The sequence below is a fragment of the Gossypium hirsutum genome, chromosome A02 (assembly GCF_007990345.1).
Source record: "Gossypium hirsutum isolate 1008001.06 chromosome A02, Gossypium_hirsutum_v2.1, whole genome shotgun sequence".
Lineage (NCBI taxonomy): Eukaryota > Viridiplantae > Streptophyta > Magnoliopsida > Malvales > Malvaceae > Gossypium > Gossypium hirsutum.
Window position 1 is genome coordinate 16,655,030 of NC_053425.1, and position 72,089 is coordinate 16,727,118.

Here is a 72,089-nt window from a genome sequence, read left to right on the forward strand (position 1 = left end):
ACTTAAAGAAGATAAATAAAGATAAAAGTGGAAATAAAAATAAAAAATAAAAAAGTCTTTAAACATCGTCATCGCCGAATGGTTCGTGAGGTGGTGGTGGCGATGAGATGTGAAGGTGCTGACAAATCTGATAAATAGTAGTATTAATATGATCAAAACGCTGAAAACACTGTTGCTCAAATCGAGTAAGGCGCTCAGAGATGTCAGAGTATGAAGCCGCCGCATGAACTGGATGATGGATGGGTGGTGGCTGAGACGGTAGGTCCTCATGACGTGGAAGGACATCATCAGTAATGTCCTCTGGGTCCTCCTCCTCGATGGACTGGACGAGGCGGTATTGAGGAGGGTAGGTGTCGATCATCCTCATATGTTGCATGCTCAAGATGCCCTGTGGGGACATCGGGCCGATAAGAATGAGGGAGGATGATTGTGCCGCTGTGTTGAGGAACCCAAAATACCGAGCCAATCGAGTCACATAGGGCCCGATAGAGATGACTCCTCTCTTATGCCACTCCGTCTGATGGCGGATGGTGAGGGCAATGAAATTGGCAAGTTCGAAGCCGTGCCCATTCGCCATGCTCCACAAGAAATAGGCGTCGTAAGTGTTGACGACACCGATGCTCTCTCATCGTCCTGTCAGAGTGTGGGCCAAGATGGTGTGTAGGTATCGCAGGGATGGGGCGAGGGCCGATGCCTTAGAACGACTAGGATCATAGGTGGCTGAGGCAGGGAAGAGGTCCTTCCAGCACTTTGAGGGGGAGTAGTTGATGTGGCGATAGAGGGTGTCAAGTTCATTGTCATCCATGTACTCCTCCGTGTATAGCCCAAGTGCAATTTTAAACTCCGATATGCTCAACTGGCGCACTAGACCACCAAGGCAGAATTGGACCGTTCCAGGATTGTCGAAGTTTGTCATGACAACTTGAAGATGGAAGGTCGAGCAGAGTTCCATTGTGAGCTCGAGGTACGTCGGCTCGATGATCTCAAAGAAGAGCCCCTACGGTTCAATCGTCAGGAGGGTTCGGACTGCGTCAGTCATCTGAATTTGTTCAAGTGCGCCCAGTCAATGCAGCGTTCCACACCTAAGGGTTGGGACGGTAATATTTGAAATGGCTCCTCTTGAGGTCCCAAGGGGCACTGGAGGAAAGGGTGATGGATCTCAGCGATAGGACCCGAGGAAGACATTGCTCTTTTCCATTTCTTCGAAGCGGGGACGGCGGTCTTCTTGCCACGTGAGGTTGACATTGTATACCTGCAATGATAAGTCGTAATAAAAATAAAATTACTCCCCAACAAAAGCATGAAAAAATATGTATAGTAAAACTGATAGAGATATTTCCCAGAAGTCAAGTACGAAAAAACAACTATGCTAAAAAAAAAACCCAATCAGATAAATTACGTCATTACTATGAAAAGGACTACGAGAGTAATGTTAACGGAAATATCTAGTGAATGAATGCATGTGGGTAAGCATAAAATCTATGAGAACAAGAAAAATGGATGAATGCAGCAAAATGTATCGACTAACATGGCCAATTTCTATCATGATAACTATGATTATTTGCTCAAAATAAAACAAAATATCATGAAATAAGTAAAAGAATGAAGAAAATAGAGAGAACAAAATAAACAAACGCAAGAGGAAGGAGCTTTGTCGTCCAAAGTGGTGTTGTAGTCGGCGCACGGGCGTGGAAGGTAGGGCGTGTGAAGTTACAGCGGCTAGGGTTAGGGATTTTGCGGAAGGAGATGATGAATAGTGAGGGGTTTACGTAGATTTTGGGGCGCAAGGCCGTGGGGCACGCCTGTGTGCCCTAATTTTTGCATGTGTGTTTCGTAATTTTTTAAATTTGGGCGTATCTAAGATTCGCACACGCCCGTGCTCTTTGGGCGTGTTGGTGCACACGGCTGTGTCGCATAACTGTGTCCTACTTCATTTGTTTCTCCCACGCCCGTGTTCCAAAGCGCACTCCCTTGTTGTTTTATCAGTCTTGAGCACGGGTGGTGGGCACGGGCGTGTCGCACGCCTGTGCTAAATTCTCAGTTTCAACCACGGTTTCTTGACACGGGCGTGTCGTACGCCAGTGTTGGGTTGGTAGACTCGCCCACGGCCACATCGCACGGCTGTGGCCACTTATCGCATCTCGTGTTAAGGAAAAATTTTACCCTATTTTCACATGACCGTATCGCACGGCCGTGTCTCCTCCCGTAATGTTAGCACGGCCAATGGCACGCTCGTGTGCCTGGCCGTGTGGATTAGAATCCTATGTTTCAATGACTCAGTTAGTGATTAGATGTTAGAAATGAAACTTTTAAAGAGGTTAACATCGTTAGTGCTTGGGTTGCCTCCAGAGAAGCGCTTATTTATAGTCTAAGCACGACTTACCTTTTTGGTGCATGGTCATGGTGGTACGAGGAGTTTACACTCCTCATCCCTACTATCAATTTTATTAACATAAGGTTTAAGACGAGTACTGTTTACCTTAAAAGTGCCGAATTTGGGATGAATTACCTCGATTGTACCATATGGGAAAATACTGAGTACCGTAAGAGGGATTGCTCCGTTAGGTTCAGAAGTGGCAATACGAGGGTCTGCTGCGTTTAGTAGTACTTTGTCTCCAACCTTAAGTTGATTTAGTGTGACATTGAGCTCGTCATGGTGTGGTTTTGGTTTATCGTGTGTCCTCAGTTTATGTGTCTGCCATTCATCTAGTTCCTTGATTTGTAGCCTTCGTTCTTCATAGATAGGTCCTTTGTTATTGCTTGAACATGGCTCATGTAGGTTCTTCAAACTTATTTCCTGCAAAGTAGGTTGCACCACATGGTCAGTTTTAGTAGAATAATTTATACAACCATATTCAATTTTTGATGTGTTACTCGTATTACGAGCTTGAAGGGTGATTGTTTTGTCTCCCACACGAAGTGTGAGTTCACCTGTGCCAATGTCAATTATTGTTTTAGCTGTTGCTAAAAAGGGTCACCCTAAAATTAAAGGAACGTTAGTATCCTCTTCTATGTTTAGAACAACGAAATCAACTGGGAATATAAATTTATCAATTTTAACGAGTACATCTTCAATAATCCCCCTAGGAAATCTGATTGTTTTATCTGCTAATTGAATACTCATTCTAGTTTGTTGGGGTTTCCTAAGACCTAGTTGCTTAAACATTTTGTAAGGCATGACATTGATACTAGCCCCTAAATCAGCCAAAGCATTATTAACATCTAGGCTACCGATTAAACAGGGAATCGTAAAACTCCCTAGATCTTTTAATTTGTTGGCCAACTTATTTTGTAGTAGGGCTGAGCAAATCGCATTTAGCCCCACATGTGACGACTCATCCAACTTCCGCTTATTTGTTAAAAGCTCCTTTAAGAATTTGACTGCGTTTGGCATCTGCGAAAGAGCTTCAATAAATGGTAAGTTAATATGTAACTTCTTTAATAATTAAAGGAATTTACCGAATTGTTCGTCTGTGCGGTCTTTCCTTATCGCGTTAAGGTATGGCACACGAGGTTTGTACTCTTTACTTACTAATTTTTGGTCCTTGTGGTCCACCTTACCTTTACCTTTACTTACCATAGTTTCTTGCCTCGATTCTGGTTCAGGTGCAACTAACCCTTCCGCATCTTGAATGGTAATTGCATTGACGTGCTCCTTTAGGTTAGATTCAATGTTACTCGGCAGGCTACCTTGTGGTCGTTTAGATATCAATTTAGCGAGTTGACCTATCTGAGTTTCGAGCCCTTGAATCGACGCTTGTTGATTTTTAAGTGCTGTCTCAGTATTCTGGAAACGAGTTTCTGACACCAAGATGAATTTTGTTAGCATCTCCTCAAGGTTCGACTTTTTCTCTTGCTGGTAAGGTGGTTGTTGGAAGCCTAAAGGTGGAGGTGGTCTCTGATTCCCTTGGCCTCCCCATGAGAAATTTGGGTGGTTCCTCCATCCTGCATTGTAAGTATTACTAAAAAGATTATTTTGAGATCGAGGATTATTACCCATGTAATTTAGCTGGTTGTTCTCCATGTTGTGGCCATAGGGTGGGTATTCGAAATTGCTGGATCCTCCTCTATTTGCTTCGCATTGCATTACTGGGTGTACTTGTGAAGAACCAAGAAAATCATCAATTTTTCTATTAAAAAGTTTTACCTGATTAGAGAGCATGGTGACTGAATTGACATTAAAAACGCCAGCTGCTTTCATTGGTTTTGTCCTCATAACTTGCCACTGATAATTATTCAATGACATCTCTTATATAAATTCATAAGCATCCTCAGGTGTCTTATTATTGATAGTTCCACCAGCAGCTACGTCAATCATCTGTCTAGTCGAAGGATTCAGGCCATTGTGAAACGTTTGAACCTGTAGCCAGAGTGGTAACCCCTGGTGAGGGCATCTTCGCAAAAGGTCCTTGTATCTCTCCCATGTATCGTAGAGTGTTTCTAAATCCATCTGCACAAAAGAAGAGATATCATTATGTAATTTGGCTGTTTTAGCCGGCGAAAAATATTTTAATAAAAACTTTTCGGTCCATTGTTCCCAAGTAGTGATTGACCCTCGTGGTAACGAGTTCAACCACTATTTAGCCTTATTCCTCAACGAAAAGGGAAACAGCCGAAGGCGAATGACATCATTAGAAATGCCATTGATTTTAAATGCGTCACAAAATTTTAAGAAATTCGTTAAATGAGCGTTTGGGTCCCCGTCCTGCAAACCATCAAACTAAACAAACTGTTGGATCATTTGAATGGTTTTAGGTTTCAGTTCAAAATTATTCGCAGCAATAGTAGGCCTAACTATGCTCGATTCAGTTCCTGTTAAAGAAGGTTTAGCATAATCATACATAGTATGCAGAGCAGGATTCTGATTTACTGGATCAGCAACAATCGCAGGAGGTAGCAGATTTTCCTGGTTTTCAGCCATCTCCTCGATTGTGGTTGAAGTATCGTCCTCTTGCTCTTCCTCGGTGTATCGTAAACTTCACCTTATTTCTTTTTAGTTTCTACGAACTGTGCGATCGATCTCACTATCAAATGTAATGGTCCCGTCGGGTTTTTTCTAGTCATACACTATCAAAAGCTGCCAGGAGCGAATAAAAGAAAATAAAGTAGAAAATAAAATAAAAATTTAAATTGCAAATAAAGTAAAATGACTAAAGTAATAAAAATCGAGTGTTCCTAATATCTTAGTTCTCCGACAACGGTGCCAAAAACTTGATATGTGATATTCGTGACAGTTTTTAAAGATTTATAATTAATTGTTCTTGAAACTAACTATTATCACGATGAAGGCAAGTGTACCTATCGAACAGTAGTATAGCTTTAACAAGACCGGATTGTCGAACCCAAAGGAACCAAGAGTACTAGTAATTACTTCATTTTTATTATCTAGCCTAAAAATTAAGGGGTTTGTTTATCTAAACTAATTAACTAAACTAAGGATGCATAGAGAGAAATTGGGGAAAAACTTTAGGGAAAATTCGATTTATTAAGACAATACCTCAGGAAAAATCCATCTAGACTTCACTTATTATTTGACTTTGAATCAGACGATTTATTCATTTGACTTGATCTGTAGAAATCCCTAAGTTATACTATTATCTCTCTCGAGACTAATAACGTCTAACCCTAGGTTGATTAATTGAAATCTTTTTCTAATTAACGCCCTAGTGTTGCATTAACTTGATCTATGGATCCCCTTATTAGGTTTCACCCTAATCAGGCAAAATCTTATCACCCTATCTCTAGGCGTGCAATCAACTCCGCTTAATTACAACAAATTTACTCTTAGACAGGGTCTTTTCCTCCTCTGAATAAGAGCATTAACTTGAATCAATATCCTGGAATATTAAAACAAGAATTAAGAACACATAATTAAGAACAAGTCAAATATTTATCGTACAATTTAGATAATAATAATATCCCTTTTAGGTTTCATTCCCCTTAGGTATTTAGGGGGTTTAGTTCATAATTATAAAAGAAAACATCTCAGAAGAATAATGAACACAAAACATAAAGCAAACCCAAAACCCTTGAATGGAAATTGAAGGTAGATCTTCAGTGTTGACGATGAATCCGGCTTCTGAGATGGATCAATTAGCTTGCCTTGAGTAATTCCTTGCCTCCTACTCCGTGTGTCTCTTCTAAGTGCCTCCTCATGTGTTTAAATAGGCTTTAAAATGTCTAAGAGCCCTTAAAAGTGGCCTTTTCTGAATAGGACTATACTTGGGCTCGGCAGAGACACGCTCGTGTGTGATTACTCCAACCCCTGGTCAAGGCTATTGAATAGGCATGGGCATGTAGTCTACCCGTGTAAGTCGTGCTTTGATCCTGCCAAATTGACACGGCCGTATACCACGACCATGTGAGGAAGTCCAGGCCGTGTTGATTTCTCACATGGGTCTATTTTATCCGTTTTTGGCCTGTTTCTAGCTCTTTTTACTCTCCTGTGCTCACTTAAGTATAAAACATGAAATTAAAGAATTAGGATCATCAAATTCACCAAATCTAAGAAGAAATCATCCATAAATGTGCTAAGCGTGGGATAAAAATATGTATAAATTACAGTTTATCACCCCACCTCCTCCGATTCCTTAGCATGCCCTGTAGCTCCTCAAGGAGTAGATATGGTTAGGAGAGAGAAAGTTCTGGTAGACAAGATTCAAAAGTAAAGGGTCGAGGAATTCTAGGCTAATATTGGTGACGACATAGAGAGGGTAGAGTTCTGGTTGGAAAAGAACATTAGGGTATTTGATGAGCTATCGTGTACGCTTGAGGAATGCGTGAAGTGTGTAGTGTCACTCCTACGAGACTTGGCCTACCAATGGTGGAATACTCTCTTGTCTGTTGTCTCGAGAGAGAGGATAACTTGGGAATTCTTTCAAGAAGAGTTTCGGATGAAGTACATTAGCCAGAGATTTATAGACCAGAAGAGGAAGAGATTTTTAGAGCTGAAGCAAGGTCGTATGACAGTGACGGAATATGAACGTGAGTTTGTAAGACTCAGCAAGTATGCCCGAGAGTGTGTATCTACCGAGGCCATAATGTGTAAGAGGTTCGAGGATGGCTTGAATGAAGATATCTGAGTATTTTTCGGCATCCTAGAGCTAAGAGAATTTGTAGTACTGGTTGAGAGAGCTTGCAGAGCAGAAGAGTTGGTTAAAGAGAAGAGAAAGGCGGCTATTGAGTTGCGTGATTCAAAGAAGAGACAGATTGAGAAGTCACATCAATTCTCTTCTAAGAGATCGAGGGAATTCACTTCCCGATCTAATGCTTTAGGGGGATTCTCGAGAAAAAACAAGAACAAGCAGTACATGGCGTCTAAAGCCAAAACCACTTCCATCGTAAGTGTTGGTAGTGTTCGGCCAAATAGGTCGGAGTGTTCGCAGTGTGGTTGGCATCATTTCGGCAAGTGCCAAGGGAATAAAAGAGGCTATTTCAAATGTGGGTCATTAGACCACTTCATCCGAGACTGCCTTGAATTAGATGAGAAAGAGAAAAAGCAAGAAGTAAGGGCGAGCAGTGCTCCTTTGAGGGGTAGACAACAAAAGAATTCGGGCAGTAGGGCTAGCAGTAGAGGTGCTCTTAGAGATTCAGCTGTGAGGTCCGAGGGCCGTGCGCCTGCAAGGACTTATGCTATTCGCACTCGCGAAGAGGCATCTTCACCAGATGTGATTACGTGTACTTTTTCCCTTCATGATATTCCTGTTATTGCTTTGATTGATCTGGGGTCTACTAATTCCTATGTATGCATGAAATTAGTACCCAGTATGAATATGTCTGTTGAGTCTACTGAATTTGTGATAAAAGTGTCAAACCCGTTAGACAGGCATGTGATAGTTGATAAAGTGTATAGAGATTGTCCTTTGATGATTAGAGGTCATTGTTTTTCGGCTAATCTCATGCTACTACCATTTGATGAATTTGATCTAATTCTTGGCATGGATTGATTAACTACTCATGATGTGATGGTGAATTGTGGTACCAACTTCATTGAAATGAAATGTTAGAAAGGGGATATTATTCAGGTTAAATCAGGTGAACTGGATAACTCACCAATACTATGTCCTCTTTGACTGGCGAGAAATGTTTGAGAAAAGGGTATGAGTCCTACCTAGCATTTGTGTTGAACACCAAAGAGTCTGAAGTGAAAATTGAGACAATGCCTGTGGTATGTGAGTACCCGGATGTATTTTCGAAAGAGTTGCTCGGGTTGCCTCCAACCAAAGAAGTTGAGTTTGGTATCAGTTGGTCCTTAGTATAGCACCTATCTCGACTGCTCCATATAGAATGGCTCCAACGGAGTTGAAGATTCAATTACAAGAGTTAACGGATAAAGGTTTTGCAAGACCGAGCTTTTCACCATGGGTGCTTCGGTACTTTTTGTAAAAAAGAAAGATGGGTCGATAAGATTGTGCATAGACTACCAATAGCTCAACAAGGTGACCGTGAAGAACAAGTATCCCTTGCCAAGAATCGATGATCTGTTTGATCAGTTGAAGGGAGCCATCATGTTTTATAAGATAGATTTAAGGTCAGGCTACTACCAGTTAAGGGTTAAAGAGCAAGACGTATCGAAAACTACTTTTCGGACGAGGTATGACCATTATGAGTTCCTCGTCATGCCCTTTGGTTTAATGAATTTCCCTACGGTATTTATGGATTTAAAGAACTGCATTTTCTGACGATATTTGGATAAGTTCATTATCGTTTTTATCAACGACATATTGATTTATTTGCGTGATGAGAGCGAGCACGCGGAGCATTTGAGAATAGTTCTACAAACCTTGAGAGATAAATAGTTATATGCCAAGTTCAATAAGAGCAAATTTTGGCTACGGGAGGTCAGATTCTTGGGACACATTGTGTCGAGTGACGGGATCAAAATTGACCGGAGTAAAATCTCGGCTATCATTGAGTAGAATTCGATGAGGAATGTGACAGAGGTTCGAACCTTTCTAGGTTTGGCTGGATACTACAGGAGATTTGTGAATGGATTCTTTATGATAGCCACTATGATGACAAGGTTGTTATGAAAGGATGTCAAGTTTGAATGGACAGAGAAGTCCCAATAGAGTTTTGAAAAATTAAAGGCTTTGTTGACCGAAGCTCCAGTTTTAGTGCAACCAGAATCAGACAAAGATCTATTAGTGTATAGCGATGCCTCCTTGAATGGATTAAGGTGCGTGCTCATGCAAGAATGCAAAGTGATAGTATATGCCTCGAGATAACTAAAGCCGTACGAGAAAAATTACTCGACCCACGATTTGGAGCTAGCGGCTATAGTGTTCGCATTAAAGATTTAGAGACACCATTTGTATGGCGAGAAATGTCGGGTGTTCACCGACCATAAAAGCTTAAGGTATTTGATGAATAAAAAAGAGTTGAACTTACGGCAACGGCGATGGTTAGAGCTGATAAAAGATTATGAGTTAATAATAGACTACCATCCGGGAAATGCGAATATAGTCGCCGACCCTCTGAGTAGAAAGTTATTATTTGCCTTGAGGGCTATGAACACTCAGTTGTCTATGACTGATGATGGTTTGTTTCTGGCTGAGATAAAAGCTAGATCGACGTTTATTCAAGAGATTTGTTAAGCTCAGAAAGATGATAAGGACTTGCTAGCTAAGATGGCTTAGTGTGAGATGGGAAATGAATCAGAATTTTGTATTGGCACTTATGGTTGTATGATGTATTTAGACAGAGTTTGTGTACCCAAGGATAATGAGCTTAGTCAGAGGATTTTATGAGAGGCACATAGTGGTTGCTTGTCTATCCATCCGGGTAGTGTAAAAATGTATAACGACTTGAAGAAAATTTACTGGTGGTCGAGGATGAAAAGAGACATTTCTAAGTTTGTTTCTATTTGTCTAGTTTGTCAACAAATGAAGACCAAACACCAAATACCTTCGGGTTTGCTTCAACCCATAATGGTTCCTGAGTGGAAATGAGACTGGGTAACCATGGATTTCGTATCGGGGTTACCTTTAATGCAAAAAAAAAGGATGTCGTCTAGGTTGTTGTCGATAGGCTTACAAAGTCGGTGCATTTTATACAAGTGCGTATTGACTATTCCCTTGAGAAATTAGCTGATCTATATGTTTTTGAGATCGTGACACTTCATGGAGTGCCTTTGTCGATTATTTTAGATAGGGACCCAAGGTTTACGTCGAGGTTTTGGAAGAACCTATAAGAAGCTTTGAGGACAAAGTTGAAATTTAGCGCAGCTTTTCACCCGCAAACCAACGGCCAGTCGGAAAGAGTAATTCAGATATTGGAAGACAAGTTGTGGTATTGTGTTCTCAAGTTTTAAGGTAGTTGGGAAAGGTATTACCACTGGTTGAATTCACCTATAACAACAGTTATCAATAAAGTCTGAAAATGGTGCCTTATGAGGCTTTGTATGGGCGTAAGTGTTGAATGCCTTTATATTGGACCAAACTGAGAGAGAATCAGATTCACAGGGTCGATTTAATTGGAGAGACCGAAGAGAAAGTTAAGGTGATTCGCGATTGTTTGAAGTCCGCTTCGAATAGACAAAAATCCTACATAGATTTGAAACGAAAGGAAATTGAGTTTCAACTCGGTGATAGGGTGTTTTTGAAAGTATCTCCGTAGAGGAAAGTCCTCAGATTTGGTAGAAAAGGCAAGCTGGGTCCTCGTTTCATAGGACCTTATGAAATTATTGGGAGAGTAGGGCCCGTTGCCTATCGATTGGCTTTGCCCTCAGAGTTAGAAAAGATTCAAGACGTATTTCATGTGTCCATGTTACGTCAATATAGTTTGGATCCTTCGAATGTGATTGTGCTGACTGAGGTTGAGATTTAGCCGGATATGACTTATGGCAAAGAGCCGGTTAAGATTTTGGCTGAGGAGATTAAGCGATTGAGGAATAAGAGCATAGCACTTGTTAAAGTATTATGGCATAAACATGGGGTCAAAAAAGCCACATGGGAATTCGAGGAGACCATGAGAGACCAATACCCGAACCTATTCACCGGTAAGATTTTCGGGGACAAAAATCCGTAACGGGGGAGAATTGTAATAGCCTGATTTTGGGCCTAGTCGGAATAGTAGTTTTGAGACCAAAAATTCAGAGTCAGAGAAATTATTTTTAAGTTATTTTATGTGTTGTGGCATGATTATACGAGTGCATGAAAATTTTGGTGGATTAATTTTATCGATTGCATGCTTAATTGTGAAAAATGACTAAATCGCATAAAGTGCAAAAGTCCTATTTTGATAGCTAAGGGTGTTAAATAGCTAGAGAACCAAAATTGGGGGTCTTTAAACAGCAAGTAGACCCTTAAAATAGAGGTGGCCGGCCTGAGGGACAAAAGGGATGAGAAAGTCGAAGTTAGGTGGCCTAAATTGAATAAAATATAACATAAGAAAAAGGCTATCATCTTTTTTTTCGTTTGTTTTGCTCTTTCTTATCCATTGATTTTCCTCCAAGAAAATGACCATGGAAGCTTGAAAAATTTCAGCAACTTAAAGCCTTTGCAAGTAGGTGATTTTGAGGGCTTTTCTTGAATATTTTTGTACTTTTGAGATCCTTGTAGCATGAGCTTTCTAACAAACAGACTATTTTGCAAAATGGTTGAAAGTCTAGGGTTTTGTCATGATAGTAGACATGTTGATTTTTGAAATTTTATGGAAGAATATGAGTTATGGTTGTGAAATAAACAACATTTGTGAATTAGTTTTCATAGAAACCCTAACTAGGGACCATTTTGCATAAGTTGTGAAATAGATGTTGCATGTGTGTAATAATGAGAATTGTGGGCTGTTTTTAGTATAAAAAGTATTCGGCTAGGCTTGGTTAGTGAGAAAATGTGATTAAAAAATTGATTTTCGGACCTAGGGGTAAAATGGTCAATTTGTGAAAGTATAGGGGCAAAATGGTTATTTTGCCTAATTAATAATTTTCGAGTGTCTAGATTAATGTGTTGATGAAATGAATGATTTTCTATCAATTTAGATTAAGAATTACAAAATCCTGGCCTAGACTGGGGATAAACAAAGCTAGTGGACTAAGCCGAACTAGTCGCCTACATTTTGTATACCGAGGTAAGTTGTATGTAAATAATACAACAACATTGTATTATATGTGCTTGAATTGATATAACATGAGTTTCTTGATTGGGGAAATGATGATGTATGATGATAATTGAGATAGTAGAACTCCGTTTGAACCTCAGGAAATAAATCAGATATTTACGCCTTGACATTCGGGTTACTTGTGTGCTAGTGTAAGACATGTCTAGGACATGCATTGAACACATTATGAGAGCTAGTGTAAGACTTGTATGGGACATCCATCGACTACAAGATGTGTTAGTGTAAGACCATGTCCAGGACATGGCATCGGCACGTATAGAGTTGTCAGTGTAAGACCATGTCTGGGGCATGGGATTTGCATGAATATGTGAGAGCTAGTGTAAGACCATGTCTGGGACATGGAATTGGTATTATACCCTATGTTTGAGGCTTAATGAATATCCGATAGCATTCTAAATGGTTCAACGGTGAGTATTACAGTTTCAGTGAAATGAGAAAAGTAAAACCATGTTGTGAGTGGTACAGGTACCTATTTGAAATGTATGAGATGTGAACTCAATACATGCTATGTGAATTGTATTGGATAGTGATGAGTAAGTTGTGCTTATGCCTACTTTTGTAGTATGAGAATGATGATGAATGGTAAAGTTGTTGTTATATTTATTTGCATGCAACTTACTAAGATTTATGCTTACTCCCTCTCCTTCCCATTTTCTTATTGTGCCGTTTAATTACCTCGAGGATCATCAGACATCGGAGGCATCGATCACACTATCAACCGAAGCACTTGGTATTGTTGGTTTTATTATTTTGAGTATGGCATGTATAGGGCTTAGACTTTTGAGTTTTGTGTCAATGTTAATTTAACCAAGGTATTAGCTTGGAATGAATCCCTTAGTTTTGTATAGATCGTTGGATAATGGCTAATATTCATTATTGATATATGCAAATGATGATATTTTCATGAATGAGTTAATGCCTTTTGTGGCTGATTAGATTTTGTGCTGTTGTGTGGATTTGTCATGTTAGATGTTATGTAGGTTGATGCAAATAAAGGTAACAAAAAGGTTTGGTAAATAGCCTTATTTTTTCAACACGGCTAGACACACGGGTGTGTGTCCATGCCGTGGTGACACATGGACAGCCCTATTGGCCTGTTGTCCGGCCGTGAGTCCCCTGCACGTTAAATTTGCAAGTCAATATGCATGGTAGTAAATACACGGGTAGAGGCACGACCGTGTGTCTCAATAGTGTGAAGGGCACAGCCTAGCACACGGGCGTGTGCTTTGGTCGTGTGACCCTTAAGGATTGCTGACGTTAGAAATAGAATGTCAAGGTTTTCGAACACGGGCTGAGACATGGGCGTGTCGAGGCCTTGTAAAAACCTCTGTAGGTTCGAATTGAAAAATAAATCTACACGGGTAAAGGACACAGGCGTGTCCCTAAGTGCTTAGGCCGTGTGTGCCACAAGGGCCATCAGCACGACGATGTTCAAAATCCACGCGGGTGTGTTTCCCATCCACACGAGCGTGTGCCTTATTCAAAGGTTAATTTCCTAGTGTTGGTTAAAGGACCCGAGTTGGTGCCGAGTCGTTTTCAAGAGATGTTTTGGGCCTTGTAGCCCATGATAAGATGTTTTAGACAAAGTTTGAAAAAGTTCTATTTTTTAACGGCTCGTATGATCCGACTTGTATGTGTGTATGTGATTTGTGAACGGTAATGCCTCGTACCCGGTATTGTCGAACTCAGGTTAGGGGTGTTATAGTTTAGATCTCAAATTTTCGTAATATTATTATCCGATGCTAATCATAAGTTCGATTAAACAATCTTTTACAATTTGTTTGTCAAATATTTCAATAATCTTGTCAAATCTTGAAACCAACCACTAATTCGTGAGTAAATGTCATTTGAAGGATTGAATTTAGGTGAATCTGACCAGAATCGAGTGTAAGAAACGTCTATTGGACCCTCGATGTAAGGTGTGTGTTCTATCCGAAGTAAATCAGTGGTGATCGTGTATAGGAAGAGGGTCACACGGTCTCCCACATAGGTGGACCACATGACCCCTACACGACTATGTCTTGTAAGTTAATTTTTATGGTTTCCAAATGACCACATGATCTATAAGTCCTTACACAGCCTAGCCACTCGGTCGTGTAAACCCACTGTACGGTTTATAACTCCTAAAATGGCTTGGCCACACGGCCGTATGACCCCTATTTTACAGTTTTACCCAAAATTTTGTGAATTATTCAATTTGGTTCTTTTATAGTCCCCGAACTATTTTTAGAAATTTTTTTCACTCGATTGAGTCCATGATATTATGAACATGCTAGGATTTGTGAGATGATGATTTAATTGCTATTGTATAATGATGATATGTGAATGTTACATGTTTATTGTCACTTGTCTTTTTTATGAGCTGATATTGTTATTCTTATCACTGTATTACTGATTGCATGTTCAACATGCCTTATGATAACGTCAATCCTAATACTCGATAAGCATGAATTTTTCTATCGTATTGATATGTTATAAGCATATCTACTGCTACTGTACTGATCTGTTATTAGCATGTTTATTGCTACTGTATTGATATGTATAAGCATGCCATATTGCATTACATGGGGTGGGATGATACTGATTAGTTGTTTATACACATCGTATTTGTAGCTTGTTTGCACCGATTAGTGGTTTATCCATATCGTATTAGCATCTTTTATCTGCACCGATTACTAGTTTATCCACACCGTATTAGCAACTTTTATCTGCATTGATTAGTGGTTTATCCATATCGTATTAGCAGTTTTTATTTGCACCGATTAGTGGTTTATCCCCACCGTATTATGGAGGTTACATACCAGCCTAGACGTTACGATCGGATTATGGAGGATACCTAGTTACGTAAAGACATTGTTGATTAATTTTTGTGAAAAACTCATTTTTAATTCAAAGGTAACAAAATTGATTGATTTATCAAAAACATAAGTATTTAGGAAATTATGTGTGCACTTTGACGGAAATTGTTTTTTATTTATTTTATCAAAACATACACAGTTGTTTAACCACTTTCATCATAAAACATCGTGTTAAATTCCAAAACCTTGCTGTGGGAACACATTTTAGAGTTCTTAACATACAAAATCATAATATTTTGTCAATTACATCTTCTTGTTAAAAATTACAAATTTAAATTAATACGTTTGCAAAATAAATACCAAAACCAAAATTAATGTCCCCAAAACAAATTAAATGTCCAAAAGTCTGTAATTAAATCCAAAAACATAATTCTAACCAAAATTTCTGAACCGAGCTCCGGAATCACCGCCTAATCCTAAGCCTGAGGATCATTAGAAACGAAACAAAGCAAACGACTGAGCTAGAAGCCCAGTGCGTGACTTAGCCTACATACAGAGATTTACTTATAACATACACATATGCAAATATCAGAACAAAATTTTCATATTTTTAGAACATATATCATATAAGAGCAAATCCTACCCCCATTCGTTACACACCATCTCTATCTAACCAATCACACCAAATAGGACTACATGAGTCCATCTATCCAAATTACACTGGTAAGTGGCAGTGTGACACTCATAAATGTGCAGCTAAGCTGCCAGAAAGAAATTTGCGGTTTTACCACTAGAATTGTAGTATCACTACCAAGATAGACTTCCTCCATCATATCAACCACCTAATGTACATGCATCATCATATTAACATACGTACATATCACATAATTTGTATGGCATGCATGTCTAAGGATATATTTTTACAGAGCATATCATATCACATAGCTTATACAAAACGAAACCTACTTAAAATGCATTCTAAGCATTCTCATGTGTAACATACCAAATTTTCTATTTTTACAAGCATACAAATTGCACAGGGAGTAAATTTTAGAGTTCCTTAATCAGCCCTTAATCAGGCTTTCAAATTGCCCAAAAAAACCAACACGTTCATGTGGCCCACATAGCCCGACAAGTCAGCCCGTGTGGTCCACAACGGCTACCTGATCAAACTTTGTAATCACACATGCCCGTGTGCTCCACACAGTCTGTCACACGGCCTGCCACATGATCGTGTGACGCTGGGCAATTTTGTAAATAGCTCCTGTTTTCAGGTTTTTTTGAGTTTCAGTCAAGATTTTGGGTTAGTTTCACACACATGATAACAAATTTGATTACTCACACGATCGGGAACTCATGAATCCTACAAACAGGCAAAACACAACAATTAACTAACACGAATTAACCCAATTTCGTTAGATTACACCCCTTTTCTAAAAGAAAACAATCCCAAAAAATTTGACATTAAACCTATTCACCACGAACTTGACAGCCACCCAAAGCCATTCTTAAATTGCCGAGGGATTATTAAACTCCACACAATTGTCTCCTAAGAGCATAAGAATAAACAATACCAACATTAATTTCAAAGAATTTCAACAAGAACTATGCTTGACTTAACCCAACTTCAAATAACTTGCACACTTATCGAACCCATAATGAATTCATAACAAAGAATGAAGGAAAAATAGAACAAATGGCATAATCGCAATGGGGAAAAAATAAAACTTTTAGTTGTAACAGAGTAGGAATTTGGAAAATACAGGAAGAAAAGAAGAAGAGAATTAGCAAAAAAAATGTGAAAAGAAAACAAAAGAAAGAAAAGGAAAACATGAAAAGAAGTGGGGGTTAGACGGTTGAGATTGGGAGTACAATCAGGAAGCTAATAATTCCAAAAAAAATAAAAATAATCTAATCAAATCCTAACCCACCATATTAAATAGAGTTCAAGTTTAACTCACCCACCAACCAATGGCAAGGAAACAAAAAGAATTCCACAATTGCACACAACAAGGCTCAAACACAAGACGTAGGGGTAAGCTAAAGCCTTACTATTGAACCAGTAGACTCATCATTTTCAGTAACCCAACGAAAATAAAAGATAAGCCCAATGACTCAAGCCTAACATAGTACCAAAATAAATGGAAAAATTCCAGAATAAAGGAATTGGGCTTAAAACCCAAAGCAAGCATCCAAGGCACTTGACCACCATACTAGATCAAATTATTTGACACATTTTAACAATCTAAATTTAAGAAAAAATGGGGCATTACATTGTGAATTCTAAAATATTATAATATTGATGTGTTGATCTAAAAAATTAATACTCTGAATCTCTATATGTGTTTGATTGTTTTGAGAATTGCTAATTTGTATGATTCATCTACTATTTGCACTGATTTACTTGTGATAGTAGTCACAATGAGCTTCATAAGCTCACCCCCTTTTGTTTCCATCTTATAGATAACCCAACAGGTTAGGACACAGGTTCGATATAAATTATTTTTATATAAAAGTATTTTAAAATATTATTCGAAATTTTAGTTAATCAAGATTGTATCATTTTTATTTGAGTTATGGCATGAGACTTCGATTTTGGGTTTATTTAGCATACATGGTATTAAATTTGAACTTAGGGTGATGAAACATGGATTTAAAATTGATTTTCCATAAAATTATTCTGATTTTACTTAATTAAAACTACATTGAATACCACTTTTCTGCTGCTAATTTTTCAATTACATTTTGAGGAATAAATAAATTGGAAATTAACTAAGTTTTCAAAAGTAGTCACCATTACAAGGAAAATGTTTTACTTAATCGATTTTTTATTAACTTGTGAGTTTTTCTGAAAATGGGCTAAATTTTTTCTAAGATAAAGAAATGTTTTAAAATGATTATTTAAAAAAAATTTAATAGCTTACTGGGTCACTTTGGCGGCCAATGTAATTTCCCAAATATGGGTCTTACGTCTATGTCAGGTTTTTTGTGCTACAATTATGCCCGTAATCTAAGATTACCTAAGAAATAGGTCGTAATGAGATTTCAACATATATTACGAGATGCTTGTAATTTGAGATTACGAGATGGACGAAAATTTTGAAATCCAAATACCGCAATCTCATTCCAAAATGTGACATTATGGGTAATGTTACATTCGACAAATCAAAGACTTCAAACAGTCTTTTTTATTTCAACTTCCTTTATCATGATTTCAACTAAATATTTTTATTTATTATTTAGAATATTTAGAATATTTTTATTTTATTAAGGTAATTTATGTTTGATCCTAAAGTAGTTAATCGTTTCAAACAATTTGAAACACCCCAAAACCCGACCTAGAAGTTTTGACTAGATTCTGAAAGTCACATTGGCCACCGAAATTAAAACAAAACACTATTCAAAATTCTTAATTTTCAGAAACCAATTTTGGACGTGCTTAACAAAATTCGGCAGTAGGCTTTATTTAAGTTTTGCAAACATTAATTTAATTGTCACTTAAATTAAATTAAAGCCAAATTAACAACTTATATATAAACTTTGTAAGCAAATCAGATTTAGAGATTTTGTTAACTGAAGTTTCAAAACCAGTATTGCAACAGAAAAATTTGATGTTTTACCTCGATTGAAAATCCATAAACTGCCACTTAAAACTTAACCGATTATTACAGAAAAATATAGTCTTGATAATTATTGTCCATGCACGAAAATGCTAAAACTAACTCAAAACCAAAGACCTATACTACAATTCACTTAAACTTTTTTTACAAATTTAGTTGAACCTTAATGATTGTATGTTAGGAAAAACTTTCTTAAAAAAAAATCGAGACGTGAAACTCTGAGACCTCCAATTTTGTTGAGTCGAAAACCTAACCTAGAGGATTACCTGAAAAGGTTAAACTAAGGGTGTGAGCTGCAAAGCTCTTTGTGAGTCAAAAACAAATGTAAATAATCAGATTCGATCAGTTAATCAAACATACAGAAATCTCAAATAAGTCATGATAACTAAACACATCGAACAAACACACTTCAATACACGAATGTTACAACATCCATAAATGTAAAACATACTCGAGTATATGACAAATGCAAGAAATCCCACCCAACCATCCAATCACACCAAAAAGGGTACACTAGACCCATCTATCCACTACACACCAATTTGGTTATGGTGGATCCATCTAACCGATACACCTTAAAGTGGTCATATGCCACTACAGTGTTATGTAGTCAAGCTACTAACATTATTGCAAATTTACCACGAAATTAAATAAATGCAGTTTAACTGACCAGTCGAATTTCCTTCTCTTCATAACTAAATCTCAACCATAAAACATATGCAAAACACTTAATACATACAAATATACCCAATTAGACATGTTCATATTTAGTTTCCAGTATTCCACTATAACACCCCTCATTAGTATTCAATGCCGGAATATGGTTACAGAGCATTACTAAACTTATAGTACAATTAAACATACAATTCACATACATTTTCAAATTTCAAGTAATTAACATTCAACATCATTCACATTGTCCCTAATACGAGCCTACGAGGCCTAAAACATGCATTAGGAGTGGTTCGGGACTAAACCGATAACTAAGAAATTTTTTTTGGAACACTTAGAAAATTTTGCAAAATACAAGGGACAGATGCCCATGTGGCCTGGCCGTGCACACGGCCAAAGAAACACCCATGTCACAGGCCATGTGGACATTTAAAATGGGATCACATGGCCATGTCCCAACATGTGTCGTACCCCGTGTAACTCCTTGACTTGAGTCACACGGCCAACCACACGCCCGTGTGACCAGCCCGTGTGCCCTTCGAAATGGCCTCACACGCCCGTGTACCAGGTTGTGCCAAACCTGTAGGGTATATTGACTTATGCCACATGGCCAAGTCACACGCCTATGTGTTGAGCTGTGTGGAGCATATTGACTTGATTTCTAATTCAACACCAGCAGACACACGGCTGTGTAACCTGACTGTGCGTCACACACGGTTGAAACACACGCCTTTGTGGACAAAAATAGGCTATTTACCAAGCCATCAAATTTGCATACACCTATACCAAACCAATTGGCACATAACAAGGCATAAATAGGCATTCAACCAACCTTAACCAAGCATAAATACCATTTCAATACCAACATATACAAGGCACACAATTACCACAATGTGCCATTCAATTTCACACCAAAACTCATAATCTCAAATCATCAATAAAACCACATTCATATAAACATCATCTTACCTAAAATCACAAACATTTAATATTCCAACTACCAATTCACAACAAGCATATAAATGGCAATTTTAATTAATATTTCAAAAGGCACTTTTCACATATATACAACCATCACCAAACATACCAAAATAAACCAAACCTCATGGCTACACATAACAATCCACATAACATTTACAAGCCAAATCACATGGCTAAATTCATTACTATCATATATACCAAAATGACCAAAGCTCTTATACATGCCATACAACCAAAAACATAGATTCAAAAGTACCAAAATGATAGCTTGATAGTGTGATGACGTCTCCGATGATTCCAAAATCCGAGCTAGCTTTGATTTCACTATAAAACACGAAAAAGAAATAAACAATGTAAGCTATAAAGCTTAGTAAGCTCTAAAGCTTAGTAAGCTTGTATGAAATAATAAGCAAAGCTCACCATTCAATTACCATTCAAAATATGAAAATAACATACTATAAAACAATTTACCACAACGTTGACATACATTCAATCACATAATTAACCATAAACTCACAACTTCCATAGATTCGATGTTTATGTAGTTTCCATACATACCTGTACTGATACGTGTCTATTTCTCACCATTTCATATCTTTGATATACCCGTTGAAGCATTCGAAATACTAATGGATACCCGAGAAACTCGCACCCTAGGTGCGACATATATTTTAGAAGCTATCTCAATCTCATATCAGATATAATGATCACTTTCAAGCTATCAACGGGTCTGCTCACATAAGCTAATAGTCATGACGAAACTACACAGTTCCGCTCACACAAGCTGACAAGTATCCGCAGCACATGCCAGATAACTCAGCCACCAGTAGTATGTACAGACCAGCACGCAAATCGTATAATCCCTAATGACATGTCAGTCGTATCCTAATCTATTCCTAAGGTTCAACCGGGATTTCTTAATGCTGAATCTTCGTCGATTATATCTGCAAGGCCGTATACATAAATAATTCGATAATAAAGAATTTAAAGCACAATTATAGTAATGCTTATTAACATACGAACTTACTTCGATCGCTAAAATGACGGAATGGATCAACTAGTCCAAAACCTTATTTTTACCCCAATCTAAATCCGAATTTCACTTTTCTTGATCTAAATGTAATCAAAGTTAACTTATTTAATTATAATTCTACTCAATTTAATCCAAAATACACATTAAGGAAACTTTACACTTTTGCCCCTAATACTTCAACATTTTTACAATTTAGTCCTTATCTCATAAAAATACAAATTCATGCAGTTCAACCTATACCCATGCTAGCCAAATTTCAATTAAGTCCCTAGAAGCCCATATTTTTCATTTATTTCACAATTTAACCACAAAATTACAACATTTCTCAATTAAATCCCTAAATGACAATTTTGTAAAAAATCACTTAACAAATGTTGTTTATCTAACAACAACTATACATTTTCTATCATTAAACATCAAAAGACACCTATATTCATCAATGAAAAAACCCTAAACCTCTAACAAATTTTCAAATTAGTCCCTGGGCTATAGCTAGATTAAGCTGTAAGGATCTCAAAAACATAGAAATCATTAAAAACGGGACATAATACATACCTATTTAGAGAGACTAGGGTTGCCAAATGCTTCAAGCTATTTTAATGGCTTCTCAACCTTCAATTTCAGTGCTGTTATTCCTTTTAGAAGATGATACCTTATTTTACTTATTTTAATTTTAAGTTATTTGGTTATTTACTAAATTAACCTTAACATATAACCACTAATAACATCATTTTTATGTCCAAGAATGTCCACTCATATTATCAATGGTCTAATTACAACATAAGGACTTCTTCTTTCAAGTTCTGTAGCTATTATACCCTTTTAGCTAATAGAACACAAGTTTTACATTTTACGAGATTTAGTCTTTTTTATTAAATTAAACACTTAAACGATAAAATTTCTTAACAAAATTTTCACACAATCATATTACCATGTTGTAGACATTAAAATAATAATAAAATATTTATTTCAACCTCAGATTTGTGATCCTGAAACTACTGTTCTGATTCGACTAAAAACAGTTTGTTACATCCACAGCATACTCGTAATTAACTTAAATTAGCAGAGTCAACAACATACATAGATCCTGATTAACACATATAGTCATAATGGCAACCTGTACGAATAATAAAAATTAAAACACATGTATTTATATATAAGTGTCCAACAGAAATACATTCTTCACAATCATTCAAACAATTAGTATTCGTGTCCTAATCACTCATACAAAGGCTTAAACATTTAAGGGATCATTCAGGGACTAAAACAAATTAATTTACAAAAAAGTGGAAAAACAAAAAAAATGTATATAGCTGTGTGACTAAGAGACACGACCTTGTGGCTGAAGAAGCAAAAAAAGGATAATGGAAAACGGAAGAACTCAACAAAAAAAAGAGTCAAAATTGACAAAATGGAAGAGTGAGGAAAATGAAGTAACGTGAAAGAAAGTGAGAGAGACATGAGAGGATTTTGGGGATTATTTCCTAATATTAGAATTCCCACTAAAACTTAAACTAACCTTTTATCAGGTACACCAAAATTGAATTAAATTGAACCACATGGTTGCACAAAAAAAAAATCCTTAATTACACTCGCAAGGATTTGAACACTGGACCAAGTGATAAGCTGAAGCCTTACCACTGAACCAACAGGCTCATTTTGTTCCTAAGGCCCAAAGAAAAACTTAAAAATCTAACTGTGACAACTAAATCAACTTGCAAACCTTGATTCTTCTAACTCGATTTTCGGGGTATGACAAATCAACCCTCTTTAAAAAGATTTTGCCCTTGAAATTTCCTGCTAACATCACAATCGCTTAATCGCAATATTCATTACCACACTTCTGCTGTGCACTCTAATCCCAGCGCACTGCCAAACAATATTTAACCTTTCAAACTCCTACGAACAATCTTCAAAATCTAATTCACTACCACGAGAATACTACAACCAACAATCAAAAAGCCAGACTATATCCTAACAGTACAATACACAAATCAAAGTAACCAACAATAATACCTGTCTCGACGTCAGTTCCAGCTTCATAATTTCAAGTTTACGATGAGTTTTGCTTCTGACTAGGTGATCGACGAGGGAAATATTTAACTCGATGATTCGTGGGCCCATACCTAAAATTGTAACCTCCCCAACCTAGCCTAAACGGTGGACTCGAGTTGAAGTGATCACATTAACCACTGAAGCGGCTCGGTCTTTTTTTGAAATCAATTTGTAAAATCTAAAACTATTTTATTCAAGTAAATTTTCTAGCAAGATTATCAAGAATATAGTAGCGGCAAACAATTAACATGCTCTAAAGGAAATAAACCTATCTTTATCAGATTTATATATAAATATGTAAAAACTATACTTAATCTCATCATAAAATCCCAATAATAAATATCAATAATAGTTTGACTAATTTCAGGACTTCCTAACATTCTGTATCATGCATCCTAAATGATTAGTGTTGTTTTAAAACCTTATATCCCATGTCCTTGGAAAAAATACAGTAATAATAATGAGGCAAAGTTAATAATAATCTTAGATTAAGTCCACGACAAGTTGAGACCCTTAGAATGTCGAGCATACGTCCTAGCCTGTTGAGTTATCTAAAAAGATGGAAAAATAGGAGTGTGAGCTAGAGAGGCTCAGTGGGAGACCTTTTACAATAAATCAATTCCATATTTGCACATGTGATCGCCTCCGGACGTACTAACATCTAGAGTCTAAATATTGTAGTAAAAGATATAATGATGAGGCGATATTCACAAGTATATGAGTATAGTTATAATATAGTTACAACGGAGTATATGAGTACTTCGAGGATCAAATCCAAGGGAGGCTAGTGCTAGATTAATTTTAACATGAATACTTAAAGATCTAATTAGTATTGTAAATAAATTACAGTACGAATACATAATAAAATAAGTTTTTAAGAAATAATAAAATATAATAAGGAAAGAAATAATAAATCAAGAGATCAGAAAATAGAATAAATAAAATTTGATTATGGGTGATTAGCTTGCTTCGGTAATCCCCATCAACTATTGCTTCGGGTTCCTCGTCAATCAACTGGTCGCTATTTGAGTAGGATTTTCTGATCTTTCACTCAAATAGTGAGTCGACAGGGACTATTTATCTTTCGACCTCAAAGTCCAGAGCGGCTTGGGCTGAAGGTGTTCATGGATAGGCTTTGGGTTAATTCCCACCTTGATGACTTTCTAGGGTTGTCAGGGCTAGGATTTTAGGTTCTTCCTTTCCCAAACAACTGATCTATTGAGCAGCACTACAAAATAGTTAACAGATAAACCCTACACTCATTAATCCCCCATAAAAGGATTAGTTCCTCATGGTTTTCATGAACATTATAGAATTGGTATAAAAAATAAGCATGATAAACGAATCGAAAGTATAGAGCTTAAGAAAATGCTTGATTTGTATTAAGAATGAAGTGAATCCACAAGTTTGATTGTATTCCACAAATCAAATCTCTTGAGATAAACCAAGAACAACTTGAAAAATAAATATAAAACCTAATAAGAAAGAAAAGATAAACTAAAATTAGAACTAGAATTCTAAACTAAGTAATTGGTGTCCATAACATGTGAAAAATGAACCTATTTATAGATTCCAAAAGGTCTTCATCCTTAACCCTAGGTTAGCTGACGTTCCTGATATTTAAGTCTGATTGTACAGACCAAAACACCCCCTGGTTTGTGTTAATTTTCGTCTAGAGTCGATGTCGTGGAAAACCAAGACCTGTGTCGTAGCATAGTGATAACTCTTGAAAAAGAGTTATATTTCATGCCCTTAGACTTAGTTAATTGTTTGTGCTTAAGTGATTTTAGTTGTATTTTAGGATATTGCATTAGTATTTTTTAGATTATTACATTAAAGAGCTTTGATTGTGCTTAAGTGTTATTACATGTTCTTTTTAATTGCATGTGGGGAGGACTTGCTTGGCGGTTGATTGATAGGTGGAGAGTGTAGGAAAATGAGTAAAGGATTGAATTTTACCTTGATGAATTTTGGATAGTTTGCCAACACAAATGCTGTGGTAATACCTAAAAGATCCCTAGTCAATACTTAATGCGTACCGTTCTCAGTCCCAACTGTACTTATATTAGAAAAATCCACCCGAGAAAGAGAGAAAGGTTTATAGGCTAATGGACCTACCCTAGAAGGTTAAACCTATAAAAGCCAAATGGGGAACCCTAGTAAAAGGTAGTAGTTTTTTGGATAGAAAAAGGAGGAGTAGCTTTTGACAGAAAAAGAGAAAAGGATTAAGAAGGAAGGCACTTGAAGAAGGAGAAAATGACTGTATCATCTTTGGTAGCTTCATGACTTTATTTTACCTGCATTGAGAGCTAGATAGGCGGAAGCTATCATCTCAGATTTTCTCCTTTAATTCTTACGACATTTCCTTTAGAACTTAATTGTTAAAGATGATGTTGGTTACGGCATTAAACTTGAATTCGATTTACAAAGGTATGAGCTAATTTTCTTATGCTTGAATTATTTTGCTAAACCATTTAATTTCGATTAATGTTCACAATTTAAGTTGGAATTATTTTGGCTATTTTATTCAATGGTATTTCATGCTTTATACAGACTGTGTATTGACGAATATACAGTAGGTTATTAAAGATAACTTAATACCGATAGGGTTAGGTTAATTGGATAAACATTGGATAATATGAGTGAATGAAAAATTATTTATTTGCAGCAACCTCGTAACATAGAGCCTTGCCTTATATGAAGAAGGTAGAAAATATTAGTGGTAGCCAAAATTAAGTCTATAGACATATAGTAACCTAGGAGAGTTAACCCAAGGTTTTGCTCTCAAAAGAAGCAAACTGTTGTATAAACCTACTGAGCAGTAGAATGTTCAAGACTTTTCTGTAGCATTAATATTTAGAGAAGATAGATGCATCAGTAATCCTAACCGTCCTAATCAATATTGCAATTCCTTAATCTTCTTTTATATATTAGTTTGTTATGACATTCTTGTTTCATTTATTTGTTTTGGTTTGCACATTTTATATATTATCATTCTCTCATTTTGTCACTATATTCTCACTGTTATTTTTCTTTAGCGTTAATCAAGCTTAACTCTAATAACTCGACCAAATTCTACCTATCTAATCCCAATGGAGACGATCTCACTCATCACTTTATTACTTGTTTGACGTGTATACTTTCATAATTTGCATATCATATTCAAAAGCAACAAGTTTTTTTCGCCGTTGCTAGGGATTGACAATTGGTGATATTTGGTTTTGTTATTTTCTTTTGTTCCATTATTTTTAGCTAATTTAGTTGTATATAATTTCTAAAAGTTTGCCATTAGTACATGATTAGAAGCATTCCTGTTAACGAAGAGTATCCTTTTGATCCATAAATCGAAAGAAATTTGCGAAGGAGGAGAAGAGGATTAGTTAATATGCTAGGGAAGGGAATGATCTTGGTCTGAATGATCCATTGAATCTAAATGGTTGGGATGTTAATCTTCCTATTCATCGTGTGATAGACGATCTAGATAGGCCAATTTGAAAACATGTTGTTCTAATTTTAGATGACTTGAATCTAGGGATACTCAGGCCACACATACAAGCTTAGCATGTTGAATTAAAACTTGTAATGTTACAAATATTAAAAACAGTTGGATAGTTTAGGGAGTTTCCCATTGAAGATCCAAGGCTACAATTAAGACTTTTTCTAAAAGTCTATGTTTCGTTTTGACAATAGGTACCCTTTGTGGCCTAAATTGTTCCCATACTCCTTAAGAGATCGTGCAAGAGCGTGGTTGAATGCTTTACCATCAGGAATAGTGGCATCATGGAATAACCTTTGCCAAAGGTTTTTTCTACGGTATAATCCACCAAACATGAATATTAGCCTTAGAAATGACATCACATCTTTCGAAAATCAAAAGATGAAACACTTTATGAAGCTTAGGAAAGATTTAAGGAATTGCTTAGAAAATATCCCATGCATGATTTCTAGGACTGGACTCAGATGGATATGTTTTATAATGGGCTGAGTGTACATACAACGATGGTAGGCGATGCCTCTACTAGTGGTACTTTGTTGGATAAATCCTGTAATGAAGCATATAAGATTTTGGAATGAATTGCCAATAATGATTATCAATATCCTAACATGCGAGTTGAGACTAGCAGGAGAATTGCTGGCACCATTGAGCTTGTTGCAAATCACCTCATTGATAGCCCGTGTATCATCTTTAGTGAATATGATCAAGGCAATGAAGAGACCAACTGTAGTCTAGGAGATGAAATCAGTTGAGCTATCTTGTATTTATTGTGGTAAAGACCATGTGTTTGATGAATGCCCATCAAACCCAGCATCTATGTACTACATGGGTAATTCCAATTGAAATAGCAATCCCTATTCTAACACCAACAATATAGCATGGAGGCAACATCCAAACTTTGGTTAGAATAATTAAGATGCTGGAAATATAAATAATGTTGTTAGATAGAATGTTGAAAGGGTATCGCCTGGTTATAATCAACCCATGCCACGACAAAATGTCCAACAAGGTCAGCATCAGCTTTATCATCCTCATCTGTTGAATCTTTGTTGAAAGAATATATGGCCAATAACGAACCGTGATAGAAAGTCAAGCTACATCCCTTCGAGCTCTTGAGAATCAAGTGGGACAGGTTGCAAATGTTTTAAATTTGAGACCATAAGGAGCTCTGCCAAGTGATACTCAGAATTAGAGATCACAAGGGAAAAACATTGCAAGGAAATCACTTTTAGAAGTGGGACTCTGTTGAATGAAATTGTTAAGGATGCTACCGTAGAAGAGGACAAGTCTGATTTCAACCATGGAAAAAATTTAGAACAATTTAAACAACACATTGTAACTAAAAAGGCTAAACATAATACTGTGGCAATAGAATCATATCATGTTGCCAATAAAAATTCCACAACAAAATAATATCAGCAACCTGAAAGACGACCACCTCTAACTTTTCCTTAGTGATTTTACAATAATAAACAAGATGCCTAGTCCAAAAGATTTCTAGTTGTCCTTAAACAACTCCACATCAACATACCTTTGGTGGAAGCTTTGGAGCAGATTCTCAATTATGTGAAATTCATTAAAGATATATTGTCACAGAAGCAAAGATTGGGAGAATTTGAAACTGTTGCTTTCATTGAGCGATGCATGGTGATGTTGAATCATAAATTACCTCAAAACTTGAAGAACCTAGGGAGTTTTACTATCCCATGTTCAATTGGAAATTATTATGTTGGTAAGGCATTGTGTGATTTAGGAGCGAGCATAAATTTAATGCTTATGTCTATCTTCAGGAAGCAGGAAATCGGAAAAGCAAGACCTACTATGGTCACATTGCACCTAGTTGATTGATCCTACGCATATCCGGAAGGTAAAATTGAAGACATGCTGGTAAAAGTTGATCAGTTTATTTTTCCAGTCGATTTCTTTATTTAGAATATGAAGTTGACAATGATACGCTGGTTATTCTTGGAAGACCTTTTCTTGCTACAGGTAGAACGTTAATTGATGTGCAAAAAGGTGAACTGACCATGAGGATGATTGGTCAGTAAATTTCCTTCAATGTATTCGATGCCCTGAAATGTGCTGATGAGAATGAAGAGTGCCACACCATTGGTTTGATAGAAACAACGGTACAGAATGAGTTTTCAAAATTTTTCCACAACATATCTGATAGTGATATAGATTCACTTGACCTAAATGAAACATAGATTTTTGAAGAATTTATTGAACCCATGGAGGCAAAACAGATTGTGGACAGGCCAGGGAGAAAGTTTGAGTATTTAGATTTATCAGCTTGCACTTTCAATCATCCTAAACCATCTATAGAGGAGCCTCCTATACTAAAGTTGAAAATTTTGCCATTGTATTTAAAATATGCTTACTTGGGAGACAACAACACCTTGCCAGTAGTTATTTCTACAAAGTTGACACCCGATCAAGAGGCCAGGTTATTAGAAGTTCTCTGGCAATCTAATAAGGCATTAAGATGGAAAATTGTTGACACTAAGGGGATTAGTCATGCGCTATGCATGCATAATATTTTGTTGGAGGATTGCCATAGCAATTCTATTCCCATCATGAAGGAAGTTGTTAAGAAAGAGATTATCAAGTGCTCAATGCTGGTATTATCTACCCTATCTCTTACAGTTCTTGGGTGAGTCCTGTATATTGTGTGCTTAAGAAAAGAGGTGTCATAGTGGTCAGCAATGATAACAATGAGGTCATGCCCACTTGTATTGTCACAGGATGGAGAGTGTGCATGGATTATCGCAAGCTGAACCAGGCAACTAGGAAGGACCACTTTCCCATACTGTTTATTAATCAAATGTTGGAAAAATTAGCTGGGAAGGCATTCTACTACTTCTTGGACAGATATTCAAGGTATAATTAGATTGCTACAGTTCCTAGTGACCAAGAGAAGACAACTTTCACTTGTCCATATGGTACTTTTGCGTTTAGACGAATGTCATTCGAGTTATGTAATGCCACGACAACATTTCAGAGTTGTATGATGGTAATATTATCTAACATGGTGAAAAGCTTTCTTGAAGTCTTTATGTATGATCTCTGTCTTTGGTAGCAACTTTAAGGGCTATTTGAAAAATATGGAATTGGTTCTTTTCCATTCTTAAGAAACAAATTTTTTCTTGAATTGGGAAAAATGCGATTCCATGATCTATGAAGGCATTGTTCTAGGGAATAAAGCATCGCCACAACGGATTGAAGTTGACAAAGAAAAAATTGAGGTAATAGAAAATTTTCACCTCCTACTAGTGTCAAGGGTATTCAAAGTTTCTTATGCCATGCGGTTTTTTATAGAAGATTCATTAAGGATTTCTCGAAGATATCTAAACCTTGTGCACTTTGAAGGAGCAAAATCAACCTTTCAATTTTGACGAACCTTTTTTGATAGCTTTAGAGGAATTGAAGAAACGGCTGGTAGCAACAGCAATTGTAATAGCTCCGGAGTGGACATTGCCTTTCTAACTCATGTATAAGCCAGTGATTATGCTGTGGGAGCAGTGTTGGGGCAAAAACAAAAATAAAGACAAGGTATTTCATGCAATCTATTATACGAGTAGAACTCTGATGGATTCGCAACTTAACTACACCACCACTAAAAAAGAGTTATTAGCTATGGTATTTGCATTCGATAAATTTTGATCTTATTTAGTTGGTACCAAGGTCACAGTCTACACAGACCACTTTGCTATTAAGTATTTGGTGACAAAGAAAGATACCAAGCCAAGATTGATGTGGTGGATACTCTTACTACAAAAGTTTGGTTTAGAAATTTGAGATAGAAAAGGGACTAAAAATCAAGTGGTTGATTAGCTGTGAATTAGAAGTTGGAAATGAATATGGCAGTGTCAAACTTATTAAGGAAGAGTTCCCAGATAAGCAACTGTTAGTTACCATGGCATTACCTTGGTATGCAAATATAGTGAACTTCTTAGTAAGTGGTGTGATGCCGTCTGATCTCAATATCCAAAGAAGATGAATATTCCTTCATGATGCTAGGTATTACTATTGGGATGAACCTTTCCTATTCAAGCATTATGCTAATAAGATAATTAGGAAGTGTCCCTCACGACGAAATACATAGCATCCTGTAACATTGTCATTCAACTTTTTCCGGAAGACACTTTAGATGAATGAGAACCGCTTTAAGGTACTCCAATTTGGTTTATATTGGCCAAACTTGTTCAAGGATGCCTATGAATTTTATAATTTATGCGATCATTGTCAGAGGGTAGTTAATTTTTCTGGGAGATACAAAATATCACTAAAAAATATCTTGGAGATTGAGTTGTTTGATGTCTAGGGAATAGACTTTATAAGTCTATTTCCACCCTCATTGGGCAACCTATACACACTCATGGTAGTGGACTAGTTCTCTAAGTGGGTTGAAGTTGTTGATTTCCTTACTAATGATACAAAGTCAGTGATGAAGTTCTTGCATAAGAACATCTTCACAAGGTTTGGAACACCACGAGCCATTATTAGTGATGAAGGATCTCATTTCGATTGCAAGTTAGTGGCTAATGCCTTGCACAGGTATAGGGTGAAACATAAGATTTCCACGACATATCACCCCCAAACAAATGGACAAACTGAGATTTCTAACAAAGAAATTAAGCAAATTCTGGAAAAAGTGGTGAACCCAACTCAAAAGGATTGGTCCTCCAGACTGGATGAAGCTGTGTGGGCTTATCGTACTGCATTTAAACACCATTGGGTATGTCACTTGTTAAGCTTGTCTATAGAAAGCCATGTCACTTACGTGTTGAACTGAAGCACAAGCCATTTTGGGCCATTAAAAAGCTGAATATGGATTAGTTCGCTGCTAAACATAAAATGTTGTTAGAGCTGAACAAAATAGAGGAATTCTATGAACAAGCATATGAAAATGCTAAATTGTACAAGGAGAAGACCAAGCGTTGGCATGATAAGAGGATTATGCCACGACAATTTGAAATAGGACAACAGGTGTTGTTATTCAACTCTAGGCTCAAATTGTTCCCTAGCAAATTAAAATATCACTGGTCAGGTCCCTTTGAAGTCGCTCAAGTCTATTCTTAGGGAGCTGTTGATGTCAAAGATAACAAGATTGGGATAATTTTTAAGGTTTAGGTCAATGTTTAAAACACTACTAGGGTGCTCATGTGGATTGAGACAAATAGTCTATTGACCTCTGTGATGCTTAACCTCAGCATCTCCATAATTTTTTATTTTATTTTTGTTATTTTTAAATTTCTCCTAGTTCTTTCATTTAACTTGTTTGATAATTTTTGTTTACTTTACAGTGCAGGTATTTCTGTTTCCTTGATGGCAGTTGAGAGGCTGGGCCCCACATACAACAATTTGGTCTAACAGAAAATTTTCTCACCCATTTAGCATCAATTTTTCTATGTCCCTTAAATTCCCAAAATCTTATTACCTATGTCAGGCCATAATTATCGCCCATCCAATTACCTACATCACATCCCTAATTACCACTTACGTTGCCATTTTTACCTCTACATTTACCTTAATCCCCTTATTTTTTTTCTTTATAGTAACCTTAATTTTGTTATCTCTCAAAGCTACTTGTGCCTCTTCAACAACTAAATTTTTTTCCCTTTTCTCTTCTAAATCGATGTTTTCCCTACACCTTAACAATGGATAGATGATTTACACCCTAGACAGCTGTTGTGCCACCAAGAATGTTCTTCAGTGTTGTGGTAGAGGAGAAATATAAGAGGAACATATCCAAGAGGCCATTTTTTCTCGAATAAGGTTTTCTTTTCAATAATGAACCTTTTATGGGGTACGACTACCATCTCTTCTGTGGTAGAAAACATGACTGGCACATATTTTACTTGTATCCTAAGGATGTTTTGATGAAGCTTGTTTGTGAGTTTTCTACTCACATCACTTCCCCTAGTAACGCTTTCCAATGTACAAGATGAGCGTTCTGAATTCACTGCAACCGTCACTTCTGATGGGTTGAATCAGGTATTACAAGACCTTTGTATTGAAGGAACTCAGTGGACGGTATCTAGGCAAGACTATTATATAGTTGAAAGGGCGTCTTTAAATCCTAGCTGTAGAGTTTGGTATCATTTCTTAAAAACGTGCTTAATCCCTAATAACTATAACTCTAGAGTCTTTAAGGAGCAGATGTTGTTGCTTCACTCCATCATGATGAGTAAAAGGATTAATGTAGGAAAAATAATCTCCAATGAAGTCCACTATTGTGTGTAGAAAAATGTAGGGAGCTTAAGTTTCCATCCCTAATCACTGCACTGTGCCAGTACGTCAATGTCCAGTCTATCCCAGCGAGGATATTACCCCAAATAAGGGGGCCATCACAAGGGTTATTGTAGCTAAGATATCTAAAGAAGCCTTGCCGTAGTAGTAACCACTGGGCACAACTTCTACATCCTCTACATGAACGTTTGCCACAGCAACTGCTTCTACTTCCAACAGTCTATTTGTATAACAAGTGCTCAGCTCATTTGAGAGGTCGTATAAGTAGCTCAATCTTTTCGAGACTCAACAACTCGAATTGCTGTAGACTTATAAAAAGTACAAGAACAAATGGCCATTTTCTAGGCTTATGTGGAGAAAAGAGATGTTATAAAGAGGTCCCTTCAAAAGAACTTCACCAAGCCCGTGCCTGTATTCCTTGAATTTCCTAAGGAATTGTAGGCATTTGTCGAAGAAGAGGTGGCTAAAGCAGAGCCAACTATTGTACAGCTTGGCACCATCAACCCTACTACTGAAGAGAAAAAAAACCAAATCCCCTGATGAAGAAGCATAAAAGACTGAATCAGTCTGCGTAGAGACCGATGACGAGGGGATTGAAGATGTAAACCTAACACCGGCACCACCAACGTACAGTATTGTAGTTTTCCCACCTATATTTACCGAACCAATGACTAAACAAGATCGCGAAATCAATCGCATCATTGATGAGATCACCAACTGCAACAACGAAAAAGAGGACGTGCCACTCGAATAACTAATAAAAAAATGTGTTATAAGCCTTGGGCACGTAAGCACACCCGTTGAAGTTGAAGCAATGATAATCAAGCTCCGAACTAGGGGAGTTCTTTTCCCTTTATTTTTTCCATGACATTCAAGGTGTAAATATATTCTTGCATTTATGATTCATATCTGTGCGTGCATTGAGAACAATGCATCCGTTAGGTTTGGGGGTGTGTTGAGCATTTAGGATGTATTAGATATTTAGTTGAGCATGTTCATTTTCCTATGGCATATGTAATTGCCAAGGATTACTTAGACTGTTATCATTGTAATTTTTGTCTGTGATGTTCAATGAGGAGTTTAATTCTTCAATAAATCTAGAAAAATATGACAGTGGATTTGGTGAATTTAGTTCAGGATAGTTTGCCTGAGAATTGACCCCTAAGAATAAGATATCCCAACTTCTATTACAATTGGTCTATACTAAATTCTTTTAATAAACTTTGAGATTTTTTGAAGCTAAGCTCAATAAAATGGAAATACTCAATAATGAATAAAATGATGAAGCTTAAGAAAAATCAAAGATATGTCATAAAACACTCCAATGCTTAGAATTGCTGAATAAGTCAGCAACACTTTGTTTGCTTCATTGTGTTGTTGATTAGAAAAAGTAAGTTTAGGCAAGAGTGTAATAAAAAAAAGTTTAGGGGCACTCCACTGTAGTAATAAGCTGAGTAGCTAATGACTTAATTTTTTGCTCCATCCATCTTCTAAGCCAAAATCTTTAGCTTCATTAGTGAGTTCTATTCAAATCGTGACATGATTAAGTACCCGACAATTTAGTGTATGCTCTATTGTGATTGTTGAATCAAAGAATTGTGTGACGAGCTGAGCCACCTGTTCTAAGAAAAAAAGAAAAAAAAAAGCAAGCTGAGTTTAGATGAAAGATGAAATAAGTAAATTAAGAGATTTTTTCTATAGTCAAATTGCATACATGGGTATTGATACGTGATATTCGTGACAGGTTTTAAAGCTTTATGAATGAATCATTCTTGAGACTAACTTATTATCACGATTAAGACAAGTGTACCTATCGCAGAGTAGTATAGTTTCAGCAAGACCGGATTGTCGAACCCAAAGGAACCACGAGTACTAGTATTTACTTCCTGTTTATTATCTAGCCTAAAAGTTAAGAGGTTTGGTTATCTAAACTAATTACTAAACTAAGAATGCACAGAAAGAAAATTTGGGAAAATACTTTTGGGGAAATTCGATTGATTAAGACAATACCTAAGGAAAAATCCACCTAGACTTCACTTGTTATTTGACTCTGAATCAGACGATTTATTCATTTGGCTTGATCCCTAGAAATCCCTAAGTTATATTATTATCTCTCTCGAGACTAATAACGTCTAACCCTAGGTTGATTAATTGAAATATCTTTCTAATTAACACCCTAGAATTGCATTAACTCGATCTATGGATTCCCATATTCGGTTTCACCCTAATCCGGTAAAATCTTGTCACCCTAGCTTGAGGCGCGCAGTCAACTCCGCTTAATTATGACAACTTTACTCTTAGACAGGGTCTATTCGTCCTCTAAATAAGAGCTTAGCTTGAATCAATATCCTAGAATATTAAAACAAGAATTAAGAACAATTCAAATATTTATCATACAATTCAGATAATAATAACAACATCCGTCTTAGGTTTCATTCCCCTTAGGTATTTAGGGGGTTTAGTTCATACTTATGAAAGAAAACATCTCAAAAGCATAAAGATAACAAAACATAAGAAAACCCAAAACTCCTGAAGGAACTTGAAGGGAGATCTTCAGTCTTGATGATGAATCCGACTTCTAAGATGGATCAATCGGCTTTCCTTGAGTAATTCCTTGCTTCCTACTCTGCATCCCCCCCAAGTGCCTTCTCAGGTGTTTAAATAGGCTTTAGAATTCCTAAGAGCCCCCTAAATTGGCCTTTTTTGAAAAGGGTTATACTTGGGCTTGGTAGGGACACGCCCGTGTGCGATTATTCCAGCCCGTGGTCAAGGTTGTTGATCAGGCACGGACGTGTAGTATACTCGTGTAAGTCATGCTTCAATCCTGCCAAAGGGACACGATCGTGTGACACGCCCGTGTGAGAAAGTCTAGGCCGTGTTGATTTCCTACGTGGATTCATTTTTTCGTCTTTGCCCCATTTCTCACTCTTTTTACTCTCCTATGCTCACCTAAGTATAAAACATGAAATTAAAAGATTAGGAGCATCAAATTCACCAATTCTAAGGAGAAACCATCCATAAATGTGCTAAGCATGGGATAAAAATATGTATAAATTACGGTTTATCAGGTATGTAGGAATTTTGTTCTTAAGGCAATATTTTCTGCACTACCTTTGCTAAATAAACTTATGAAAGTTGGACAAATTTTTAGAAATAGAAGATTACTGAGAACTGAAGTAAAAAATGCTCTCTATATGGTTTGGAAATACAAAAGTGGTTATGTGGCCATGACAATTCTTGCATTTACGCATTCATGAATACTTTGCTTAAGGGCAAGCGACAACTCAAGTTTGGGGTTCGGATAACTCTTAAAAAGAGTTATTTTTCATGCCATTAGACTTAGTTAATTGCTTGTACTTAAGTGATTTTAGTTGTGTTTTAGGATATTTCATTAATATTTTTTAGAGCATTACATTAAAAAGCTTTTATTATGCTTAAGTGTTATTACATGTTGCTTTTAATTACCTGTAGGGAGGACTTGCTTGGTGGTTGATTGGTAGGTGCATAGTGTAAGAAAATGAGTAAAGGATTGAAGGTTTGCTATGAAAAATTTTGGATTGTTTGCTAACGCAAATGCTGTGGCAATACTTGGAAGATGCCTAGTCAGCACTTAATACGTATCATTCTCAGTCCCAGTTGTACTTATACCAGAAAAATCTACCTGAAAAAGAGAGAAAGGATTATGGGCTGATGGAGCAACCCTAGAAGGTCAAACCTATAAAATCCAAACGAGGAACCTTAGTAAAAGGGTAGTAGTTTTTTTGGATAGAAAAATGAGGACTATCTTTTGACAAAAAAAGAGGGAAGGAACAAGAAGAAAGGTGACTGAAGAAGGAGAAAACGATTGCATCATCTTCGGAAGCTGCAATACATTGCGCTGTCGGTGTTGAGGGATTGATAAGTGGAAGCTATCATCTCGAATTTTCTCCTTTAATTCTTATTGTATTTCCTTTAGGACATAATTTTTAAAGATGATGTTGGTTACTGCATTAAACTTGAATTCGATTTACCCAGTTATGAGCTAAATCTCTTAGGCTTGAGATTATTTTGCTGAACCCTTTAATTTCTATTAATGTTCACAATTTAAGTTGAAATTATTTTGCTATTTTATTCAATGGTATTTCATGATTTATACAGGTTGTGTATTGACGAATATACAACAGATTATTAAAGATAACTTAATCCTAACATGGTTAGGTTAACTAGATAGACAATGGATAATATGATTGAATGAAAAATTATTTATTCGCTGTAACCTCTATACATAGAACCTTGCCTCATACGAAAGAAGGTAGAAAATATTAGTGGTAGCCGAACTTAAGTATATAGACATACAGTAACTTGGGGATGTAACCCAAGGTTTTGCTTTTGAAAGAAGTAGACTGCTGTCAAATCCTATCAAGCAGTAGAATGTTTAAGACTTTGTTGTTGGATTAATTGTTAGAGAAGGTAGATGTATCAATAATCCCAATCGTCCTAAACAACATTGCAGTTCCTTAATCTTCTTCTCTGTATCACTTTGTCGTGACATTCTTGTTTCGTTTACTTGTTTTGTTTTACACATTTTATAATTCATCATTCTCTCATTTTCTCACTACATTCTCACTTTTATTTTGTTTTAGCATTAATCAAGTTGAACTCTAATAATTCGACCAAATTCTACCTATCTAATCCTTGTGGAGACGATCTCACTTATCACTTTATTACTTGTTTGATGTGTATACTTGCACAATTCACGCATCATATTCACAAGCGACATGTAAGAGTTAATATACCCCTCTTTGGATATCTTCAGGGGTATGTCATGACACCCTTAAGCTATGTCACGGCATTGAAGGTAGTTCTTTTGATTTCTCCAGTCTGCTCCCTATATTGCAACAGTGATTATTCCGTGTTGCGACATAGTGACTAGTATCAGTTTAATACGCCTTCTAATGTCTCCTACACATTTACAAAGTTCATTAGCTCACCCTTGGGCCTCATTTGACTCTTAGAGTCAATAAAAGGTGCAATTTTCACATTTTAGTAACTTTAAGGAAACTTTTAAAAACATAAATAAAGTCTAACTAAAATGCTTGCTTTCAAGATCCTAAAATGCAAAAATTAGTTTAATTTTCTAAACCGAATTAGAACAAATTGAACTCTCCCACACTTAAGTCATTACTTGTCCTTAAGCAACACAAACAAAAATAAGAAATGTGAAAGACGACCCTTGAGCAAATATAATACAAATATTTGACTTTGGAGCACATAACTAGGCATTTCATATTTACGAATAATATTGACATGATGAATAATTGGTTTACCATTTTGACCTCAAACATCTAAGTTTAGTGCATTATAAAGTATACAAGCATTAAGGGTCTCACCTATAGGAATCAATCAAAAAATCATACAAGTAATTTGATTATCCTAGCAGAATACAAATAGTAGTGTATGTGATTGTTTAATGTAATGACCATTCATGCATAAGGATATTTAGGTCCCATAGGAATTTTCAGCTTGTAACATTCTAAGGCTTAGGACATTTATGAAATTCAAAAACAGTAAGCATAAAAAAGGGTTACAAGCACGAAAATAGTTTAACACATCGTATCGATCACTATTCTTCTCCCTTAGCAACCCTTACACGCTCACTGCCTTATTTCTCATTCTCTTACCTTTCTTATTTCTCTATATAGGAAATGAAAGCATGACATAGTAACTATGGCTAGCCTATGAGTTTTTGTGTAGTAATGAACAAGTTTTTCTTATTTTTGTGATTGTCACTTTCTTTTTTCAATTCATCTCACTCACAAATGCATTTTTTTGCTTTTCAATAACTTTTTCCACTTGTATTGATTTTCTTTTTGGATTTTTCTTTTATTTTGCACTTTAGGCTAACCTATAGTTCCTATATCACACCAATATTTCCTATTCCACAGTTTTTACAAAATTTGTCGTAATGTATCTACGTAACCCTCAATTTGTATGGTTAAATGTTTATAGGCGTGCACTGTAGGACCAAAGAAAAAGAACAAATATAAATTAACATTTCAGGCTCGATTTTGTAATGAGTTTCATCAAGAACTGTTAACAGGCTCAAAAATCGATACTAAAGGAGAATAAATATATGTCAGCCTTTTGGCTCTGGATATGTCCCAAACAATGCCTTAGGTCATGTAACAACCTGTTTAATATTTATGAGTCAATTAAAATATTGTATTGAATTTTAGTTTAATAATTTTTATAAATTGAAAAAATAGATAAGTATAAGTGGTTTAGTCTAAAAGTCAAGTGGTTTTTGAAAATGAGGTATTAGGACCTCATTTCTATAATTTAAGGCTGTAAATATTTTTTATTAAATATTTACAGAGTCGTATTATAAGTGAATTGAAATTTAGTTTGATCATTTTGACGATTGATTGCTTAATTATGGTAAAATGGTTAAATTGTAAAAGAGATAAAAAGTTAATTGCTATAGATTTAAAATAATAATAGGACCAAAATGGTGATTAAACCATGGTCAAAAAGTCCAAGCAGTGCTGAATATGATTAATCCACTAGCTTTTAGGCTATTTGCCTGTTAATTCCTAATTAGTTTAAGGTTAGATTAAAATTAAGTTTGTTTAGTTGGAATTTAAAATAACTGAAGGACCAATTGGGTAATTGGACCCACCTTAACTGGTCAAATGGTAGGAATGATGTTGAATTATCTAGATTTGGGGTAAATTGCTATTAAATCTAGATTAATTAAGGATTTACTAATTAACCTATTTTTCAATGGTGTCGAAAGTAGTGGTTTCGGGGCCACAACTCCGATAGGTCAGTCTGTAAATAGTAAAATTAATATTTTTGAGGTCATTAATGTTGTATTAAAATTTGGTCTAAAAATTTTAACGTTTTGATAGTTAATTAATAAAAAAGGACTAAATCATAAAAGCTGTAAAAGTTGATTTCCATTGATTAAAAGGGTCAAATAGCTATAGAAAGGTATATTAAAGGACTTGAATGGTAAATATATAAGTGCTGGAATTCATAAAGCTTTATTTGTTTTTAATGGGTAAAATGGTAAATTTTAATTATTAAGTAAATGTAAGCATGAAATAAAAGAAAAAAGGTCATCAACTTCAAATTTTATTGTTTGGGAAGCACCAAAGAGCCACAGTTAGGGATTTTAAGCTTCATTCAAACTTTGGTTGGATAATAGGTAAGTGAAATCTTGCCCGTTTTTGGTAATTTTATGTTTTTGAGCTTGTATTAGCTTAATCTAGCTATCCCGGAGATTAATTTATAAAACTGTCAAATGTTTTGGATTATGCGATCGATGATTTTAAGTTGTTCTTGAATTTTTATGTTAGATTATTAAGCTTGGTTGTTAAATAGGACTATTTTGTAAAGTAGTTTTTGTTAATTTTAATGTTTAAGGACTAAAATGTTAAAGTGATAAAATTATGAGGACTTGATGTGAAATAACAAGAAGTATGGATTGTAATGAGGTATTATACAATTCAGCTGAACTTGTAATCAATAAAAATTGGTTAAATTACATATTTGGGTCTTAGGGACTAAATTACATAAAAGTAAAATATTGAGGGTAAATTTGTAAAAATATTAGAAGGACTTAATTGCATGAAATGAGTTGATTTTATTGTTGGAATTAGTTAATTGAATGAAATTATTATTTTAGATCAAGAACGAGTGGAAAATTGAGGAAAAGAGAAAGTTTTTGAATAGTGCTGTACTTTGACGTTGCTGCAGTTTACTTTGGTAAGTTCGTTGGGTTAATTCTAATACAATTTAAATATATATTAAATTAAACTTATTTGTTGATTGCTGATTAATGTATTGATATCATATATATGAGAACTGAAATAACGATTTGATTAAACACTGGTTATTATTGATATCTCTTGAGCCTATGAACGTAGGATAGATTACGATTGGCATGCCAATACGTTATTTTGCGCACAATACGGGTTTGGCATGAGATGTGACGATGATTTCTGTATATCTTCTATTCACTGAATATATTGAGGTCCTACATTTTGTAGGACTATCGTGTTATATTATAGTGTTTTTTGGTGTGTTAAAGGGACAGATGTTAGCCTACGAGCTGGGAACTTAGTGCCGAGGTGTTTTATCAGTTGGTCTAGCTCGTAGGAGTAGCTGGTGTGTTCTGGATGGTTAACCGTGTACTAGTTTCCGTATAACGTTCATCAAGCATTGATTATTTGAATTATTATGTTTAATTTGATAAGGTTTATCATTTAAAAAACGAACTTACTAAGCTTTATGAAAGCTTACTTGTGTTGTTAGTTTTATTTCTTGTAGATACGTTTTGTGGAAATTGGGAGATTGGATCAACTTGAAGGCATCACACTATCCGAGAACCTTTTGGTAGATTTTGAATACAAACTTGGCTTGTATGGCATGTAATAGAAAAATGTGGTTATGTTAAGTAATAGTCCATAAGTACTTTTTATATAGTTAGATGTTTAATGTGCACATGACGTGGTGTGGTTAGTAGTTTTCACTATATACGTGCATGTTGCTAAGTTGTGGACAATGGTTAAAGGAAAATGGGTAATGGTAAGTTTGGCATGAGATATGAATGGTATAGATGGATTGATTATAGGTCATTTTGGGTGTGCATTGTAGCTTGTGTATGTAACAAAGGTAATGATCTATTAAATGATTGAGATATGGTGTCATTGATGACACATTGGTTAGGTCTTAGGTTGATTGGTTTGGCATGATTTGGTTGTTCTTGAAATGTATTTTGAGCACTTGTGATCATCAATTATTGAATATGTTTAAAGTACCAAAGCACTTAGTGTGAAAATGACATGTTTGGGGTCAATTTTTGACACAATGGCTTGGGGCACAGGCTGCGACATGACCATTTGCTACATAGGTAACCTACAAGGGCATATGCCCCTATTGTGTTAGCTGTAGGTTGGTCCACACAGGCACAGAGAGTCACACGACTTGGCGACACAACTGTTTGACCCTAAGCTACACGGTTACAAAGAGTTACACGACCAAGCCACATGGCCTTATGACCAAATATTACAAGGGCAGAGTTAGTTACATGGTTTGTGTACATGGGCATATAAAGCAGTTACATGGGCCTGTGGAGTATCCACATGACCATGTTTGGAGCCACACGGTCTTGGCTCCGTCACACGGACTAGACACACAACCGTGTGACCCCTGTTTTGAAAATTTTTAGTTTTTACTTGAATGTTTAGATATGTTTCGAATTGGTTACTAAATGTTCCTAAACTACTTTGAAGGCCTCATAGGCTCAATTTAAGGACCATAACTTTATGTTTTACTCCAATATAATGATTTATGAATTTTTTAATTAAATTTGTTAAACTTGATGTTATCTGTTATTAATTGTTCTAAATTGTACGGTAGTACTCTGTAATCTTAATTTGACGATAGGTACAGGTTATGGATGTTACAGGTCATCCCTTAAATATCTCAATATGCATAAATTTAATCAACCAAACAAACTAAAATTTAACTATTTATCATTCACGCTCATTTCCTTGCACTTTCTATATCATTTGATACAGTTGATTGCTTAATGCCTATTTACAGTGTAACATATAGAAATTAGTCGTCTAATAAAAAAATTAAAAAAACTTATTATTATGCCAAGTTTATTAGTAAACACAAACAATCTATGTACATGCTCCTAACTAATAACTTGTATTTCTACAAGCTCAAGCACACAAATGACAAGAAAAATTGAAAGAAAAGCATAAAAATTTTAAAAAAAATAATTCTATGCTACCCCTACACTTTAGTTAACACATTATCCTCAATGCGTAGCCCACAAAAAGATAAGGAGAGAAGTTACTTGATTGATCATGGTCGTTCCAATTGCTAGTAATGGGAGCTTCCTCCATTGATCGTGTAAAGCTCAAATTGTTTATCTTCTTTGTGTTGGTTCCTACATAGAAAACTTAAACAGAGTACAAAACAACAAAAAAATCTACTATTACTCCTATTCTTGCTAAAAATAAAAAAAATCATCCATAAAAATTAGTATAATCTAGTTAAAATTATCAAAAAGAAATAAAATTCAATCCCTTTTTGAATCATCTAGAGGAAGAGTGTGCTTTTGCTCCATCAGTGCCTTGCCCAAGCCGTATTGTTGGTGGGAGCTCCCACATCTCAAATGCATTTGTCTTGCTAGGCTTTGAGTAACAGCCCCTTTTGGTGTAGAGTATTATGGTTGGAATGTCTCCTAATACTCGTCCTCCGTTCTAGAGTATTCTTGGGTAGCACCTTCCTCCTCAAAATTGGTCCCCTTATCATCTCCCTCATGAATTGATGTCGAGCAGAACATATTCGGAGGGTAATCCAGAGCTCATAACCCATTCATTCTTATGAATTCTTGGAGCACTGGTTCCATCTCATGCATCTATCTAATCATTCCATTGAGCTTTGCTTTTATGCTTCCACTAACTCATCTTTTAGCCTTTGACTGATTTCTCCATTTTCATGATGTCGAAACGTCCATCTTCTCCATCCTCCTTTGGTTCCATTTGGTAATTTGCTTTCTCTAAATCTCAACGTATTATATATATAATGAATCTCCAATTATGCTCATTGTTTGCTTCATGAACTACTCGTTTTCACTTATTTTCACTTATTCCTTTCAACATAATGCCGTCACAATATAAGGAAAGAAAAATTTGGTGTTCTGGCTTTGTATGCATCATTTTATTTCTAAGAAGATCCAGCGCCCTATGTAGATCTATTTATGCTTCAAAATACTGTATAGCAAAACAACTCGAAAGACATTAATGTTAGAGACATTTAATGCAGGTGCAATTCTTTTGCCAATGAATTGCAACCACATTTTGGCGACAGGAAACACAATTGCTTGATTAAAATTTGTTGGCAGCCTAGTATCTAGCCTATTGTTCCAACTACCCCTATCCTGAGACAAATATTTTATGACACTATCCATATCTATGTTTTCAAGTTTTTCCAAATCAGTATTAGGAAGAAAATCACTTTCATAGTATGGAGTGTCATAAAATTCAAATATTACGTAAGGGGTTAAGGGGAGTTCCACCCTTCAAACCAAAACATTAGTCACATAAATCCTAGTACCATATCTAATTATTTGGTGTTTAAGCGAAGCATAAAATACATTGACTATGAGGACGATTGTGTTCTCTTTAGTAGTGATACAAAATCACTCCCAACAATGATACCAAACTAAAGTCCAAATTTCTTTGAAATTGACCTTGGAGGGTTCAAATCCTCTCTCCTATATCAGTGGTCTTCCCCGAGACTCAAGAAATTATTTCTCCATATTTGAATGATGGAACCTTATAGGGTCCGAAACATCTGAAGTTTCTGGGATCGTAGCCTTTTTGTTTCTTCTAAGAGGCATTCATAATCAAAATTTCTAGTAAAGATGCAAATGGACAGTAGATAAAATATTACTACAAGATCAAAGGCAGGGTTCACACGCACTTGGAGCACTCTGAAGACCATAAACTTGGGAAAATAGTGTCAACATCGTGACACGGATACTTCATGTCGCAATACCATGGTCAGTAGTAGAGAATTACAAAAATCAAATTGACGTCGCGACACCGTTGGCATAGAATCGTAAATACTTAAGCTCAACCTTTTAAACCAGTATGTGGTTACTCCTTGATCTATTAATAATGTTTTCCTCCAATGTGGTCTTTTAGAATTGAGAATAAAGGATTGAAAACCTAATTTTTTGGTAAAAATGGTTTTTGTAATTAGAGGTTTAGAGAGGTTTTAAAAGAGGTTGGATGTTAGAATTAGGTTAAAGTATACTAATAGGGTCTTTTTATGCTTAAACTAGTGTTTTTAAGGTTAAAATCTGAATGTTTTTAAGGTTAGAATATCGAATTGACCCTGTAAAAAATTATAGTGCTGTTGCGACATAGGGGTTCTGGGTTGAGACATCCCTTGTAGATTTCTCATGTCATGACACCGGGATTCGATGTTGCAACACACCCTTCAGTTTTAAAATCCTAAGAAACTATTCTCCATGTAACGACGTAGGCCAATGGTGTCGCGACGTCAATTTGATTTTTGTAATTCTCTACTACTGACCATGGTGTTGTGACATGAAGTATCCGTGTCACGATGTTGACACTATTTTCCCAAGTTTATGGTCTTCAGAGTGCTCCAAGTGCGTGTGAACCCTGCCTTTGATCTTTTAGTAATATTTTAACTAAATGTCAGGTCTAGCTGCCGGACTCGTTTTTCAGCTTAGTTAATATATATCAATATGCTCCTTGTAAATTTTTTATGTCTACATTGGTCCAACACCCATCATTCCATTCTTTTTGTCTGCGATTGTCTCTTTATCTGAACTTGCCTTTTCGGCCTACCTTAACCACTAACAACTCTTTCCGCAGATCATAACTATTAATTACTTGTAGGACTACGTAATCATGCAACCATTTTAGTTTTTAGTTAACATTCCTACTTCGTGAGGAGGTTGAGAATTGTGGTTCATACTTGTCGATCATTATGTATAAGTTTATCTCATCAATCAGGAATGAGTTTTCAGGAATACTTTTTGAGGTAGTGATTGACCAGGAATTATGCACTACATCACCTGGATTTTGAGTCTATGGGTTTTTGAATTTGTCCATTTGTTTGCAGATAATTCTCTTGAATGGTTTTTGTTAGAATTGATCATCTCATGGTGCTCGCAGTTTGATGCCTAAGCTAATTAATCGTCCAGCTTGATTGAGACCTGCTATACAGTTATAAGTCCTATGAACATATATTTTTAAATTCTTTTCAACATCTAGAAAATTCTTAGATCATTGCATCTCTGAGGTGCTTGGTTTAGGACTACAGTCGTGCAAAGGATAGTCAATTCAGGTTTATCAGATGGAACTTTTGTTTCTCTTTATTTTTCTCTATGAATTCCTGAATTGACAAACATTCTTCTAGTAGGTCAGCCATGAATATAATTGTATCTGTTGGTGGGTTTGTGTTATACTGCTATTATGTTCCAACTTATCAAAAGAACTTAAAATTGTTGGGACGACGAGTTCCATGCCTATCTGATTCTTCTGTTCACTAGCCATTTCCCTAACTAGCTCTATACCATCTATTGCTCCTATTTCGTTCAATTTATATGGAATTTCTTCTTGACTTTCGAGCAAATAATAGTCTTGGAGTTCCCTTTTCTCCCAAGCATCTATAGTGGCATTCTCTCATTTGCTTAGTTCTGGACATGATACGTTTGGATGCCTTTCTGAGGGTACACTAATATGGTTGTTATCGTCTTAGGAAATAGTTGAGGTTTCCCCTCAGATTTGACTTAATTCAAGAAATAATAATCATTGGTCCTCTTGTATCTCCCAAACCTTATAGACTCCCTCTTCATAAATATCGAAATTGTAATCTAAATGTTCAAACGAACACATATAATCGAGATTATAAATTCTCATGTTGACCGATCTCCTATAGTTACTACGGCGATAGTTCTTATTCAGAATGTGTACTAAGGTCTTCCTAAGAAAAATAGATAAATAGTAGTGGAGTTAGTTAGTTAAATAAATTAAAGATTGTAAAAGATATATCAATGAGGTGGTATCCGCAAGTATACAGGTCTAACTATAATAAAGTTAAATAGAGTAGGTGAGTACTCCGAGGATCGTACCTAAGGAAGGCTAGTGCTAAATTAATTTTAACCTGAACACTTAAAGATCTAATTAGTACTCTAAATCAGTTATAGTAGGAATACATAATAAAATAAGTTTTTGAGAAATAATCAAATATAATAACAAAATAAATAATAAATTAAGAGATCGAAAAATAGAATAAATCAAATTTGATTATGAGTGATTATCTCACTTTGAGAATCCCATTGATCGCGTTATTTCGTGATAGGTTTTAAATATTTATAATTAATCATTCTTGAAACTAACTATTATCGAGATGTAGGCAAGTGTACCTATCGAACAGTAGTATAGTTTTAGCAAGACTAGATTGTCGAACCCAAAGGAACTAAAAGTACTAGTAATGACCGTCCTTTTATTATCTAGCCTAAGAATAAAGAGGTTTTGTTTTAACTAACTAATTATCTAAACTAAGAACTCACAAAGAATAGACTTGGGGAATTGCTTTTGGGAAAATCGATTGAATTAAGACAATATCTAAGGAAAAATCCACCTAGACTTTACTTGTTATTCTGGCTCCGAATCGGACGATTTATTCATTCAACTTGTTCTGTAGAGATCCATAAGTTATGTTATTATCCCTATTCAAGACTATAACGTCTAATCCCTAGATTGAATAATTGAGACCTTTCTTTAATTAACACCCTAGGGTTGCATTAACTCGATCTATGGATCCCCTTATTAGGGTTCACCGTAATCCTGCAAAATCTTGTCACCCTATGTGTAGGAGTGCAAACAACTCCGCTTAATTATGAAAAATGTACTCTTAGACAGGGTCTATTCCTCCTCTGAATAAGAGCTTATCTTGAATCAGTATCCTGGGATATCAAAACAAGAATTAAGAACAAGTTAAATATTTATCATACAATTCAGAAAATAATAACAAGATTTGTCTTAGGTTTCATTCCCCTTACGTATTTAGGGGTTTTAGTTCATAACTAAATAAGAAAACATCTCAGAATAATAAAGAATACAAAACATAAAAAAAACCCAAAACTTCTGAAGGGGAATTGAGGGGAGATCTGTAGTATTTATGATGAATCCCACTTCTGAGATGGATCAATCAGCTTCCTTGGAGTAATTTCTTACTCCCTCCTTGTGTGTCCCCTTTTCTTCCTCCTCTAGGGTGTATTTATAGGCTTTGGAATGCCTAAGAGCCCTCAAAATTTGCCTTTTTTGAATTGGACTCAACTTGGGCTCGGTAGGGACACGCCCGTGTGAGATTACTTCAGGCCGTGCTCGAGCCTGCCAAATTGACACGGTCATGTGGTCTGCCCCTGTGAAGAGGTCCAGGCCGTGTTGATTTCGTACTTTGGCCCATTTTCTCTGTTTTTGGCTCGTTTCTCGTTCCTTTCGCTCTCCTATGCTCTCTTAAGTATAAAACATGAAATTAAAGCATTAGGAGCATCGAATTCACCAATTCTAATGGGAAATCATCCATAAAATGCATTAAACATGGGGTAAAAATATGTATAAATTACGGTTTATCACCCATCAACGCTTTAGGTTCCTCGTCAATCAACTAGTCGTTATCCCACCGAGATCTTCTGATCTTCCACTCAAATAATGAGTTGACAAGGACTACTTATCTTCTGACCTTACAATCTAGACCGACTTGGGGTGAAGGTGTTCACAAATAGGCCATACCAATTTTAGGTTAATTCCCTCCTTGATGACTTCCTAAGGTTGTCAGGCCTAGGGTTTTAGGTTCTTCTTTTCCCAAAAATGTTGGTCCGTTGAGTAACACTACAAAACAGTTAACATATCATCCATCCACTTGCTAATCCCCTATAGAAGGATTATTTCTTCATGGTTTCATGAACAATATAGAATCAATATAAAAAATAAGAATGATAAATGAATACAAAGTATAAATTTTAAGAAAACGCTTGATTTGTATTAAGAATGAAGTAAATCCATAAGTTTGGTTCTCTTCAACAAATCAGATCTCTCGAGATAAACAAAAAAAAATTGAAAGATAAATATAAAACCTAAGAAGAAAGAAAAGCTAAACTGAAATTAAAAGTAGAATTCTGAAATTAAAAGTAGAATTCTAAACTAAGTAATTGGTGTCTATAACATGTGACAAGTGAGCCTAATTATAGATTTCAGGTGACTGTCGTCCTTAAACCTAGGTTAGCTGACATTCTCAGGCTTTAAGTTTGATTGTACGGACCAAAACACCCATTGGATCGTGTTAATTTCTATCCAGAGTCGATGTCGCGACACACCAGAACCTATGTTGTGACAGGGGAGTCAGTATATCTGCTACACTGAATTACAACAAAATAACATGCATACTAATTGTTACCGTCAAAATCACACAATAACCTTATCAATATGATAATTTAGTTTTTGTCATTATAGACAAGCAAACTTTCTCACGTGATCGAATTCAACTGAAATAATTCAATTATTAAACCATAATATCACTTACAGTGGGTATATGCACATCTATCAGTTCAATCGTATCATCATGTGTCTTTCAATGAGGAAGCACAATATGTCATGCAAGAATATTTTAACATTTCTTTCAACATTCATTAATCCTACCCTCGACCTCTAGCTCTGCAATAGGGAGTTCAAGAGAACCCCTTTTACCTTTCTGCTCAGCTCATGGACTTTTACCACTCATTCTGATGATGTAGATAAAAATTGACATTTGGTTGAGGGTCCACAAGTACTTGCAGATAAGAGTTGTCAAAGGGATCATGATCGCTCAATAAAGTTTCCGGTTTGAATCTGCTATGGGTGTGATTACATAGTGAATACACTTATATGCAGTTAATATGAACTATCATTCTTCCACCTTTCAAATCCTTCCCCTCATACATATACAATACACTTAGATCATTTCAGTTCGTTCATACAATAATTCATTCAACACTCTAAATAGGGGCAATTAATAAATCAACCAGTAGAGCGTGCAAAACATTTATTTGGCATGAATAGCATTAGTGAAAACATATAATCGTTCACAAATTTAGACAATCATTCACTAGAAATCAACTTACAATAGTAATCATACAGTCATCCATAGATTTAAGCCATCATTCTTAAGGGATTAAATCATAAATTCATTCAATTTTGCATTCACTCGATCTAATTCTAGTCCAATACCTAGTTGAAAAAAAAAACCTAGTTCTCTATATGCCATTAAAAACGTAATCAGAGAATGATTTGCATAAAATATTTAAAGATAAGACAAAATTTTAATTTTCAAGTTTTAAGAGCCACATGGTTGTGTGCGATGCTTAGGGGTGAAGGTGTAGGGGCCACACGGCCGTGTGACTAGCCCATTTGTAAATCCTAGGCTGTGTGTGATGGATCCACACGACCATACATTTGGCCATGTGCGAGGCTCTAGGCCTTATGTAATGCGAATGGAATAGGGTGCAAGAGCTACATGGTAATGTGTCCCGGCCATGTATGGGTCTTCAAGCTATGTACGAAGTGCAAATGTAAGGAAAATGAAGGGGAAATGACCATGTGAGGGACCGTGTGACCCGTGCGGGTGGGCTACATGCTCATATGGTAGATCGTGTGTACCTAGGCAGTTTCAAATTTTGACTTGATTTTTCAAAAAACTCACCCACCTTACTTCCAGGGATCTCAAGCAACTAGCTCAAATTCGACGAAAAACAAGATGATCAACAAAGGGTTTTTCAAGATTTAAGGGGGTTTTCGACAAAAGACTTTAAAGATTCAATAACGGATTGAAAGGTCTACTAAAAGTCATTGTTAATCTAAATTGGAAGGTTCTAATTGGTAGGGAACACGATACTTCTGATTCTTGATGGAGATTCGACGAAGAAGCGACGCAAAGTTCAAGGATTTTTATGAAACCAATAGATTTGGCCTTAAATGTAAGGAGTCTAGAATTCATGATTTATTTTTCTGCAACAAGGTTTTGAGAATAAAATTGTGACAAAGGGTTTTCTGATATTATGGAGAGATAAGAGTAAATGTAGGGTTTTTAAAATCAAATAAGAGTTTTAGTTAAATTAAGAAAGGATTGTAAAGGACTGGTTGAGTAAGAGTTTAGGGTCTATTGAGCAAATAAGCCATTTGTCTAAGAATTATCAAAATATTAAGATGGTTAACCTGTATGGTGGTTTTGGAAGTGAGGAGAGAAAAAAATGCAACCTAGGAGACTTTAACCTTGGTTCTTTGTAGTTTCTACCAAGCTCTTAACCACTAGGCTAGGTTTTAGTTCTTAATATAAGGTTTAACCTTATATTATTTGGGATGTTACGACTCTCCCTTCCTTAAAAAAATTTCTTGCACGAATTTTTTTTTGTTTTGAGTAAGAGAGGATATTCTTGATGGAATGAATCTTTCGATTCCCACATAACTTCCTCAACTCCACGGTTTCTCCACAACACTTTCACTAAAGGAATTTGCTTCCTTCTTAAAACTCTCACATCCTTTCAAAAATTTTCACGGGTTCTTCTTCGAAGGATGAATTAGGTCGTATCTCAATTTCTTTGATGGGCACAATATGTGATGGATCAGAATGGTAACATTTTAGCATGGAAACATGGAAGACATCATGGATACAATCTAATTCTGTTAGTAACTAAAGTTGATAAACTACAGGACCAACTCTTTTAATGATTCAGTACGGTCCTATGAAGCGAGGACTAAGTTTCCCTTTTCAACAAAACCTTAACACCTTTCTCCATGGTGATACTTTTAGAAAGACTTGATCTCTCACACTGTACTCAATATATTTTCTTTTAAGGTCTACATAGGATTTTTGTCTATTAAAAGGTGCTTTTAATCACTCTTGTATCAACTTTATTCTCCCTTCAGATTCTTGAACTAGTTCGGGACCTAGAATTTTTATTTCTCCCAATTCGGTCCAACACAAAAGTGGTTATACACTTTCGTCCATACAAGTCTTTATAAGGAACTATTTGGATGCTTGCTTGAAAAATGTTGTTATATACAAATTCAATTAAAGGTAAATGGTCTTCCTAACTTCCTTAGAAATCAATAATACATCTTTCAACATGTCTTATAGAATTTGAATTACCTGCTCAGATTAACCGTAAATCTTTGATTGAAAAGCAGTGCTAAAATCTAAGCAAGTGGCCAATGATTCTTGTACTTTCTTCCAAAATCGATATGTAAAATAAGAATCTCGACCTGAAATAATGGACAAGGGTACTCCGTGCAATTTGACTATTTTAGGGATATACAACTTTACTAACCTTTGTAGGATGTAATCTTTGCATACTGGCAAGAAGTGAGCCAACTTAGTTAACCGATCCACTATCACCCAAAATGAATCATTATTAATGGGTCTTAAGGGTAACAAAATAATAAAGTCCATCATTATGTGCTCTCATTTCCATTGTGGAATTTTAATATGTTGCAACAACCCAGAAGGAAATCGATGCTCCACTTTCACTTGCTAACAAGTCAAACACTTAGCCACAAAATCTGTGATGTCTCATTTGAAATCTGGCCTCCAGTATAACTCATTCATGTCTTGATACATTTTTTCCTCTAAGATGAATGGCGTAAGGGCTAGCATGCGCTTCCTAAAGTATGGTTTGTTTTAATTCTTCATCTTTCGGCAGAAAAAAACCTTCCTCAAAAATAGGTAAGGTAACTATAATAGTCCATTTTCAGTGGCATCAGAAATAGTAGTTTCGGAACCATGATACCGATGAGAGAATAAATATTTTATTATTTATTTAAAGTCTATGAGATTATATTATGGTCGTATTATTTTTTTGTTAGAAGTTTTAAAGTTTACATGGTTAATTAGGTAAAAAGAATTAAATAGTAAAAGTTGCAAAAGTGGGTTTCTATTAGTTAAAAGCATTAAATGGTTATGGAAAGGAGATCTAATGAACTTAGATAGTAATTATACCATGTTATATGTTAGTGGATGTTGATGGATAGGTTTTAATGAAATTTTAATAGTTTTAAAAGGTTAAATTGGTAATTTGATAATTAAATTAAAATGTTAAATAAAATAAAAGGAAAAACTCACTATCATCTTCTCTATTTTTGTTTCTCGAAATCGAAAATAGCCATGAGGGAAGGAAGCAAGTTTCGACCAAGCTCATTTCTCTTCCATGGTAAGTATTCAAGTATCGTTTTTAGTGATTTTTATTTTTTTGAGCTCGTTTTAGCTTAAACTACTTACCCTAAGGGTTAATTTGCAAAACTGTTAAAATTTGAAGAACTCACCATGAATGAAAATGACGTGTTTGTGAATTTATTTGATAGATTATTAATCTTGGTTATTAAACAAGCTTGTTTTGGAAAAAGTGGTTTTTGATTAATTTAAGGTTTAGGGATTAAATTGTTTAAATGGTAAATTTCATGAATTTTGAGTGAAATGAGCAAAAATATGGATTGATATAGGTATAGGGAAGAATCAGCTAACATGTATATATGGTTAAAATGGTTAAATTTTAAATGAGCTTAAGGACTAATATGTGAAAACTTAAAATATTTGGGGTAATTTCGTAATTTTATATTAATATGAATTATTGATTGAATTGAATACTTGAAGTTATTTGAAGTACTTAAGTGAATGAAATTATCTATTTAGATCAAGATAAACACAACCAGACTTAAATCGAGGAAAAGCTAAAGCGTTGGACTAGACTCCAATTCGGCTATTGCAACCATAGTTATTGAGGTAAGTTTGTATGAATTATAATTGTATTAATGATAGCTAAATTGATTATCTTCTATATTGTGTTTATATAAACAAACTTGACTATACATATATCAATGTTTTGAGTAATTGACGGATAAATAATCCCGTTTGAACCTTAAGAATTCTTAGGATATGAATGACATGTCATTAGGGATTTCATGTTTCAGGTGATTGTCTTGAATATCCTATCGATGGCTAAGGTCCTGCATTTGCTGCGAATTCTCCATAGCTCGTGTGAGTAGCATTGTGTAACTAACATTCTATCCTATAGCTCGTGTGAGCATGCCCATTTTGCAGCTCGTGTGAGCACTATTGAAAATGAAAGGTTAAGGTTATATGGAAAGGCACACTACGTGTGAGCATTTTCGAGTATCCAATGCAATTCAAGATGGTTCAACGGGTAAGTAAAGGGTAATGGCATGGTATCTATACAATTCAATATTGAATCATAATCTTATGAAAAGATTAATGTGATAAATGATGTGTACATGACAATCTACATATGATATGGTTGAATATATGTATCATGTATGAACTTACTAACTTGTGAGTTTGATGTTGCTTATATATGATTTTACTAAGCCTATGGTCTTGGTAATGATGTTATGCTTATTTTATAAGCTCTGCTGAAGAATGGTAAGTTGTTTGAGTTTATATGACCTTACTAAGCACTAGTTGCTTATGTAGTTACTTTCCTTTGTTTCATAGATTATCGGAAGCTCGATTGATTGGAAGCTTGTTGGAGATCTATCACACTATCCAACAACCATTTCGGTAGTTTTTGAGTTATTATGACCAAGGTTATAAATGGCATGTATAGGACCTTTTATAATGATAGTTCTTAAATGTGTTAATGGTCAATTTGGTATGTATATGCTTTTGGAGTTTATGTTTTTTTATAGACTTTAATGGCTTGACAAGTTAGGCCATTTTGGCCACTTTTAGGTACTTGTAATATATGATCCTTTTTGGTATGTTTGTGATGATATTTAAAGTCATTTGGTAGTTAAAGGAACTAGTTTTGTGTTTGGAATATGGATATATTGATTTGTTTTGATTTATGAAGTTTTGGTATAAATGTGGTGTCTTTGAATGGCATATTAGTTAGATGAAATAGGATGTTTGAAATGATATGTTTATAAGAGTTTGAAAGGTTTTTAGGTTTTTTGAATGTATTCACAAATGGGATGGTTGATTAGGTGTGTCACTTGTTAATTTTGGTGTATCAAGTCAGTGTGTTACACAGCCTAGCACATAGCTTACAACACGGCCATGTGTCACAAGTCAGAGAGTTACACGGTCTGGCACACATCCTGCGACACAACCGTGTGACCTAACTTAGTGAATTGCATGGTTTGAGACACAGGCTGGGACATGGCGATGTGTCCCTTTGTTCGATTGTTACACGGTCTAGGCTATGTTACACGGCTTGGCCACATGGCCGTGTGACCCCTATTTTCAAATTTTGTAACTTTTTCCAAATATTCTAATTTGTTTCGATTTAGTCCCAGATCGTTTCCAAACTGATTTTAGAGCCTTGAAAGCCTAATTTAAGACCCAAATGTACATGCATGCTAAGGTTTTGATGAGTTTTAAGTGATTGTTGTTAAATGAAATTATTGATATGTTTTGATATTAAAGTGTTTGGATTTGTATGTAATGTTCCGTAACCCTAATTTGGCGATGGAGACCGACTAGGGGTGTTACATTAATAAGGTTATGTGCAAAGGTTGCTTAGCTTTGATCTCATCAACAATAGTAGGTTTCACTTGCAATTAGACTAACAAAGTTCCATTGTCATGTAAACTTAACCTTGCAAACATTACTCTTAATTCAAAATTGGCTTTCGGATTAGGGCATCTACCACAACATTGGCTTTCATTGGATGGTAATCAATAAAATAATCATAATATTTTAGCAACTCTAACCATCTCCCTCTTCTAAGGTTCAATTCCTTTTGAGTAAGGAGGTATTTAATGCTTTTATGATCAATATAGATATCACACTTTTCCCCATAAAGGTAGTGTCTCCAGATTTTTAAGGCAAAAATATTGCGGCCAATTCTAGATTATGAGTTGGATAATTGCTTTCATACATTTTCAACTATCTTGACGCATAGGCTACCACCTTACCATCTTGCATTAACACACAACCAAGGCCGATGTAGGATGCATAATTGTACACCACATATTTTATCCTAAATTCAGCTTGAATTAGCACAGGTGCTTGAGTTAGAAGCTTTTTATGGTTTTAAAAACTGGTTTGCTGCTCTTTTTTCCTTTTAAAAGGAACCTCTTTTCTAAGTAGTTTAGTGAAAGAGGTGGCTATTAGGGAGAATCATTCAATAAATCTACGATAATACCCCAATAAGCCTAGAAAATTGTAGATTTTGGAAACATTTTTGGGTTGTTTCCATTCAAGAATTGCTTTCATTTATTCAGATACCTTCGACGAATACCGTATGCCCCAAAAACATCATAGAGTTTCTTTAAGCCAAAATTCCATTTACTTAACTTGGCATAGAGTTTCTTTTCACGGAGGATTTGTAGGACTTTCCTAAGGTGTTCATCATGTTCAAGTTTGATTTTGGAATAGATTAAGATGTCATTAATGAATACCACAAGATTTATAAGGTACATTTTTTTCTTTAAATTTAAACTGGTAATATCCCGATCTTAGGTCTATCTTTGAAAACATTGTGGCTTCCGTAAACTCGTCGAAAAGGTCATCTATTCTTGGTAAAGGATATTTGTATTTGATGGTAAGGTTGTTTATTTGATAGTAATCAAAAGTCTTAGAGTTCCATCTTTATTTTTCACGAAATGGACTGGGCTTCCCATGGTGATATGCTAGGTCTAATAAACCTACATTCCAAAAGTTCCTAAAGATGAATTTTTAGCTCGTGCAATTCTTTAGGTACCATGTGGTAAAGAGCTATAGGTACGGGATTGATTCTAGGTATAAGTTCAATTTTGAATTCTACTTCACGATCTAGGGATATTCTTGGCAATTCCTCGAGAAATACATCGAGAAATTCTTTAAGAGTATGAATATTGTCTAAGGCATTATTATCGGCATTCCCATCTAATACATAAGCTAGGTAAACTCCACACCCTTTTTCAAATTAACTTTTCAACCACCATGGTTACCAAAACATTTGATAGATACCCTCTACGTTCCCCAAACATAACAACTTCTCTACCCTCCGTTGTTCTTGACTTTACCTTCTTTGTGGCACAATCTAAGTTCACCTTATGTTCAACTAACCAATCCATACCTAGTATTAAATCAAACTCCCAAAAAGGTAATTCCATAAATTCGGCAAGAAACACAACCCCTTTATAGATTCTATTAACGATAACTAATTATTACAAATGGCTTAACACCATTACAGCTGTGATGGCCTCTTCTACCATAACACCTAGCTTTTTTGACATTTCACAAGATACATAGGAGTGGGTGGAACCTATATCAATTAGGGCGAAATAGGGGGTGGAGTTAATAAAGAATGTACCTGCTATAACATCAACATAATCCTTTTCTTCATGACCTCTTACGATGTAGATTAGGGTAGGTTGTCTAGCCTCAATTCAGTTGGCACTGGTAATGTTATTTCGATTCTGGCCTTGGCCCTTCGAAGGCGGTTAGGTTGGCTTCTGGTTTTGGTGTCTGATCTTGGGCCGAAGCTTGGTTTGGGCTCGACCATTGCGGACAATTTCTAATAAGATGGTCTATCAAACCATAGATAAAATAGGCGCATTTCTTTTTCCAACGCTTACTCAGATGACGACTACCATAGTAATCACATTTGGGTTTTTCATTTTTATCATCTAACTCAGCTCCCTTTTGTTGTGGTTTACTTTCCGTAGTTCGTTTGACAGAACGAGTGTTCAAACTAGAGTTTCCTGAATACCTTTTAACTAAACTTCTACTTTTCTCCCATTCTATACAAGTTGCATGTTTGATCTCCTCAGACATTTAAGCTTTCTCCACCAGACTTTCAAATACCTTTTCCTAATTAATGGCAACCTATATACAAATATCACTTCACAACCCATTTTCAAACTGCACACTCTTAACTTGTTCAGTAGTTAACATTTCCTGGGCATAAGGACTAAGTCTCAAGAACTCAACCTTATATTCAGCTACTAATTTATCACCCTGTTTCAGTTAAGAAATTCCAATCTGTAAGCTTCCACATATCTTGCTCCCACAAACTTTCTCTAGAAAACTTCTAAAAAACATTCCCAAGGGATACGTTCAGCCTGAGTACCTCTTTCAACAGCCTGCCATTAATGATAGACCTCTTCCCTTAATGAGGACATTGTACCTTTTAGTTTCTGTTTCTGGGTACACTCTAGATCCTCCAAAATTTGTTTAGTCAACTTCAACCAATATTCAGCTATAGTAAGAGTCGTACTAGAAACCCCCTTAAATGTTTCAGCCCCATTCGACCGGAGTCTCTCCGCTATGATAGCGCAGCTCCCCAATCGTCCTTGACCACCACTAGCCCATTCTAAAACCCTCAGTATTGCCTGAGTTACTGCATCATCATCATTTTCCTGATTGTTTTCCATGCTTCTACCACCATTAGTAGTTGAGTTCTCAACATAATCATCCTCATAATTAGGGCCCCTCCCTAAATAGAGGCGGTTCTACAAATTTGATTCTATGAGGTCTACCCCTACCACGCCTACCTTGGGTACCTATTCTAGATTCTAGAGTTTGGGTAATCGAAAGTTATCTACAATTTTTTGTATAGGGTTTCACATGTATTAGTTTTGGATTATAACTAGAATTCTAGAGTTTTAGTTTAACAATAGTTTTATTCAAAAGTTCATAGTTCAACTAAAGTGTATCTATCGTTCAACAATTTAATTCAGTGCATCCTAAATGATCAAAAGTTCATTCATTTATCATAAAAAAATTAATATTTTCAATTTAATTATCATAATTAAACACCAAATAAACTATTTCGGAATCGACATCGGAGTCTCAAGCTTGTCTGCCTGCAACCAAAAAAGTTAGTTTTAACAGTTTCCTATGATATGGTTTCTCCTGAAATACCCTTTCTCCATAAATATGTATGTATGCATTGTTCTTATCTATATGTTCACAATATGATTTTTAGAAAAATTAGGCTCTAATACCACTGAATGTAACCTCCTCAATTCGGCCTAGACAGTAGACCCGAGTCGAGGAGATCACATTAACCACCGAAGTGACTCGCTCTTTTTCTAAAATCAATTTGAAAAATTTAAACCTATTTTATTCAAGTAAATTTTCTAGCAAGATTATCAAGAATATAGCAACAGCAAACAATTAACATACTCTAAAGTCACTAAACCTGTCTTGATCAAATATATTTAATATGTAAAAACTATACTCAATCTCATCATAAAACCCTAATAATAAATATCAATAATGGTTTGACTAATTTTAAGACTTCCTAACATTTTGTATCATGCATCCTAAATGATCAGTTTTGTTTTAAAACTTTATATCTCATGTCTTTGGAACAAAAATAGGATAATAATAATAACAAGGTAGAGTTAATAATAATCTTAGAGTTAATAATAATCTTAGATTAAGTCCACGAAAAGCTGAGACCCTCTGAATGTCGAACCTGGAACCTAGTCCATTGAGTAATTTGAAAAGATGAAAAATAGGGGAGTGAGCTAGAGAGGCTCAGTGCGAGACCCTTTACAATAAATCAGTTGCATATTCAAACATTCATACTAAACCTTACAGTGAAAATCACACAATATCCTTATCAATATAATCATTCAGTTTTTGTCATTATAGACAAGTAGACTTTCTCACATGACTGAATTCAATTGAAAAATTCAATTATTAAACCATAATATCACTCATAGTGGGTATATGCACATTTATCAGTTTAGTCATATCATCATGTGCCTTTCAATGAGGAAGCATAGTATGTCATGCAACATTCTTTTAACGTTTCTTTAAAATTCATAAATCCTACCCTCGACCTCTAGCTCTCCAATAGGGAGTTCCCCATAACCCCCTCTACCTCTCTACTCCGTTTGTATATTCTTATGCTGCAGATAAAAGTTGTCATTTGGTTGAGGGTCCACAAGTACTCGCAGATAAGAGTTGTCAAAAGGATTGTGGATGCTCAATACAGTTTGCAGTTTGAATCTGTCGTTCTCTGGGTACAAATTAAGACTATCGCAGTTTGCATTTACTATGTAAGTAAATACACAACGAACACACGTATATGTAGTTAATATGAACTGTTGTTCTTCCAACTTTCAAATCCTTCCCCCATGCATATGCAATATAATTAGATCCTCTCAACTCGTTCATATAATAATTCATTCAACATTTTAAATAGGGGCAATTAACAAATCAACCATTAGAGCAGCAAAACATATATTTGAGAGGAATAGCATTAGTAAATACATATAATCGTTCACAAATTTAGACAATCATTCACAAGAAATCAACTCACAATAGTAATCATACATTCATTCATAGATTTAAGCCATCATTCATAAGCGATTAAGTCATAAATTCGTTCAATTTGGCATTCACTCAATCTAATTCTAGTCTAGGACCTAATTGGAAAAAAAACTAGTTCTCTAGATGTGATTAAAAACCTAATTAGGGACTGATTTGCATAGAATATTTAATGATAAGGAAAAAATCTAATTTTCAAGTTTCAGGGGGCACACGACCATGTGACTAGCCCTTGTGTGAAACCCCAGGTTGTAACATCCCTAACCCATATCCGACGTCAAAATAGGGTTTTGGAGCATACCAGAGTTTCAGAATATTTTACAAATAATTCTTATAAATACACTATTCATTTACTGAGATCATTCAAAACGTCTCTTAATTGGACCCTCGAGGTCCAATATGAGCATTAGAATCGAGTGGGGACCTAACCGAAAACTCATAAAATTTTTCACAATATTTCAAAAATTTTCCAAAGTTTCAGGGCTCATACGCCCGTGTGGTCTAGGGACACCCCCGTCTGGTCAGGCAGTGTACTACACATGCCCATGTCCCTAACTCGTGCAACTCTCTAACTTTTAAGGCATGACGAAATTGAAGTCACACGGCCGAGTCACATGCCCATGTGCTATGTCGTGTGACGAATTTAATTTTCAATATTTAGGTGCAGTTTTCACACGGCCATGTAACACGCCCATGTCCAAGGCCGTGTCTATAACAACCCGATTTTGGGCCTAGTAGGAACAATGGTTTTGGGACCACAAATTCGATGAGAAAAAAAATTATTTTTATTATATTTTTATGGTCTACGATTTCACGGAATGATTTTGTGAAAATTTCTTCACGTTTGGGCACTCAATTTAGTCAAAAGGACTAAATTGTAAAAAGTGAAAAAGTTGAGTTCTACATGTTAAAGGTGTCCAATTGTTATGAAATTTTAAATTGGAGGTCTTTAAATGGTAATTAGACCATTGGTTAATTTGTTGGACAAAAATGGACATGAAATAGGTGAAATAGAATATTTTTAAGTTTGGGGCATTTTGGTTATTTAGTAATTAAAATGAATTAAAAACAAAATTAAAAGCCAATTTTTGTCCATCTTCAATCCCATGGCCAAATTTCATAAAGGGAAACCATGGCTAGGTTTTTTCAAGCTTCCAAGCTCGATTGTAAGTCCTTCTAGCCCTGTTTTTAATGATTTTTACATTTTTGAGATCCTTATAACTCAGTTTAGCTATTTCTACTATTATTTTTATCTAGGGTTTGTGTTTAAAATTTACCCATGGATGACATACATGTGTTTTGATGTTTTATGGAAGAATATGAATGTTTGGAGTGTGATAAACAACTTTTACTAAGCGATTTTTTATTGTAAAAGTTGTAAAATATGTGTAGGAAATGTGATTTAGTGAAAAATATGGGCTGCTATAAGAGGGAATATGAATCAGCTAGGCTTGGGTATTGAGAAAAATAGATGCATTTCATTTTACAAGCCTAGGGGTAAATTTGTAAATATGTGAAACTTTAGGGGAAAAAATGTAATTTTATCATAATATGATTTTTGGATTGATTTGAATAGTATAATAATTTAATAAGTAGAATTTGATATTATAGATCAAGAAAAACGAAGTTCGAACTTAGAATGGGGGAAAAACGAGTACTGGACGATTTGGTCCTTTTCGCCGTTTTAGGTCAAGGTAAGTTCGTATGTTAATAAACGTTATTGATTTGTGTTAATTATACAATATTATTATATATTTTATTAAATTGTGAAAATTAAAGCAAACGTTCGAATTGAGTAAAAACGTAAGATCAATCACGATCGTTGCGTAGTGAAATATGAATTGACGGTAAAAGACCATGGTTAGACCATGGCAATGTGCTAAGTGAAATAAGTGATTCGCATGTAAGACCATATCTAGAATATGACATTGTGCTAAGTGAAATAAGACCATGGCATCTAAGTGAAATAAGTCCAATGCATTATGCTAAGTGAGAAATTTTCCGGTTGAACTTTGTGAATATAATAGCTTTGAGCACAAGCGTGGTACTATGTGAAGGCCACTTTGTGAATATAATAGCTTTGGACACAAGTGTGGTACTATGTGAAGGCCACTTTGTGAATAAAATAGCTTTGGACACAAGTGTGGTCCTATGTGAAGGCCACTTTGTGAATAAAATAGCTTTGGATACAAGGGTGGTACTATGTGAAGGCCACCGTGTATCCGTTATTATTCCGATGTGTTCAATGGGAAATGACTAAGTGTAAACGAATATGACTATGTGATGATTAAATGTGAAAGAATTATGAACCAATAATATTATTTGATGTTGAATTGAAATAATGTGTTTTCATTTAGGTTTAAGTGTATCAACTAACATAGCCAAGATAAAAAAAATGAAAGTATAACTGATTTAAGCTATACAGGTACTTACAAAATCTATGTGAATGTTGAATGAAAGTTAATACAAAGAAAACGTGAAAGAGTAAAATTAGCAATAAAACAGTTTTGGACAACAGTAGTTGTGTGAATTTGAAAAATCATCAAAGATGGTGGAAATCAAATTAGAGGTTGAATAAGATATTAAATTAAAGCTTATTGAGTCTATTTTCACATAAAAGAAACGGTGAAAGCAAAAGAATTTCATATTACGAGATATTTGAATTTTTGTGAGACAAGGTCAGAATGATTTTGAAATCCTCTATTCTGATTTTGAAAAATCATTAAAAATTTTATAAAAATAATTATTGGTTAGATTTTATATTTTTAAAATTCTTATTGAGTCTATTTTCAATAGAAACAAACAGGAACATCATTCGAATTCCATAAAATGAGATAATTAATTTTTAGTGAAGAAGGGTTGAAACTGTTAAACAACAGAATAGGGGAGAATTTAAAGAATAAACTGTACTTATTGCCTAGACCAACAATTCTGAAAATTTTATGTAAAACGATATTTGAGTCTAGTTTCAGGGAAAACTAGCGGATCTTAATTTGGAGTTCCGTAGCTCAAGATATAAATAATTTAGTGAATGTGACTCGAGTAGACAGCTTGAGATGAACGAGAGTAAATAGTGGAACTATGTGCAATTATGATTGTATTATCTTGAGAACATATTGTGAGAATTGGTAAAAGCATGTTAATAAATTTCTTATTATTTACATGCCAACTTACTATGCTATATAGCTTACTCCATTTATGTAACAGCCCGATTTAGACCCTATTCGGAACAGTAATTTCAGAACCATGAATCCGAGTCAGAAAAATATTTAAAAATTAGTTTTTGTTTTTATTGTGTGTGAATTTACATGTGTTAATTTTTCGTGTTTTAATTTTACTGTTTGGATGCCCGATTTAATAAAAGGGCTTAATCGCGTAAAATGAAAAAGTTGGTAGTTAAATGCGAAAGTGCTTAATTGTTGTTTTCTTTATAATATGAAGTATTTATGTTGCAATTAGACCATAATTATAAATGATGGACGGTTAAGGACATGAATATAATGTTTGTATAATTATTTCATTAAGGTTATAGTAGTAATTAAAGTAATAACATATGATATAATAAAACATAAAATAAATAAAAGACATGCATTCATATTCTCAAATGGCCGAATCTTGTAAGAAAGAAAGGAAATAAAGAGTTAAGGGTTCGGTCATATGCATGCTTAATTAAGGTATGTAATTTAGCTCGATTTTTGATAATTTTTACATTTTTGAGATCGTTACAGTGTAATGTACAAAGCCCATGCTTGAATTTCAGATTTTGATGAATATTTTGAGCTATTTCATTGATAAATAATTGAGTTTTATGATGTTTGTTGATGAATTATGAAAGATATGTTTTGGATTAACATGTTTTGTATTAGAATTTTTGATGATTTTGAGTAATTAGGGCTAAATTACAAAAATAATAAATTGAGGGACTAAAATGTGAATAAATGAAATGTATGGACTTGTATGAACATGGGTAGCATTCGCCCTAAGCATGGTGTGTGCAAATTTTGCATGTTTTGTGTTTTGTGCAATTTGGACTAAATTGTAAAAAGTGTAAAATGTCAGGGTAAAATGGTAATTTGCCCATTTATGCTTTTTGGACTAAATTGAATGAAATCATGTTTTAATGAGTTTAATTTGAATATGTTAGATCAAGAACCAAAGAAATTGGACTTGGATCGAGGAAAAACCAAAGTTGTTGAATAATTGTTCTGCTCCAATTACTCCTATCTGAGGTAAGTTTACAGGCAAATAGATGTTCTAAATTTCAATATATGTATATTGAAAATGCTGAATTGAATTGTTATAATTGTTTTGAGAATGTGCTGAAATGATACATGTTTGAGAGCAATGGTTACGAGTTCGATTCGATCGAGTTACGACATCCGAAAGCGCTGTATAAGCCTTGGGAATAGATAGGATATATATGTCATGGCATAGGATTCTGATATGTGATGTGCGAGTAAGACCATGGCATCGATATATGTGTGCGAGTAAGACCACGTTGAATACGTTAGCATCGATATGTGATACCGATATATGTGTGCGAGTAAGACCATGTTTAATATGTTGGCATCGATATATGATTTCAATATATGTGTGCGAGTAAGACCACGTTTAATGCATTGGCATCGATATGTGATTTTGATTTACGAGTGCGAGTAAGACCCTGTCTGGGGCAGTGGCATTGATATGTGATTACATGTATGACCACGTCTGGGACATTGGCATTGTATGATATGTGTGATTATCGGAGTATCCTATCCGATTGGTTCAACCGGCAATGATAAGTAGTGATTGAATGTGTAAAACGAGCTAAGTGATCAGGTATGAAATAGTTGATTACTTATTTGAAAATAAGGTAAGTTGGTTATTTGAAATGTGATGCAAATTATACATTATGCTAATGTGTATATATATGTGTATTTGTGAAGTATATTTGGCCACATGATATGTATAAGTATGAGATATTAAAGTTTGATTCATACTTTATGCTTATGAGTGTGTATATTCGGTTATATAATGGTACTATGGTTTAGAAATTGAATATTACTTTGATAATAAATACTTGTATATTCGGTCAAGATAAAAATTCTATATGGAAGTATATGTTATATATGAAATTGTGTATTTGAAATTAAATGTGACTATGAAAGCATAAATTGATTTAGTTAAATTGAGTTGATATTGTCATTGAAATATTTATTTGCTTATGACTTACTAAGCTATGATAGCTTACTGTGTGTTTATGTTTGTCTCTGTTTTATATATTTTGGAGACTAGTTACGAGTTCGGGGATTATCAGCGAAGTTTATCACACTATCGATTGTTTCAATATTTTTATAAAGTTGAACTTAAACCTATGGCATGTATAAGCTAGCTTATGTTTATACTTGATTTTGGGTTATGTAAATATGAGCCATGCGAAAATGGCTTATTAATTTGTTAAGTTTGGATTTTATGTCTTGACCAAATTATGGTTATGTTTGGTTGTGGTTTTGATGATTCAGTTATAGTTTTTACATAGATAAATATATGTGAACCTGATTGATATGCTTTGTTAAGGTTTTTCTATGTGAGTTGGTATTTGGCTATATGATTTGGCTTGATTATTAGGTTAATTGATGGTTTAGTAATTTGACATGGGATAAGCATATTTTGGTAAGCATGTTCTTGGTAAATATGTTTGTGATGTTTAGTTAAATGATTCGACAATGAGAAGTGGTAATTATAATATATTGGTAAGTTTGTTTGATGGCATAGTTTGCATTTGTGAATAGTTATGAATCGGTTTGTGTGATGTTAATGTAGTGATGGATGTGGTTTCGGTTGTGGCAAGTTTATATAAGTTATATTATGAATATATTATTGCTTGCGTAATTGGTCTTTTTGGTACGGTCTGTGATAGCAAAATATGACTATGTTCTGTGGATGATGAGTCGGTCATTTGAGCAAGTATAATGTATCTAGTTAGTAATGTTAATTAACTATGAAATGATATACCTAGTTGAGATTTCGTTGTGATAATAGTATGATCTATTGAGGTTAAATTTGATGACTAAATATATATATGGCTAATTGATTTGTTGGGTATATGTATTTTGGTATGAAAAATTAGCATGCAATTTAGATGTTCTCTGATTTGTTATTTGTGCTCAAAAATGTTAATGTTGCTATAGTGCAATACGCATAGTTTGGTAATAATGACAATTATATTTGGCCATTTGTTGATGTTTAGTAATGACTCTTTTATGGATAATTAATAAGTTGTATAAAATGGCTTATCTTTATTTGATATGCGAATGTTCATAAGCATGCAAAATAAGTGTATAATATACAATTATATTTTTTTGATTTGGTTGATATTTGTACTCAAAATGGTTCATTTTTTTTGATAATATGGTATAATATACAAATGTATATTGATTATATTTTTTAAAAGCCAATGTCGCATATGTTAATATTAAATAAACTTTGGTTATATGATATGCTTGGTTATTAAGCACAAGTTTATAAATGAGCTGTTAAATACTAAAATTCTTTGAGGTATTAGGTTTCTTTAATGATAATAATACATGAATTTTGTATGTATTTGAAAGTCGATTATATATGACTTTGGGTTTTCATTGATAATTGTGTTATGATTTAGATTATAAATTTAATGTTTAAATAGATTTATGTTTTAGTTATGTGAATATAACATATGTGTATATGTAAATGTTAGAAATTTGTGTCTCGTCTGGTAATGTCTCGTAACCCCTTTCTGGTGACGGATAAGGGTTAGGAGTGTTACAGTTTATTTTCTGTGTTTATAATGTCCTCAGGTTAGCTCGGGTTGGAAGTCGCCGGAGAACCTATCACACTATCAAACTAACAAATTGGATATTGATAATTCTTATACTTAAGGTCATGGCATGTATAAGGGACTTGGTTATTTATGTATGTGTCATAATTATTTTGGCCTAAAATGTTGGCCTATGCTATTTGAAAGTCCATTGTTGTGTAAGGGCATTTGATGTTGGTATATTGGCTATATTATAAGTCCATGATGATGCATTTCAAGGATGTGTATGCTTACATAAGTGGATGAATGAGTGGTGATATCTATGTGTGACGTAAATTTGTTCGCAACGACAAGTCAGATTAGTCTAGGGCTAGGGACATGGCCATGAGAGCCACACGGCCGTGTCCTAATATCACACGGAAGTGTGCCCCTATTTTTCATGAAATTTTTCAAAGTTTTCTAAATTTCTCGGTTTGGTACCGAACCGTTTCCAAAGCATATTTTGGCTTCGTAGGCCCATATTAGGGACTTTAAAATGAAATGTGAAAAGTTTTAAATTTGAACGCAAATTCATGACCCAGTTTTATACGATTGCATGTGTTTATATCTAGTAATGCCTCATACCCTGTTCCGGTGTTGAACATGGGTAAGGGGTGTTACAGTGCCAACCACACGGCTGAGACACATGCCTGTGTGCCCAATTTTGGGCATTCTGTTTCTCAAAATTAAGGTGCAGGGGACACACGGCCTAACCACATGCCTATGTTACCAGGCTATGTGTCACACACGGTCTAGACACACGCCCGTATGTCTGCCCGTGTGGACAAAAAGAAGCCATTTCTAGCTTCATTTCTCACCCAAAATTTCACCCAAGACCTGCACTTGAAACACAACCAATACCAACCATTTCAACATAGCATACCATTAAATGCATGTGTGTTTGTAAACTTACCTTGGATTAACTTAGGCATTCACAACATTGATCACATATTCTTAACATAACACATGTAATATATATATCATAATAATCTACTTAGTCATACCAAAATGAACCATTACTAGCCATTCCAATGGCTAAGTTACAAGATAACATTTCAAGCCACTATTGGCCAAGTTGTCTTATTCATGTCATTATACCAAAATGATTTTTACTAATTAAACCCAAAATGACTAGTTGATAGTGTGACGATGTTCCAGTGATCTCCAACCCTCGCAAGCATCCGAGCTGTAACACCCCTAACCCGTATCCGTCGTCGAAATAGGGTTACGAGGCATTACCAAATAAATACAAATTAAACTGACTTTTCTTACATTTCATACCATCAAGAATATCAAAGCATTAAAAACTTATCAAACTCAAATTTTCGCATTTACTATTTACAATTTCAAATTCATTAATCATAATTCCCATGCAGAAATGATCATACTTTGCTGAACGGATATTGCAAATAAGCACATTCAAAATTTCAACTAATTCAATTCAAACAATATCAAAACTCAAATGATCATGTTCCATAATTATCAATTTTGAACCAAAACTTGTATTTATATATATCTATATATATATAAAACCATGTTCACATATTTAAAAATTCTCAAAGTTCGTTTCTCTATATCAATCACCTTGATGCCATTTTTATAAATAAATCATATTATGCCAATTTCCATTTCATTATTTGTGTATCAAGAAAATCAATTATCAACATCTGCACAAATTCATATTAAAACCAAATGAAATCATATTGCATAATTTAATATACAATTACATATGCAACTTGAGCACACTAAAACATGGCCGAATATACTAATATTTCATATATATATTACATAACCTACGCTAAAGTTAAAGGCCAAACTTAACATTTGAATACAAGCTAAAACAATCATGAAACACAATAATTACTTACCATTTATGAAACTAATATACAACCATCCATCACTTTAATTATATCACATTTCATAATCCCATCATTAACATCTATTATACTAAATACATATTATACTTATTAACTTTCATAGCTGAATCATGTTACTTAAAACCACACATACATTCAAAATTCCCATCACCGAATTACCAAAACATAACTTATTAAACATTTTAACTAAGATCATATAAGACTAAATTTTAGCATAACTTACTAAATTTTAGCATAATAAGCAAACCATTTTCGAAGCACATGGTATCTAGCACAACATCACACAGACAAGGCACATAACTACATAACCAGGGTGAACACAAACCAAACTTAACATAACTGAATTTAACATCAAGCCATTTTCGCATGGCTATTATACAAACCAAAATCAAACATTTCCAAAACACTTTCTAGCTTATACATGCCATAGTTCGAGTTCAAAAATTTAAATAACAAAGCTGTAGATAGTGTGATGAACTTTGCTGACGATCCCCGAGCTTGTAATATGAACCCAAAATCTATAAAACAGAAAAAACATAACACACAGAGTAAGCTAACTTAGCTTAGTAAGTCATAAGAAAATGAACATTCCAATAATATTATCAACTTAATTAAATCAAGCCAAATTATAATATCATACCACATTAAGTCCAAACGTATGAAGTTCATATTATATATATATTCATATTTACATTCATTCTCAAATAATCACCTTGGTTGAATGCTCATAAACATATAAGCTTGTGTGTTACAGCATAGTTTCATATTCATATATTAGATATGAAATCGAATACATGTAATCATGCACGCATATAACTAAGTTTCATATCAATGATAATCTTAAGGACAAATACACTTACCTTGTTTTAAGTAAACAACAAACTAACTCATACCTGAATGTTTAGCTCATTTAACGCATTCAATTACCACATCAACATAAAATCATTTAGGCACAAGCTTATAGTAATTCACCGGCATAAAGCCCGTATCACACACCGGCACGAGGCCTGCTAGACTCAAAGTCTGATTTTATACACCGGCAATAAGCCTGCTAGGCATAAACCCCGATTTAATTCACCAATACAAGGCTTGCTAGGCTCAAAGCCTGAACATCACCATTATAAAGCTATCTCATAAACAATTCATATATCGAACATTTCAGATATTGCATATAATTCATACGGACTTTCAAATGTTATAACTCAATCAAGTTAAACTCAAATACGTTATTTCTATACTTTATCACATACGGCTAACTCAAGCATAAATCCATTAATTCCAAATCAGCATATTAAACTAAGTTACATTCAAAATTAATGATGTTTAATTGCTTAAAGACTTACCTCGTACGATGAAAAAAAGGTACGGATCAGCTAGTCGACAACTTTACTTTTCTCCCGATCTAAATTCGATTTTCTTTTTTCTTGATCTAAATTAATATAAATTAAACTTATTAAATCAAATATTTAACCAAAAATCATCCAAAAACACACAAACGGGAAAATTACACTTTTACCTTTGATATTTCACATTTTTCACAATTTAATCCAAATTGCATAAAACACAAAATATGCAAAATCTCACAACAACATAGTTAGGCCGAATATTCCTTATACTCATAATAGTCCATATATTTCATTTATTTCACATTTTAGTCCCTCAATTTATTATTTTTACAATTTAGTCCTAATTACTCAAAATCATCAAAAACTCCAATACAAAACATGTTAATCTAAAACATATCTTTAATATTTCATCATCAAACATTACAAAACACAAATATTCATCAATGGCATAACTCAAAACATTCATAAAAATCAGAAATTCTAGCATGGGTCAGATAGTATTCGAAGCAACGATCTCAAAAACGTAAAAATTATCAAAAATCAAACAAATTACATCCCTAATTTGAAGAACAAAAGGGCCGAGCTTTGAAAACTCTTTCTTTCTCTTTGTCTTTGTTATATTCAGTCAAATGGATGAACAAATACATGGATGTTTTATTATAATACACATTATTTTACATTTTACTAATTTAACCTTTATAATATAATTAGAAAATCATATAATGGTTGTTTTTTACTGTCCATCATATTATATCATGGATGTTTTATTATAATACATATTATTTTACATTTTACTAATTTAACCTTTATAATATAATTAGAAAATCATATAATGGTTGTTTTTTACTGTCCATCATATTATATCATGGGCAAGTTTCAACTTAAAGCCTCCACATTAAAAGAACAACCACTATTCAACCCTTTCACAAATAACCACTAAATTTTCATTTTACGCGATTAAGTCATTTTATTAAATTAAGCATACAAACAATCAAATTTTCATACGAAACTTTCACACATGCAAATTCACAAATAATAAAGACGAAAAATAATATTTAAATATTTTTATGACTCAGATTCGTGGTCTCGAAACCACCGTTCTGATTAGGGTCTAAATCGAGCTGTTACACGAGTGCTATAAAACAGGGGATGTAACAGCCCTAATTCGACCCTAGTCGGAATGTGGTTTCGGGACCACAAAACCGAGTCATAAAATTTAGTTAAAATTTTATTTGCATATCTTATATGTGTGATAGTACTTGTACAAAAATTTGATGTTTTAATTTTATATTAGGAATGTGAATTTTGCTTGAAAGGATCTAGTTGAAAGACTTGGAAAATTATGATAGGTAAATAAGTAAGGACCAAATAGTATTAAAGTGGGAAAGTGTTGTCCTTGCATGTCAAATTAGCCAAACTAAAGCATAGTGGCCGGCCATGCTATGGGTGGAAACATGTCTCCAACATGTTATGCTAGAGATGTATGTTAAGAAAAATAAAATAATGAGCATGGTGATTAAATAATGAAAGGAAGGGTGATGAAAAAAAAAATAATATGGTCTCATCCATACCCCCTTGTTGCCGTGAATTGAAGAAAGAAAACAAAAAAAAAAGTGTTCATTCTTGAACATCTTTGGCCGAATAGAGGAAAGAAAGGAAGGGGAAAAGCTTGAGAAAATCGGCTATGGTGGTTTGCTAGACTAAGGTATGTTTGATGTTGTCCTTGAGATGCATGCATGTTTTAGTAATTGACTTGAGTTCTAAATAGCCCATGTTCAAATCTTGAATCTTGTTGGTAACATGAGCAATCGGTCATGAGAAAGTGTTCAAGAAATGGTTGTTGTTCATGTTATTTGGATGAGAAATGGTGAGTTTTGTTGTTTCATGTTAAAGTTAGGTGAATGATGATAGAGGAGTGTTTGAACTATAAAAAGAATCGGCTACCTTGTTATGAGCTAGGGCCGAATGTGAGTTTGGTTGTATTTGAATATTACATGCTTGGTAGAATGGTGGATGAAGGTGCCGAATGTATGTTGGATTGATAGAGTCTCCAAATTGATTTTATGTGTGTATGCATGACCGAATATACGTGGTCACATGAGTAAGGAAATGAGTTATTTGATATGTGGTAAAAGTTAAGTACTAAATCGAAGGTTG

The 72,089-nt window shown here is 34.9% G+C and overlaps 2 non-coding genes across 2 annotated transcripts; one reads left to right on the top strand and one right to left on the bottom strand.

Moving 5' to 3' along the window:
* The first annotated feature begins 4,376 nt into the window (after window positions 1-4,376).
* On the top strand, window positions 4,377-4,483 carry LOC121217428 (small nucleolar RNA R71). Its single transcript, XR_005913529.1, has one exon. It is a non-coding gene; the product is annotated as a small nucleolar RNA R71 (small nucleolar RNA).
* Window positions 4,484-27,117: 22,634 nt separating this feature from the next.
* On the bottom strand, window positions 27,118-27,223 carry LOC121217599 (small nucleolar RNA R71). The gene has a single exon (XR_005913731.1). It is a non-coding gene; the product is annotated as a small nucleolar RNA R71 (small nucleolar RNA).
* Window positions 27,224-72,089: the final 44,866 nt, after the last annotated feature.